The sequence below is a fragment of the Cucurbita pepo genome, chromosome 13 (assembly GCF_057944985.1).
Source record: "Cucurbita pepo subsp. pepo isolate OVF chromosome 13, ASM5794498v1, whole genome shotgun sequence".
Lineage (NCBI taxonomy): Eukaryota > Viridiplantae > Streptophyta > Magnoliopsida > Cucurbitales > Cucurbitaceae > Cucurbita > Cucurbita pepo.
This window is the reverse complement of record NC_141810.1, coordinates 10,266,525-10,338,613: the sequence shown is the minus strand read 5'-3', so window position 1 is coordinate 10,338,613 and position 72,089 is coordinate 10,266,525. Positions and strand designations below refer to the sequence as shown.

Below are 72,089 nucleotides of genomic sequence, written 5' to 3'. Positions count from 1 at the left end.
TTTAGGGGTTGAACCAAGAATAAAGTGTAAAATGACTCAAATGCCCCTACTTGCCTAAGCATTGGTTTATGGACCAAATGACCTAATATTTTATATATAGTCTATTTTCAAGGATACAAGGTGTTATGCAAGATTTAAAATTAGTATTTTTTTTAGGGGTTATACAAAGAATAAATACAAAACCACAAAAATGACCTACATGCTTAAGCTTTGGTTCATGGACCAAATAACTCCAAATGACCTAAGGTTTTATATATGCCTATTTTCAATTATATAAGAGGCTATGAAAGTTTTCGAAGTTATTGGAGAATGCAGAGGGGCTAAATCAAGAAAGGATAAAATGACCAAAATACCCCTAAGACATGGATAATTTCAAAGTTCAAACTCCCTCCAAATGACTTAAAGATTTAAGTAAAGCCTATATATAGGGTCATGAAGATCTACTCAAGAGTTCAAGGAGTTTGAAATATTTTAAGAGATAAATAAATGGCCAAAATACCTATATAAAGATTCTAATATGTTTTCAAAGGCGACAAGTTTTATGAATCTTATAAGAGACATATGCCACGTAAGTTTCCAAGGACATTAGAATATGGTTGGGCTATAAGCCAAGACTTAAAGGAAATGACTAAACTACCCCTAAAGGCTCCTAGTAAGGATCCATGGTTTGTCTAATTATCTCAAGATACATGTTAGGATCCTTATAGAGACTTAGGAAAGTTGTTATGGAGTTCACATATACATGCCTATGAGATTTTCAACTCATGTGTTGTTATGCTATGAGAATAACCTTTTGTGCAAGAACTAAAGAAACCATGAGACTAGGAAAACACTCCAAAGACAAGTACCAAGAAAATAGCACAACACCAACCCTTAGACCACCAAGACTCAAGAACATGAAGAGAAACTCATGTATGATATTACACAATTAGAACATATTTAGGGTATGACCCAACACTGAAACGGTAAAAGATGAAAAATACTCTTACCAACTTAAAATAATTCATGAAGATTCTAGTTATGACAAATATGGTCTCATGATTGACTTGAGCTCATGAGGATGACGTGTTACACAAACAAGAAATGTACACTTTAGGGCCATGAATTCTAAGCATGTAATGAAGATAGAGTGTGTTACCGGTACGCATTACCCTAGGGTTAGCCTATGAGGTTATGCAAAGATTTTCTAGCCTAACGATATGAACAAGACATGAGTATTACACACTCCATGCCCTAAAGTTATCATGATTTTAAAGAATGCTAGGTAATACTCTAATTATGTTCAAGGTGACCCATGACCTCTTACCATGCGGTGCTTCTTGAGGCCCATATTTTTCTCTTCTAGGTGGGATGCCCTGCATCACGGTTCTACATATTCAACCATGCAACATTGTAATCTTGACACACTCACGACAAGCCTTAAGAGAAACTTAAGCCCCATATATATTTTTCACCTGACTTTGTGGCTTTTTCAAACCTTAGGCGAGGTTTGTCTACGCCAATTGAACATCGCTTGTGTAGAATCCAAACTTGTTCGATCACACATGCCACTTACGCGTGCATGTTCAATCGTCTGCGATACAACTGATTTGCCTCTACACTAGACCAAATGATATGAACCAAGGTATCAATCATACAAGATAAGTTTTAGTGAAGATGTAAAAATAATGTTGTTCAAATTATCACAAGATGTTGCAATTCATGTCACATTAAAGAAGAATCAAGCTCCATTTATTCTTGAATGACTACAAATTTTTTGTGGATGATAATTTATTTCTTTAATACATTTTAATGTTTATTTACATAGTGGCTAATTATGATCATAATGTATATACCTAGTGAATAGTTATGGTCATGAAGTATGAAAGTTACAACTCTTGGATTGCCTTATGGAAGGTTAAGGATTTTCATTTTGAGGCTATATAAAGTCATGTATGTTATCTTTGTACAATAGACTTGGAAAATATAGTAAAATTATGGAAGGTTAAGGGTTTTCATTTTGAGGCTATATAAAGTCATGTATGTTATCTTTGTACAATAGACTTGGAAAATATAGTAAAAGGAGCATTTGTGCTTCCATCTAGCCAATGGCTAAGTTTATTTGCAATTCTGTATAGTTTAGGTTGCATGTAGAATCATTTTGTTGGGAGTTATGCCCTAAAACCTTGTAATTAATTATTTAGTTTTTAACAATAATTTTATTATTTTATTTATAATTTAATTGTTATCTATGGTATGAAAATCAAAGGTTATTATTGTAATCTTGAACAGTATGTGGTTGACATACAAGAGGATCGTGTTCAAGTAATAACTTAAAGAGTCTATAGTATATGGATAAGGTTGCGTGCCTTATCTTGGTAATACTATTGATACGGCCCACTTTGTAATCGTTACAAATGATTTGATCCAAATCGTTCATGTGGAGACATGTAAGTGGGGGTATCCTATACAATGAGTTTGTATAAGACTGGACAAAGAAATATTTAATCTATCTTTATAAATCCATTAATTGAGAAGATTAATATTTCAAATGATCATATGCGACTCGATCTTAATCCTGAGTGAGTTATAAACTTTGGCCTGTGAGAGCTTGTCCCTTAATTTACATGGTGAGAATGAATGTTTTAGCCTATTGAATATGCCTACTATTTTGGGAACTTGACCAAATAGAGTGTTGGGAATATAGCATCGTGAGATGGAATTCACTCCTTTCATATAAAGAAAGTAGATGAGTTGTTCTCTTAAGTACTGATTTTGGGACTTGAATAATGAGACCTCACCCTCTCATTGCCCTGGGAGGGACTTGGTTTATGATTCGATCATAAACAAATTGTTCATTAGAGAATCAGTGGTACTTAAGGTGAAAGATGTACTTATAGGGGTAAAACGGACTTTTGACCCAGCTGTAATTATGAACAATTCGTGAAGTATCGACTTGCTTATAATGGTTATATCAATGGACATAACTTGTCCTACAGTGCATAAGGGTGCAACTCTAGGTCTAGAGTGGAGTGACCTATTAATGAATAAAAATTGATTAATTAAAGAGTTTAATTAATTAATTTTATATCATTGGAGCTTATAATCGGTAGGTCCATAAGATCTCTTGCTGGCTCTGAATAGTGCTAAAATGTTCAATTTATTTGAAAGAAAATGTGAAGTGTTCAAATTGATATTTAATATATTAAATATAAAAGAGAAAATAAATTTAATTTGAAATGTCAAATTAATATTTAATATATTAGATATATTAAATAAATAGAGAAAATATATTTAATTTAAAGAGTTCAAATTAATATTTAATATATTAGATATATTAAAAAGGAAAAATATATTTATTGTATTAGATACAATTAAATATTAAATCAATTAATGTAGATACCTTCAATAAAAATATATTTGAAATTTGATTGAGATTCAAATTAATTAAATATATATTATGATATTTGAATGAGATTCAAATTAATTAAATATATATTATGACATTTATAATATCTAAATATGATTTGTATGAAGTATTATATTCTAATATATTAAATATACAAATATATTATTTGGCAAATATTCTCCAAGAGTCCCTGTAAATAGGATTTGTAGGTTGAGCCAAAACACATCAATCTCTCCTACTTTCTCTAAAGAATCAAATTACATCTGTAAAGAATTTTTGAAACTATTATTCTCCCATGGATTTTCTTTCCAGAGACTCCCACAAGCCTTGACATTGTGTTCGAGTCATAGTAAGGAAGATCTCGTGGAATGTTAAAGAGCTTTTGCATGGTTGGAAAACTTCAAGGACTTGCAAGCTATGGTTTCTACAAGGTAGAGTTTTTACTCTTCTATTTATTGCTTTTGTTTTAATTCATAATAAAATCAAAACTGGTCTCAATGCTTCCGCTACATGGATGAAGAGTTCATTCCCTTCACATTCAAGCTTCACATGATCAATCTTACTTGTGAAGTGATTCAAATCTCAAACAAGTGTTATTGCATTGAGATATTTGATTAACAAGCTAATCGGGATTTTACTTTCCCATGGAGTGATTATTTATCATTAGGACTAATTTTTTTTGACATTTTTTGTGTAATTCTACTTAGTTTAGATCGCATGTATAGAATCATTCAAACTTAGATATGATCGATCTTGCTTCTCAAGTGATTCTTGGAGATATTCGATCAACAAGGTAATCTGAATCTTACTTCCCTTGTAGTGACTCTTTATCATTTAGTATCAGGGCTTTCCCTTGGGTTGATTCCTTATCCATTGGTACTAGAGCTTTCACTTGGATTGATTCCTTATTATTTGATATCAGAACTTTCCTTCGGTTGACTCCTTATCATTTGTTAACATAATGGTTGATTATGGCCATTAAGTATGAATGTTACAACTCTTGGAATGCCTTTAATAGTTTCATTTTGAGGCTATATAAGCCATGTATGTTGTATTTGTAAGCAGACTTGTAAAATATAGAAAGAAGCATTTATGCTTTTCTTTAGCCAATGGCTAAGTTTCTTTGCAATTCTATGTAGTTTAGGTTGCATGTAGAATCATTCAAGCTCGACATGATCAATCTTGCTTGTGGAGTGATTCGAATCTCAAACAAGTGTTCTTGCGTTGAGATATTTGATCAACAAGAATCATTCAAGCTAGACATCATCGATCTTGCTTGTTGAGTGATTCGAATCTCAAACAATGTTCTTGCCTTGAGATATTCGATCAACAAGGTAATCCAAATCTTATTCCCCTTGTATTGATTCCTTATCTTATCATTTGATATCAGAGCTTTAGGCTCAAGATCGGAATATGTTTCCTTTGCGTTTCTTTTCAATTTGTTTTTTTTATTTTTTTCGTTTTCAATCTTTTTCCCCTGGTAGTTGATATGAACCAAGAGACATCAATCATACAATATGTTTCAATGAAGATGTGTAGAAAATATTGTTGAAATCATCAAAAGATATTTCAATTCATGCCACATTGAAGAAGAATGAAGTTTCATGTGATAAATTTTGGGTGGATTACAATTTAGAGTTATTGTATTTCATTAATGTAGTTTAAGAGTTTTTATTTACTTTAGTTACAATTACATAATGGCTAATTATGGTCGTTAAGTATGAATGTTACAACTTTTGGTATAGTTTCATTTTGAGGCTATATAAAGCCATGTATGTTGTATTTGTAAGCAGACTTGGAAAATATAGTAAAAGAAGCATTTGTGCTTCTCTTTAGCCAATGGCTAAGTTTCTTTGCAATTCTATGTAGTTTAGGTTTCATGTAGAATCATTCAAGCTCGACATGATCAATCTTGCTTGTGGAGTGATTCGAATCTCAATCAAGTGTTCTTGTGTTGAGATATTTGATCAACAAGAATCATTCAAGCTAGACATGATCGATCTTGCTTGTGGAGTGATTCGAATCTCAAACAAGGTTCTTGTTGTAACGATCCAGATCCACCGCTAGCAGATATTGTCCTCTTTGGGCTTTCCCTTTCGGGCTTCCCCTCAAGGCTTTAAAACGCGTCTGCTAGGGGAAGGTTTCCACACCCTTATAAATGGTGATTTGTTCTCCTCCCCAACCAATGTGGGACATCACAATCAACGACCCAAAATTTTCATTTTCTTATCTTACGCAAGACATACCTGACGGAGACGGGGCACCGACGGTGGGACCATGAAACATGTCAAGCCTACATCGTAGGCTAGTCTACAAGATCTATAACCTAGAGCTCTGATACCAACTGTAACGACCCGAAATTTTCTACTTAATTTAAGGTCGCTACTGTATACATACCATAAACATTGAATGCGGAAGACTTCATTTAAATTCCATAAAACATAACCTTTAACTTAAAAACACAGCCATGGACTTACGTGTTTCGAAAACATCTTTAAAACGACACAACAAAAGACCCGAAATAAAATAAATAAGCGTTTAGTTTAAAACATCCTATTCTATCCTAAGTCTAAGAAAATGAATACCACTATCCTATGCATGTGCCATGATCTCGAGTTGCGATGCCGTCGTCAGCCGTACAGGAATGCCTTACCTTAACCTGAAAAATGTAGTAGCACATGACTTGAGTATTTAAAGAAATACTCAGTAAGTGACCCCACTATTGGGGTTAAATGCAACAATCACATGCAATAAAATGATGGGACCTATCTTTCATTTCGTTTCATTTCGTTTCGTTTCGTTTCTTTTTCGTTTCGTTTCGTTTCATTTTCCCTACGGTGTAATCCTAACAGGTAATCGTGGACGTGTACCATATACTCTACACGCAGCCCATACGTGCGAGTATGAGCTCACCAGCTAGTTCGTACACTGCTGGGCCACTGTCCCTAGCCGGTGGGCATGCTCTGGGGGCCCACCGGGACCCGTTAAAACTAAAACCGTCACGGCAGCGCTATGGAGGGCATAACGATCGCTGTCCTGCCATTTGGATGTACGCGTCCGTACCCTCGTGATGGGATAGGGGTATCCCCCCAAATGCATGATCACACAATATGCATGAGGTCCCACTAGTCCTACAGTCATCATTTAATAAACATAACCCCGTGTCACGTTTTCATGCTTACATGTCATTCTCATTCTCATTCTGTTACATATCATACATATTCCTAGCGGGATTATGTATCATGCAATTTACCGTGTTTCATGTCATACAATTCATTCAGTTACATTCCAATACTCATACAACAAGCCATAATCGTACAAGGGTCACACATCGTCACATGCATTCATATCACATCAACTAAGCAACATAAATAACATACATTCACGTTCACATGATTTCGTACTTAAGCACAATAATCTAGCATACAATGTATCATATCATAACCAAGTCATAACGTAAACACTTCATAGTCATATCGTTCTCTAACTTACCATAGCCTTAACGTTCCTATACCTATCACAGACATATCATTACGTGACGTACCTTGGTCATATCGTCACGAGAACGTACCCTAACGATATCGTTCTATCAATCTATCACAAACCTATCCCTTTCTAGCCATAACCTGACCGTATTCTTTCATCAATCTCTCCTATCCATAGCACTCCGGTATGTAACCTAACTCTAACATTTCATGAACGTATCTTACTCCTATCGTTACATTTCGTTTTGTGCATCCTTCTCGTACCCTATCTCAAACCTATTCTTGAGCACATCGTACCATAATTATTATCATACAAACCACATATTATAACATAACATAACATATAGGAAGCATATCAATCCACAGACAATTCACACATATCAATATATATGACACGTGCAGAACCACAGGGCACGTGTCAACATCAAATATAACCACGCCGATAGTAAGGTCACTTACCTGGTTAGCTTAAGTCGTTGTCACGAATATATCCTTAATGAAAATTCGATTCCGTCGTTATCCTTGATGAAAGTCCATTGAACTCCAAGTCAACCTATGTGAGCCCATGACATCAGTTTCAAGTTTGAACTCTATAAAATTATTTCTCTATTTTATGTTGACCCATGTGTTATACTTCATGCGAACGTTAGAGTCTTGAACGTTAGGGTCTTTGCTTGAGTTAGGTGTTGAAATATTTATATATGTTTGTTATAGTATTATTTTCATACAAACCATTTAATACTCATCAAAATTTACCAGATATTCTATTTTCTCTGATGGTGTTTATTACCCTTTTAACATTTTCCAGATAATTTTCAATTATATTCACAGTCTTACGTCTCTGTCTCTTACCGTGTTTTCTTTCTTTTAATTATCTCTCTCTGTTTGAGAATGACTTTTAATATCATTAAATAAAATAAAAGGAAAACTACTGACCTCTTCAAATGCAATATCTCTCTTTAGCAAAATATCTCTTTCTACCAAAACAAGACTTAATCTGAACTCTTTTTGTGCTTGTTTTTGCAGGAGAGAAGAAATTCTGATTAGTTAAATCTGTTTAATCCTTTCTTTTTATTTTTGTTTGTTACTTTTTCAATTAGGTTGACAATTACTTCTGGCAATTTAATCGATTCTATTTTTTTCTGATATTGATCATGACGTATCTTTCTAATTAAATTACTAAATAAAACTAAATAATTGGATAAAAGAAAAGGAGATGTGAGATATAACTTACGTAGAAATCTCACATCTCTCTCCCCTCTCCCAGGTAAATCTTGATCATCTCTGTCAACCATCTCCTATAAATTTGATGCAAGGTATGTCTGTTTTCTCAAATCTGAGATTTTTTATTTCTGTTTCATTTGACAGGATTGGGAGGTGTGTTGAGGAGAGATTATTGGGGAAGTGACTTACTAGAGAGAAAAGAGGGAATAATGATTTTTTTTTTTTTTTTACTTATTTATTAATTTATTATTATTATTATTATTTTTATACATAATAATAATTTTTATTTGTTTATTTATTTATTTTTGGGCTGTTACACTTGTCTTGAGATATTCGATCAACAAGGTAATTCGAATCTTACCCCCTTGTAGTTGATTCCTTATCTTATCATTTGGTATCAGAGCTTCAGGCTCAAGATCGGATATATGTTTCCTTTGCGTTTCTTCTCAATTTGATTTTTATTTATTTTCATCTTTTTAGTTTTTAATCAACCCATAGTTCAAAATTCAATCTTTGCTCAATTTAAAATTTTGAGAGGTGAGAATGGGAGTTTCATTTGTGTAACAGAGTGTAAAAAGAGTGTCCTAAAATTCCTTGAGTGTATACTCGTGAGAGAGTGTTGTGAGGTCCTTCGTATTTCCATAACTTATTTTTTGCAGCAAAGTTTCACAAATAGATTCGAGGACAAATCCTCTTGAAGAAGTGGAGAATGATATGAACCAAAAGATATCAATCATACAATATACTTCAATGAAGATGTGAAGAAAAAGTTGTCAAAATTAACAAAAGTTGTTTCAATTCATGCCACATTGAAGAAGAATGAAGTTTGATTGTTATAAATTTTGGGTGGGTTACAATTTAGAATTATTGTATTTGAAGACTTTTTATTAAATTCAGGTTACAATTACATAATGGATTATGGCCATTAAGTATGAATATTACAACTCTTGTAATGCCTTTAATAGTTTCATTTTGAGGCTATATAAGCCATGTATGTTGTATTTGTAAGCAGACTTGGAAAATATAGAAAGAAGCATTTGTGCTTTTCTTTAGCCAATGGCTAAGTTTCTTTGCAATTCTATGTAGTTTAGGTTGCATGTAGAATCATTCAAGCTTGACATGATCAATCTTGCTTGTGGAGTGATTCGAATCTCAAATATGTGTTCTTGCGTTGAGATATTTGATCAACAAGAATCATTCAAACTAGACATGATCGATCTTGCTTGTGGAGTCATTCGAATCTCAAACAATGTTCTTGCCTTGAGATATTCGATCAACAACGTAATCCGAATCTTATTCCCCTTGTATTGATTCCTTATCTTATTACCATTTCACACTTTTTATCGATAAAGAAGCTAAAATTCTTGCATCCTAGGTTGGACCTATGACTACTTTATTTTTATAAAGCTAACAATTTTGGGAGTGGTGATTTGAATTTTAATCTTTAATTGAAAATAAATGAGTTAAATTTGTTCCTCATAATTTAATGGTGCATAATTTAATAGTGCATAATTTATGGGAGGGGAAGAGATGCTCTGGGTGAACGGTATAGTAGCCTCATCTTTGGAACTAATCTCACCGATGTGGTAATCACCGGTGATTATTTTTCTCTTACCTTTTAACATTCTAATTTTTTTTTAAATGGTTTCCAAAATTGTATTCTTATAGGTTTATGTGTTATCCGAATTTAATAAAAAAAATAAGGTAAATGAAAACATAAGAAAAGTATTTATAGAAAATAAAGTTGGATTGATGACATGGTTTAGGTAACAACGGTACAATCGATCGTCAGGGATCTTCTTGGTGGGAAAAGTTTAAGAAAGGGGAGCTCAAGGTAACACGACCATATGTGATCGAGATCATGTACTTTGATCAAATCCAGATTTCAAATCTCACTTTCATCAACTCACCTTCTTGGTTCGTCCATCCCATCTATAGCAAGTTTGACTATTTCACTTCAATCCCAATATATTTGTATTTTATGATTATGCTTAAAAAAAAAAATAGTTAAAAGTTGTAATAGTATATCATTCAAATTACTCCCCACTCAAAAGAATTTTGAATTATATATATACATTATTATGATTTAATTTAGTTTGGTTTGGTTTGGTTGGGTCAAATGTGATTATCCAAGGGCTTACCATCTTGGCTCTCGTTACCGTACCCAACATCGACGGAATCAATCCAGGTTCCCTTCTTGTATACCTTTAAAACTTTAGGGTTCTTTTCTTCGTCAATCTCTCTCCCTAATTCTCTATTCAATTTATCCAATTCTTGTTCCAACACTCGAATCGAATACTGCTACATTGTCTCTGGTGACGATTGCATCGTCATCAAGAGTGGATGGGACCAATATGGTATCAAGTTCGGAATGCGGACTGAGACCTTGTCATTTGTCCCCTCACTTGCATCTCATCAAATTCTGCAGGTATCGCCCTTGGCAGCGAAATGTCGGCGGAATTCGAAACGTCAGGATCGAAAACGTCACTGCAATCAACACACAGTCTGCTATCAGAAACTACTTATCTATAGCAGACTATACAATATTGTCGTCCATCATGCTTCCTTGGTCATTTTCATTCGAAAGTACTTACTTGTTAGTCTACATTGGTAAATTTATTTCTATCTCAATTGTCATAATATTGTGTATTTTAACTATGTTCGAGACTCTAACTGAAACATCTGACCTTCCATAGCAAAATCATTTTCATGCATATACTAGCATTTAGTAGCTTACTAAACTATAGCTTCCCATTTACAGTACCAACTTTGCTAAACCTAAACATCATCCATAATTCAATTTACATTTACATTCCATGTAGGTAAATGATAACATATTCTACATTATAATAAACATAGAATTAAGGCAACAATAATTTAGTTAACTGTAATATAGTAAATGGTGTCAAAATTCAATTATGAGTCATATTTTATAATGACCATGCAGTAACAACATACCCAATCAATGATGTTTCTTTTTTTTATCTTACGCATGACATACCTGACGGTGACGGGACATCAGCAATGGGACCATAGAACATTCACAAACTAGACATGTCTTGGTCATTCTTAGGTTCCAAAGAGGTCTACTAGGTTCCTAAAGAGGCAATGTGACTTAACACAAACTTTCAACTTAGGAATCTCTATTCTAACTCCTCAAATCTTTCTTAGTCTGGAAGCACTAGGGTTTAGACAGTTGATCACTGCTCATGATCCTAGGGTTTTCAGTCTACTGGATGCGTCTTGATCTAGGTCATCATCTAACTAGCTTGACTCTAGCGCCCTAGTCTTAACTATGCGCAGATAAACACACTTTACAAGGAGAACACACAATCGATCACTTGAAGCTAAGCATAATATATCATGAATTCATTCAAGCTCAACGAGGAGATAACGTCCATTTGTTGCTTGAAGCACAAACTACAGTATCCCAATCTATTTTCTAGCATAGTGAAAAGTATTTAAATCATCACGCAGCGTAAATCCTCATCCTATGGGCATTTTAGTAATTTTTCTTAATATAAATAGCATTCTCATCCAAATTACCCTTCTAGTATCCTAAACATGCATATTCTATGTAACGACTCGAAATTTTCTACTTAATTTAAGGTCGCTACTGTATACGTACCATAAACATTGAATGCGGAAGACTTCTTTTAAATTTCATAAAACATAACCTTTATCTTAAAACACAATCATGGACTTACATGTTTAGAAAACATTCTTAAAATGACACAACAAAAGACTAAATAAAATGAATAAGAGTTTAAGTTAAAAACATCCTATTCTAGCTATGTCTAAGAAAATAAATACCACTATCCTACGCATGTGTCATGGTCTCGAATTGCGATGTCGTCGTCAGCCGTACAGGAAGGCCTTGCCTTAACCTGAAAAATGTAGAAGCACATGGCTTGAGTATTTAAAGAAATACTCAGTAAGTGACCCCACTATTGGGGTTAAATGCAACAATTACATGCAATGAGACGATGGGATCTATCTTTCATTCCGTTTTTCTTACGGTGCTGCCCTAACGGGTAATTTTGAACGTGTACCATATACTCTACACACAGCCCATACGTGCGAGTATGGGCTCACCAGCTAGTTAGCACACCACTGGACCACTTTTCTTATCCGGTGGGCATACTCTGGGAGCCCCTTAGGCCGGACACCCGCTAGAACTAGTAACCGTCATGGCAGCGCTATGCAAAGCATAACGACCGTTGTCCTGCCATTAGATGTACACGTCCATACCCTCGTGATGGGATAGGGGTATCCTCCCAAATGCATGAGCACACCTAATGCATAAGGTCCCAAAACTTTTCCATTTTCATTATCCTTTAATACAACCCCGCTAGCATTATGTACATATCACATCATTTTTCATATCGTTTCAGATATCGTTCATCATTCATATCATATCGTTTCTCATTCTTCAGTTCTCAAATCATCTCAAATCATACATAATTCTAACGGTGTTATATTTCATGCCATTTATCGTGATTTCATGTCATTCATATCAAGCTGTATACACACAATTTAAGAGACCTAACATAACGTTCTATGCTTTTAACATAACATTTCATCATATACACATCATACCATGACATATTGCATCACAATGTATCATATTATAAACAAGTCATAACGTAAACACTTCGTAGTCTTATCGTTCTCTAACTTATCATAGACTTAACGTTCTTATTTCTATCATAGACATATCATTACGTGAACGTACCTTAGTCATATCATCACAAGAACGTATCCTAACGCTATCGTTCTATCAATCCTAACGCTATTGTTCTATCAATCTATCACAAACCTATCCCTTTCTACCCGTAACCTAACCGTATTCTTCCATCAATATCTCTTATCCATATCACTACGGTATTTAACCTAACCTCAACGTTTCATGAACGTATTTTACTCCTATCGCTACATTTCGTTTTGTGCATCCTTCTCATATCCTATCTCAAACATATCCTTTTACACATTGTACTGTAATTATTATCATACAATTCATATATTATAACATATACATAACATATAAGAAGCATATCGATCCATAGACAATTCACACATATCAATATATATGACACGTGCAGAACCACGGGGCACGTGTCAACATCAAATAATTATATTTTTATTAAAAGTCTTATATTTCATGGTTACTTTTGTATAAGAAAGTAGATATAGCTATTTCAAGTTATTCTCGCCTTTACTCCTCTCTGTATTTACCTTCTGTATTTACCTTTCTATCTATGTATAGTTTGTGGTTTTTAATTCCCTAATTTCTTAATTCCCTAATTTTTTTGTTTATCTGTTTCCTTTTAATTCTGTCGTGGATCCTGTTTCCAAATCTTTCCTTTATCTCAATGTTTCCTATTCAGAAGTTTTATTGGTCATTCTATTTTTAATCTATTCATTTGGCTACGGATAAAAATTTAATCTAATAACTAATCTGACCTGATTTACTAGGATCGTGTAAATTATTGACATTTAGTTTCTAACTCAAACTTTGACCATTGTAATAATGGAAGGAAAATCTAATTATAATTGGTTGTGATTTCTAAAAAAGATGGATAAAAGAAAATGAAGATTTAATATATACTTTATTGATCAGATATATCTTCACATAAATCTACTGTGAATCTCATTGGTAAAAGCCATTATGTTTTTTTTCTCAAGTAAATCTAACCATTATTGTTTTTTAGTTTTTTTTTTTCTTTTCAGTAATACTTTCTAGCCTAAGGATGGGTTGAGTAGGGATAATTGTGGGGGCGACAGAGGGTTAGTGGAGTAGGGGAAAAGTTGTTTTTTTTGTTTATTTATTTATTTATTATTATTATTATTTTTTAACTATTTTTTTATAATTATTTTTATATTTTTATTTCATTATTTATTATTATTATTATTATTATTTTTAGGCTATTACCTTCTAACTATCTAAGGTTTGATATCTCGTATTCTAGCATATCCTCTAATCCCTACAAATATTTCTCCTAACAAGATTATTTATGTTTCAATTTCATTAATGATTTCGAGATGGAAAATGCATGCAAAATTGGTCTAAAATAAAAAGCTCACCATTTCTTGAGGATAGTTGGAACTCCACCTTCCAGTTCTATTCAACTCCGGACCACTCCACGAAAGTTTTGCAAAATTCTTTCGAGAAGAACATACTCAAATTTCAGGATCTAATTCTACATCAATCTTTTGGATCTAGAGAAAAACCTCAACTAAAAACTCCAAACCTTTACCTCTCAATCTTTCTTTTTTTTTTTTTTTTTTTTTTTTTTACGGATTTGTACCGTACAATTTTCCAAACCTAACTTCTACAACATTCTTAGTAGGTTTCATGGAGCATCCACGAGAGTTTCTACGTGATACCTGGGAGGCTAAAATGACCAAAATGTCCCTCGAACGTTGACTTTATTTATTTATTTTGAGTTTTTACTATTATCTTTTATATTTTTCTAAGTGTTTTTCTTTTTAAATAATTTTGTAATTCGGCAGGTAAGACTTTCAATAAAATCCTGTCATTTTAAACTTTAAAGGAAAAATTGGGTATCTAATTATTGTGAGACTCTCAGGTGTTACACACTCACTTAAATTTTTAAAAAACAATTAAACTAAAATAGTTCTATCAATTTTTAATTAAATAGTTAATTTTTTATCATAATTTTTCATTAAAATGGCATGGAAAGAAAATAATCAATACATCAACTTATTTAATTATCTCCAAATGAGATTCTAGAATATGGAAACTTTTTAATTCATAATTTTGATATTGTCATATTAACATTATTCCTTTGTTTTTAAACTCCTTATTCGAATCACTCTAAAAGAGAGCTCGACCAAAACTGCTTAGAAAACTCTAGCATCCGAATCTCAATACAAGAAATGCAAAGGGACGACCTTATGCCTTAAAAAACAGAACATGCAACTTTCATTTTAATATAAAAAATCTTCCTACCAAAGCAAAAATATGCAAATTATTTATAGCCTTGAAAAGGTTGTAACTCTCGTGCTCATAAATACGATAATAACTATAAATACGATAATAACTATAAATACGATAATGACTAGTAAGTAACGGTAACTTAAAACCTTAAAAATAATAACCTAAAATTGAAAAGTACAATGAAACCTCCTAAATCCAAACATTTATGGTACTTGTCGTCCACAATGAAGTTTTTGTAGCATGATTATCACACCTTGTTTCGTATCACTAAATGTGTAATTTTTTTTAGTACAACAATTATATGGTGTAGGATTTGAACCTTCTATCTCAAAAAAGAGTGTACAACAATTAATTTTTTTTTTTGCAGGTCGAGACCTATACGCTACCAATCAGCATCACCATTCAAGAAATTAACAAGCTTTAGAGATGTGTCGGAGTGCTAATATTTTGGTGTTGTAGTGTAATTTCGATAAATAGTGTGTTGAGAAAGGCATCAATGATTTTCAAGCAATGAACGGGGCCAAAATATTTCTTTTGAATTCGTGAGCTTGCAAAATGTGAGCAAGTCTCTTGGGAAAATTAGGTGCCATACTAAAAAGTTGCCCAATATTATATGAATGAGTACATGGCTGACTAGAACTCTTTGAGAGTTTTGATGCAAATTGGAGCTATGAAATCATGCTAGATGAGGTTCTAAGCATACTTAAGCAAGTAGTCAGGTTGAGTTCTCTTTAAGCGTTATAGGTGGGTATCTTATGGTTTTCTTAGAATTTAAAATATAAATGTAACGTCCCACAATATTGTCCTCTTTGGGCTTTTCATTTCGGGCTTCCCCTCAAGGCTTTAAAACTCGTATGCTAGTATCACATGGTTCACATGGTTTGCTTAGAATTTAAAATATAAATGTAAAGCAGATAGATATTGTGCTCTTGAGGCTTTTCCTTTCCGGCTTCCCCTCAAGGCTTTAGCTTTAAAACATGTCTGCTAGGGGAAGGTTTCCACATCCTCCCCAACCAATGTGGGGCATTACAATCCACCCCCCTTCGGGGCCCATCGTTCTTACTGGCACACCGTCTTGTGTTTACCCCCTTCGGGGAATAGCGAAAAGGCAGGCACATTGTTCGATGTCTAGCTCTGATACCATTTGTAACGCCCCAAATTCACCACTAGTAGATATTTTTCTCTTTGGGCTTTCCCTTTCGAGCTTCCCCTCGAGGCTTTAAAACGCGTTTGTTAGGGGGAGGTTTCCACACCCTTATAAATGGTGTTTTATTCTCCTTCCCAACCAATGTGGGACATCACAATAAATGTTATGATAGAACCGAGTATGTTTGAAGACATAGATCATGAGACTAACTTGAGATGATTCTTTGACCATGTTAAGTTTAAATATACCCCAAACATGTTTGATATGCCATATAGGAGCCATTTCATTCTTTGACCATGTTAAGTTTAAATATACCCCAAACATGTTTGATATGCCATATAGGAGCCAATTCACTACTTCAAAGCAAGCAATCACCTTGTTTACTTCATGCTTCATGCTATAGTGAGAATAGGGCTTATATGTAAGGTTATAACTTATGTATCCTTGTTTCATTTACGTCTAGCATTGTTTTACGGTTGAGATTTATGTCCTGAAGTCGTAGTTAGTTATTTAATTTTTAATAATAATTTTGATTATTTTATTTACAATTTGATATTACTCAATGTATGAAAAATTCAAGAACGTGTAGTCTTAAACAATATTGATTGACTTACCGACGGATCTAAATAAATTAAAGAATATTTGTATATATGTATATGGATGTATAGTTGTAGATATATATAATGCATACTTATACATTTTTATAATTTTTATCTTCTTTTTGTTTTTAAATATGAAATTTTTTACCATATGTTCCCTCCATATTTTTAAATTAAAAAAAATATTTGCTATAGGTAATTTCTATATAGACTTATCGTATGAAATATTAAGTGATTTTTATAAGTATTTTGTTATAATATGATTTGATCTTTTATTTTTCATCTTTTAAACCGATACACTTTCTTTTTTTTTTTTTTTTTTTTTGGAAAAATAAAACAAATTCACCCTAATTGAACCATAAAATATTTAAGTTAAATTGATTATAAAAATAAAAATGTTATTATAAAAACGTTTAATAATTTATTTTTAAATATAAAATTGATTGATTTGGTTTGATCTGGTTCCTAGAGTGAAACTATTTTAACATCCTAATACTTCTGAAACAATTTTAATAAAAACAAACAAATAACCAAAACAAAATGCCAAATTTAAAACCCTTTCACTTTTATATTTCTTTAGACATTGTATTGTCTTTTATTTACAAAGTTGTATTGTCCTTAATTTGACATTTATTCATGTAAATTCAACCGTTTCCTTTACAACTAAATTTTGACCCTCTAAATAATAATAATAATTAAAAAAAAAATTCCTTTTCTATTTTTAATTCTTAAATTATCCTATAAAATCTTTTCTCCTCTTGATTTGAAAACCATAAACTCTAAAAGAAAATCCATTGTGATCTTCCTCGAAAATCTAGGAAACCAACCTAATTTTTCTTCTTTTTTCTCTTCGAATCTCCTTTGTTCTTTGTTTTCTATCTTTACTTTTCATTGTTTTTTCTTTTGGGTTATTGGAAATAATTATGGTTTTTTTTTTTTTTTTTGTTCAAAACTCCGATTGGTTCTGTTTATTTAGGAACTTTTTTTTTTCCAAGATTCTTACTTTTCTTGAGAAAATTGGACAATGTAACAAAAGATGAACCCATAAACTCAATTGAATTTTCCACCATTATTTTTTCGAGAAACAAAACGAAATTGAATCCTCTTCTGTGTTTTTTCGAAAGGTTACCACACCGAGAATCTCGACAATGATTGTATTAACATTGGTGAGCTTAGCCACCATGGACGCCATGAATCCACGTTTGAGTTCGAACTCTCTGAAATTTCAAGCGATCAATTGCCGAAAACACTCGGCGTTACTGACGGAGTTTGGTGGCATCGGCGACGGAGTAACTTCAAATACTCATGCGTTCCGGCAAGCGATTGAACATCTCAGTACACTAGCGGCAGATGGCGGTGCTCAATTGGTCGTGTCGCTGGGAAAATGGTTGACAGGAAGTTTTAATCTAACCAGTCATTTCACACTTTTTATTGATAAAGAAGCTAAAATTCTTGCATCACAGGTTGGACCTTTGAGTGATGATTTGAACTTTAATCCTTAATTAAATTAGTTAGATTTGTTTCTCAAACTTAATGAATCGGAATGGCCACTTGTGAAAGTTCTCCCATCTTATTGGGGGGGGGGGGGGGGGGAGGAGGGGGGGGAAGAGATACTCCTTGTGGGTGGTACACCAGCCTCATCTTTGGAACTAATCTTACCGATGTTGTTATCACAGGTGATTATTTCTTTTTCTTTACCTTTTTAACATTTATTTTCTTAAAAAAAATGGTTAGCAAAATCATAGAGGAATAAAATTGGATTGTTGACATGGTATAGGTAATAACGGCACGATCGACGGGCAGGGGTCTTATTGGTGGGATAAGTTTCACAAAGGGGAGCTCAACGTAACACGACCATACATGATCGAGATCATGTACTCTGATCAAATTCAAATCTCAGATCTCACTTTCATCAACTCTCCTTCTTAGTTCGTCCGTCCTGTCTACATCAGAATAGGGTTTTCGTGAGGGTTCGGGCGAAGAAGACGCAGAGTCGGGTTGAGTTTCGGCTCATGAACCATCCCACAGACGAATGCGGGCCCTATGTGTTTTGGCCCAACACGGACGCGCGCTGAAGCCTTTGTCTCGGCTCAGCATGCGTGCTCTCGGGTCGGCTTGACGTGTACAGCGACTCGACTCTTTCAAATCCCGCATCTCGGCTTGGCTGCTCGATATCACTATAATATATTATGTCCAAGGTTTTTAGCCCTTCCGAAGCCGTTTCTTTCCTTAGTTTTACCATCTGAGGTCAGTGTGGTTCCTAACCGTCAAAGACAAATAGGTCGAGAGTTTATTTTAATAAATAGCATGAGATTTAGCTAGGGTATGTTATGAAAGGTTCCTAAGTTTTTATGTGGTTATTATAGGACGTATTTAACCATTGAGATTAGCTTGTTGTGAGTGACTTCGGCCAAGGCCATCGAGGTAAGTGATCTTACTGTTGGAGTTAGCTCATGATGGTGTTAATATAACACATGCGGAAGCAATTTGGATTTTAGGCACTTTTAGAACATCAATTATAATAAATAATTAGCATGTTCATAAGTATTAAAACTTAATGAGTTTGAATACTAACATTTTGTAGTTCAAACTTCTTTTTCCTCACAACCGGTTTCGAACCACCACTAGTGTCTTCTCCACTATCCTCCGGCCTTAGAACGGGATTGTGGATTTCGGTGAGTGACTAAACTTGGGAGGGATTTTGTATATATGAAGAGAGTGTTTGTGAGAGGTTTTTCTCAAGGTTTTTCACCAAGAAAAAGAAGACCTTCCATGTACCATGATCACTCTATTTAAAGAGTCATGTTTGCATGTTCATGCAAATTTGAGATCACCAAATTTTGACACTTAAAATTTCACTCAAATGTTTGGGATTTTGTGGCAAGCATTCATGTTTGAGTTAACCAAATTTTGACACTCAAAATTCCACTAACATGTATTTTTCATCCATTAAATGAAGTCAACATTTTGACTTTCTTCATTTTAATTTAACAATTAATTTGAATAATGAATTTCAAATTAAAGTAACATTAATTAAATGATTAATTAAACTATTCAATTAATATTTAATATTAATTCAAATGTCAATCCCAATCAATTCCGACACATAATTGATTAAGATATTTAAATAAGATTTAAATATCTTAGATTCTCTCCTTTTGTTTAATTCGTAAATAAAACAAAAATGCGGTTAAATATATCGTATATATGTAGCGTGTAACGACCCTAGAAAGAAAGAAAAAAAAAATATATATATATATATATATTAATAAATAAATAAATAAAGGAAAATGAGAAAACAAAAAAAAAAAAAAAAAAACTCAGTCGCCGGAAAACCCGCGAGTTTTCCGGCGACCGCTGAGTTTCGCGGAACCCACGCGAAACGACGGTCACAACACGCCCACCCTCAGCCCACAACACCCAGCATCTTCAGAACACCTGCAAAGGGAGAAAAGAGAGAAAATTTCGAGAGAGAGAGAGATTTCGGACAAACGTCGGCGAGTGTCCAGTTTCTCCGACGAGCCCTCAAACCACCCTTAAACCGACACCAAACGACCTGTTACCACCATAAGAGGGATCCCTAACGAAAGCACAATAACTCAGGGTGCGTTTTGTGTTATTTCTTAAGCGTCGTCGTCGGTAACCGAGGTCGAAAAATTAGGTTTCTTAATCGATTCTTAGATCTATGGCTTTTAGGAGCTTTTAGGCCGCAAAACTCCCAAAAAGGAAAGAAGGACGACGAACAAAGAGGAAAAGGGAGGGAAGAGGACCGAAATCGACAACGGAAACGCCGCGGGAAGGAGAGAGAAAGCTCGCCGGAAAATCGGCCGAAGTCGGGTAAGGAAGACGAGATCCACAGATCCGGGTCAACCCGAACCCAGAACCCGGGAGAGGCAGCCCGTTCCTCCCTTGGCCTCTGCCTTCGGCCCAGCCCAACTACAGCGGCCCAAACCTCAAACCGGCCCAGAAGCTACGGTTCAGTTAAACCAACCCAGACTAGACCCACGGTCTAATTGAGCCGGCCTGCAAACCAAACACTTGCGGCCCAGCCCAGTAAGCCGAGGCCCAACGATTAGCCTTGGCCCAGTAGCCTTCCACAGCCCACGACCCGAACCACGACCCAAACCGGACTGCGACCCGCGCTTCGACCCGACACTACCGCCCGACGTGGCTTTCTCTGCTGCTGCCACGTGTCACACAGCGGCGCGGGTGTCCCTCGGCTCGGCTCGGCGCAAACGGCTCGAGCTCCCTCTAGTGACGCTCTGGCGGCTCCTCCGGCGGCTCCAGCGGATGTTTGGCTCGGCTCACCTGTTTTCAGCCTGGTTTCCACTGTTTCGACCCTCCCGGACCTATTTTCGGCCCCGATAAAGGTATCCAAGGCCGTTTTAGAGCCGTATTTCACATTTATTAAATTATAGGTAAATTAATTGTGAAATACTAACAGAAAGTGGTGAACGGTGTGATAGGAAACAAACCCCGGCGACGTAGGAAGCAGCTCTCACGGAACGGGAGCTTACGTTTAGCTATTTAGGGAGTACTTCGGCCAAGACCAACCAAGTAAGTGGCCTTACTATATGATAGGCTAAAAATTGTATGAGTTACGATGTTGTATGAACTATGTCGTACGATGCGGTACATGAGTTATGATGATGTGTGGGTTATGATACCTGATGATGTACTCAGTATATATATATATATATTGATGAATGTCGTACTTGATATGTTTGATGCACTTTGTGGCAATATGATGAGTATGATGATTGCGTGACGTTTACCTTAATATGATGATGTTTTCCATATTGAGCATGCTATATGATGATGAGTGCCATATTGCATCATGTCGTTAGATCGACATAGGACACAACCCTAAGAGCGTAAAAATGATATTAATATAAATATCCACGAGTATGTGTTACCTAGAGTAACAAAGAGATGAGACTAGAGGGTTGTGTCAGAAGAGACATTATGAAGGATTTAGAGGGACCTCATGCATATTGTATGTTCATAAGCATAGGGCTACTTCCCCTAGAGATGATGAGTGCGGACGCGCACCTTATGATGAGCGCGAATGCGCACAGGTGCGAAAGCACACAGATGAGGGTGTTCATGAGGCGCATGACACTATGGGGTTCCGCTGACCTCCGGACGTCGCTACAGATTAGCTTGACCAAAGGGTCCAAGGGGTGTGCGAGCACGCTGGGGACTCACACTCGCACGTGTGAGTCGTGTGTAGGGAAGTACTACACATCCAATTTGTCCGAGACTGGAAGCCACCCCTAAGATGATTAGAGATAGGTCCCTAAATCATGATTGCATGTGTTTGCATTTGCATGGCCCCTATAGCGGGGCCACTTACTGAGTATTCTTTGAAATACTCAGGCCGTGTGCCACATCATTTTTCAGGTAAAGGCAAGGCGCACTTGTACGGAGGACGGCAGCATCGCGAGCAGAGACTGTGGCACGTGCATAGAGTAGATTCATATTTAAATTTCTAGTCTTAAGTTAGAATAGGTTGTTTTGCATTTCATTGTTTTAAATTATTTTGTATTTGTTTTTGTTTTCTCTAAATTTCAGTATTTCACATTTAAACACGTAAGACCATGGCTGTGTTTTCCAGAGAAGAAGTTGTTTTAAACGTTTTTTGAAGTTTACGTTATCAACTATGTTCATGTAAGAGTTGTATTTCCGCATTATAGATGAGCATGAGACGTTAGTAGCGACTCTGAGTATGTGGAAATTTAGGGTCGTTACAGTTGGTATCAGAGCTCTAGGTTTTAGATTCTGTAGACTAGCCTACAATGTAGGCTTGGCACGTTCCATGGTCCCAACGTCGATGCCCCGTCACCGTCAGGTACGCCTTGCACAAGATAAGAAAAGAGAAACGTTTTCAAACTCGCATGCATTTTTATGTTAATGTTACTGAAATTGTTATGATATTTCACGTATTTATTTAAGAGCATGATGTGATGTGTTGCATGCTGAGTGATTTTGTTTGCAATATGATGTGAACTTAGTAGATGTGATGTATAGCATAATTTCATAGGTAATGAGCCTTAGGTAATTTCATAGCATAATTTCATAGGTATAGCATAATTTCAATAGTATTTATTTAATTTTTTGGATAGTAAACTTTTTCAATCCAATAAATCCGTATCAAATAATGAATTCGCCTAATCTAACCATAAAATATTCGGTAGATTGGAGTTGTTCGAATAATTTACTAAAAAAAATTTAATAAAAAAAATTACTAATATAGAAAACCTTTGTTAATTTGTTTTTAAATACTGATTTAGTTTACTTGGTTTGATCCTGTTATTGGAGTAACTATTTTAACACTCTAATACATATAAAATAATAATAATAAAAAAAAACAAACAAACAACAAAAACAAGATGCCCAATTTAAAACGATCACTTATTATGTTTCTTTACACGTTATATTTTCCTAAACAGTTTGTTGAGCTAATATTTTTAATCAATCCAACCATTTCATTTACCACCCAAATTTTCACCCTTAAAAAAAAGTAATAATAGTAATAGTAATAAATCCCTTTCTTATTTTTTATTCCTAAATTATCCTATCAAATCATTTTTCCCCTTAATCTAAAAATCATAAACTGACCAAGAAAATTAATCATGGAACTTCCACCAAAACCCACAAAAATCAATGTAATTTTTCTTCTTCTTTCTCTTTGAATTTCACTTTTTTTTTCTTTGTTTCATTCTATTGATGGTGTGGGCTTGAATTGTTATTCTACTTTTCATTGGTTTTTTTTTCCGATTTCTTAAAATGATTATGAGTTTTTGTTCAAAATCGGGATTGGTTGATTGAAAAACTTTGTTTCTTTCATGTAACCAACACAAAGATGAACTAATAAACCTAACTGTCGTTTTCAACATTATTTTATCGAGAAACAAAAAGAGATTGAATCATCTGTGATTTTGTTCAGCAGGTTACCGCGGTGAGAATCTCAGCTGTGATTGTACTGGCATTGGTGAGCTTAGCCACAGTGGATGCTATGAATCCACGTCTAAGATCGAACTCTCTGAAATTTCAGGCCATCAATTGCCGAAAACACTCGGCATTGCTGACGGAATTTGGCGGCGTCGGTGACGGAGTAACTTCAAATACTCACGCGTTTCGAAAAGCGATTGAACATCTCAGCACACTCGCGGCAGATGGGAGTGGTGATTTGAGTACTTTAATCTATAAGTACTTCAATCCAAAATAAATGAGTCAAATTTGTTCCTCTTAAGTGCAGAATGAATCAGAATGGCCACTTGTGGAAGTTCTCCCATCTTATGGAAGAGGAAGAGATGCTCCCGGTGGACGGTACAGCAGCCTCATCTTTGGAACTAATCTCACCGATGTGGTTATCACAGGTGATTATTTTTCTATTACTTTTTCACATTCTATTTTTTTTTTTTTAAATGGTTTGCAAAATTATAATCATTATAGGCTTCTGTGCTATTAGAATTAAATAAAAAAAAATTAAAGTAAATGAAAAGATAACAAAAACATTTATAGAAAATAAAGTTGGGTTGGTCACATGGTGTAGGTAACAACGGTACAATCGACGGGCAGGGATCTTCGTGGTGGGAAAAATTTAAGAAATGGGAGCTCAAGGTAACACGACCATATGTGATCGAGATCATGTACTCTGATCAAATCCAGATCTCGGATCTCACTTTGATCAACTCACCTTCTTGGTTTGTCCATCCGATTTACAGCAGGTTTCACTATTTCACTTCAATCCCATTATACTTATATTTTAGGATTATGCTTGAAAGAAGAAAAAAAAAGAAAAAAAGAAAAAAAGAAAAGAAGAAAAGAAAAGAAAAAAAGTTAAAACTTGTAATAATATACCATTCAAATCATTCCAACTAAAATTATATATATATATATATATATATATATATATATATATATATATAATATTATTATGATTTATTTTTAATCTAGTTGGGTTTGGTTGGGTGAAAATGTAGAAATGTGATTATCCAAGGGCTTACTATCTTGGCTCCCGTTACCGTACCCAACACCGACGGAATCAATCTAGGTTCCCTTCTTCTTCACCTTTAAAACCTTAGGGTTCATTTCTTTGTCAATCCCTCTCCCTAATTCTCTATTCGATTTATCAGATTATTGTTCCAACACTCGAATCGAAGACTGCTACATTGTCTCCGGTGACGATTGCATTGCCATCAAGAGCGCATGGGACCAATATGGTATCAAGTTCGGAATGCCGACCGAGGACCTTGTCATTCGCTACCTCACTTGCATATCACCAGATTCTGCAAGTATCGCCCTTGGCAGCGAAATGTCTGGCGGAATTCGCAACGTCAGGATCGAAAACGTCACTGCAATCAATACACAGTCTGCTGTCAGAATCAAAACCGCTCGCGGACGAGGTGGTTTCATCAAGGACATTTTCGTCCGAAGAATGTTTCTATCCACGATGAAATACGTCTTCTGGATGACTGGAGACTACAAGTCGCATGCAGATGACAAGTTTGATCCCTCAGCATTGCCGGTGATTAAGAACATTAATTACAGAGACGTGGTGGCTGAGAATGTTAATATGGGCGAATTTGGCAGGGATATCGGGAGATCCATTCACGGATATTTGTATTTCGAATGTGAAGATTGGATTGTCGAAGAAGCCTAAAAAGTTGCAGTGGAACTGTACAGAAGTTGAGGGATTTAGTAGTGATGTGGATCCGCCGCCATGTGCTCCACTGGCTAAGGCAGCGAAAAGTGGTGGATGTGACTTTCCTCAAGATAAGCTGCCAATTGAGAATGTTCAGTTGAAGTCGTGCTCTGTTGAAATTCCTGCCTTCTAGTAGAGACTTTGTTTTTTAAAAAATTCTATAGAATAAATGGTAATGAAAAATTTAATGAAGATATAGATCAAATGTCTTTTCCTTTAAAATTTCTAAAACAAAATAATAATAATAATAATAATTTTGAAAATAAGTTATTTCAACTAGATTTGTAATATTTAGTAACACTCAAACTCAAAATCATCAAGATAATACTCTAAATTTGAAAAAATAAAATGAAACCTCTTAAATCCAAATATGTATGAATCTACCATGAAGTTTTTATGGTATTAGTACAACATTGTATCAAATTCTGTATAATCTTTTTTATGTTTTTAGTACAACAATTATATGGGGTAGGAATTGAATCTTCTATCTTAAAGAAGAGAGTGCATATCAATTACCGTAAAGTAACACCTAAGTTTGAAAGAATTTAGAGAATAAAAGAACACCTAAGTTTGAAAGAATTTAGAGAATAAAAGATAAGAATGAAGAGAAAGGAACGTAAAAAGGACTAGGAAATTAAGTGATGTTTAAAGAGAAAAAAAGGAAGAAAATATTTTAGAATGAATTAGAAGATTTTATTTTAGTTGTTTTTAGGAAGTGTGGGTCCATATTTGCTCCCATGGGTAGAATAGTAAATAAACACCTAATGACCCGCTTAGGATAGTCACCTAAGAGAATACAACTTTTAAATGATAGGTCTCATTCATGATTGCATGTACGGAGTATTTGTTAAAATACTCAAGCCACATGCTACTTGCTACTTTTATTTTCTACATTTGCAAAGCATCATTGCACAGTTGACGGCGACATGGCCATTTCATAAACCATGACACATGTATAGAATAGTTGTATTTAATTTCATAGACTATAGGTTAGTATAGAGTATTTATGTTTTATTTTTACGGATGTCTATTTTATTTTTAGGGTATTTATGTCTTATTTTTACGGATGTCTATTTAATTTCAAGCCACATGCTACTTGCTACTTTTATTTTCTACATTTGCAAAGCATCATTGCACAATTGACGGCAACATGACCATTTCATAAACCATGACACATGTATAGAATAGTTGTATTTAATTTTATAGACTATAGGTTAGTATAGGGTATTTATGTTTTATTTTTACGGATGTCTATTTTAATTTTATGTTGTTTTGTTTTAAAGACTTTTTAATAAACATTAAATCCATGGCAATGTTTTATGAATACGTCTCAAATGATTATTTCCGCATAAAATGGTTATATTATGTACATGATAACGATTTTAAGTTAGTACTTGAAAGCCCATAAAACGGTGAAATTCCAACAAGTTTACAAGGAGTTTGAATGGAAGATGTGATGTGATCAAGCCTGATTTGGTTTTCCTTCTTGGCTTGATGAGCTCTCAGTCCTTGAATATCGAGACCTACACACTACCAACACCATTCAAGAAATGAACCAGCTCTAGAGATGTGCCAAAGTGCTAATAATTTTATGTTGTAGTGTAGTTTTGATAAGTAGTGTGTTGAGTAACGCATCAATCATTTTTAAACAATGAACCGGACTTCGACATTTCTTTGGAATTCATGACCTTGCAAAATGTGGCTCTCATGGGAAATTAGGTGCTCTACTAAAAAGTTCTCATGTGGTATATGAGTGAGTGTAACGACCCTATATTTCTACTAACCTAAAGTCGTTACCTTCATCATAACATACTTTCTTGTGCGGAAATAAACATTTAAAACTTCATCATAAAACATTTTCATGGACTTACATGCTCGAAAACATCTTTAAAATAACATAATGAAATATAAAATAAAAAAATAAACATTAAAAGTAAAAACACCCTACATTAAATCAATTAATTGAGCAAATTAATATTTCACATGAGGATCATGCGTGACTCAATCCTGTTCCTCATTGAGTTATGAATTTCGACTCCAAAGGGTTGTCTTTTGATTTGCATGGGTGATAATTACTGTAACGACCCTAATATTTTACCTATTTAATCTAAAGTCGTTACTATACTTTGAAATGCGGAATATACATTTAATGGGCCCTATTCATAAATGCGACTCGCACTCGCCTTTTATTACCTCAGAGACAAAAATGATTACAAGGGAAAAAGAGAACACATTATTGAAAGAAAGCAAAAGTAACAAAAAAACTAAAAATGAATATTTTATTCTACCCTAAGGTTTATTATGCAAATACATTTCATCCTATACTACCTATACTAGTGATGCAATCAAATTCAGCCTAGACTACGAAATGGGAAAAAACAACCAACTACCCTATGCATGTGCCACGATCCTGGGGTGTACGATGCCGTCGTCGTTGTCACATGGGTGCCTTGCCCTTATCTGCAAAAGTAAAGTAGCACGAGGCTTGAGTATTTCTAGAATACTCAGTAAGTGACCCCCTATCGAGGTTATGCGACAAACACATGCAATGAAATGATGGGACCTATCGTTTCGTTTCGTTTCATTTCATTTTCCCTACGGTGTAATCCTAACAGGTAATCGTGGACGTGTACCATATACTCTACACGCAGCCCATACGTGCGAGTATGGGCTCACCAGCTAGTTCGCAGACCACTGGGCCACTGTCCCTAGCCAGTGGGCATGCTCTAGGGGCCTACCGGGACCCGTTAAAACTAAAACCGTCACTGCAGTGCTATGCAGAGCATAACGATCGTTGTCCTGCCATTTTGATGTACGCGTCCGTACCCTCGTGATGGGATAGGGGTATCCCCCCAAATGCATGATCACACAAAATGCATGAGGTCCCACTAGTCTTACAGTCATCATTTAATGAACATAACCCCGTGTCACGTTTTCATGCTTATATGTCATTCTCATTCTCATTTCGTTACATATCATACATATTCCTAGCGGGGTTATGTATCATGCAATTTACCGTATTTCATGTCATACAATTCATTCAGTTACATTCCAATACTCATACAACAAGCCATAATCGTACAAGGGCCACACATCGTCACATGCATTCATATCACATCAACTAAGCAGCATAAATAACATACATTCACGTTCACATGATTTCGTACTCAAGCACATTAAGCTAGCATACAATTTAATAACACGTGCATAACCACGGGCACGTGCCAACATACAGCAATTAACACGTAACCTACAACGGGTGAGCCACTTACTTGGTAGGCCTTAGCCGAAGTACTCCCTAGAATATAATGTAAGCTCCTAGCTCCTCGTGGACGTTCTACGCTTCCGTTGGTGGCTGGTTCCTATTGGTTCATGAGCCACTTCCGTTAGTATTTCACAAATAATAATAAATTCCCAACTGGAATTTGTGAAATACGACCTTAAAATGTTTCCTTTTACCTTAAACAGGACCGGAACTAGGTCTGAGAGGATCGAAACGGTGTCAAACGGGCTGGAAACAGGTTTCCCGAGCCGAGGAGCCGCCGCCAAGCCGATGAAGCCGCCTGAGCCGAGAGGAGCCGCGCTGCAGACATGCCACATGGCACAATCAGAGAGCGACGCGTGTGCAGGCGTCTCGGGTCGAGGCGTGGGTTAACGGGTCGCTCGCGGGTCTCGGGCCGAACGCGGGTGACGGGCCGCGCGGTGATGGGCCGGCTCGCGGGTGAAGGCCAGGTGTTTGGGCTGCGGGTAACGTGGGTTCTGGGTCGACCAAAGGGACGGGGTTCGGTTTGAGTTTTCCGGATCCGGATCTCGGGTTGGACTTCGTCCTCTTCGCCCGACTGCCTGCGCGATTTTCCAGCGATCTCTCTCTCTCCTCGACAACGTCGTCCCGACGTCCTTTTTCCCTCTTTTTTCCCCGTTCCCGAGATTATCCTTCACCCTAACTCCATTTTTGGTACAGATTTTGTTGGTAAGGGCCTCGCACTCTCGGATCTGGAGAAGCTCGGAAGTCCGCCGTTCCGTCTTCCTTGTCGACGGTGTTCAGCGTACGGGATTCATCTGAAACCTACTCCTGATGTGTGTAAAGGGTTCTGGAATTACTTTTGTGGTGTAAAATGGGGGTTTTCGACGTCGATTCGTACGGTTCGGCTTCGCCGGAGTTCCGTCAGTTTTATGTTCTCTCTCCTTTTTCCTCACCGTTTTCGTTTCTTTGCAGGTTCTATCAGGGTGGCTGAAGGTCAGGGACGCGATTTGTGGCATCCCAGCCCTCGGCTGCCCTTTGTGGGTCGTGTGCGAGCGAAAACTCTAGCGTTCGCTGGAGTTTTCGGCTCTGCCGACGACCCTCATTTTTTTTTTTTTGGTTCCGTTACAATTACTTTTGTAGCCAATTCAATATGCCTTACGACTTTGGGGACCTATGCCTTTCCATTTTGGGGATCTAGCCAAATATGGAGTCGAAAGCATAATTTCACGAAATGGAGTTCACTTTTTTCCAATATAAGGTAAGTAGTTGAATAGTTCCCTTGAGTGTTGATTTCAGAACTTGAAAAATGGGATCCCATTTCTCAATGTTTCGAGAGGGGCGTAGTTTCTAATTAGATAATAAATAAATTATTTATAAGAGAATCGATGGTACTTCAGGCAAAAAATGTAATTACATGGGTAAAATAAACTTTAACCCAGTTATAATTATGAACAACTCACAACGAATTGACTAGCCTTGATGATTATATTAATGGACACAAAGAGTTTAATTTTTAATAATAATTTTTGTTATTTGATTTATAACTTAATATTATCTATTGTATGAAAAATTCAAGATTATTAGTATAATCTTGAACAATATGTACTTCACTTATTGGAGTATCACAATATGTACTTCACTTATAGTAAATAGATAATGTTGAGTGTCTTATCCTCATAATACTAATGATACCCCCACATTGTAATTATTAAAAATGATTTGATCCAAATTATTCACGTGGGACATGGGGTATCCTATACAATGAGTTTGTATAAGACTCACCACATATATTTAATTTCTCTTTTTAAATCAATTAATTGAAAAAATTAATATTTCGCTTGATGATCCAACGCAACTCGATCTTAATCCTCACTGAGTTGTGAATTTATGCCTGTGAATGGTTGTCTTTTGATTTTGCATGGGGTGATAATGGCGTTTTGTATCCAATACAATGTGCCTACAATTTTGGGGTCCTAGCGAAATAGGGAGCTGGAAACATAATCACAAAATGGATCCCATATAAAGTAAGTTGATGAATAGTTCCCTTAAGTGTTGATTTCGGAACTTCTTAATGTCTCAAGAGGACCTTATTTTGTAATTGCATGGATAAAATAAACTTTTGACCTAGTTGTAATTATGAACAACTCAGGAAGAATTCACTAGTTTGTAATGATGATATTAATGGACACAACTTGTCATATAGTACATAAAAGTGTAACTCTAGATTTATAATAGGGTATCCTATGGTTAATGAATGAAAATTAATTAATTAAATATTTTAATTAATGAACTTTTATCTTGCCAGTTCATAAAACTTAATTTGAAGTGCTTAAATTAATATTTAGTTATAGGCCCTTACTAGACTCAATTAAAACACATTGACATGATAGAGTTGAGGTTGTCAGATTCGATACCATGTACCCTATAAGCACCGGCCATCATAGATGAGGCACATTCTTATGCCAAAGAGGTAGATTCAGATTAGTCTCACTCCGATTAAACCTTACTTAGAACTCAATCTGTTTCGAGTATATGGTATCATGTGTGAAAATAAAGTAGAGACTCTTATCAAGATTTCTGCTTCATAAACCAACTTTGAATGGATTAGGGACAACATGAATACACTATGAGATAGCATACTTGAGGATCCCTCCCTCCCAGATTATGACATGATATTACGATCCGACTTTAGTCATCACCTATTCCATAATATGTATGCATCCGGTCACAATTATAGAACCATAATATCCCTAGACCATATATCATGTGCGAAAATGATTTTGTGCTTCAACGAGACCTTTGTTTTAAAACTAGTCCTTGGGTGGACCAGATACCATATGGATATATTATGAGATGGGAGAAACGAGTGTATGGCATGATGTTATGGTCCTACTTTAGAATTGTAACCCCAGTTCGGTTTAATAAAGAAATGGTTTAATATATATATTAAAATATAAATAACAAAAAAAAAAAAAAAAAACTGACCACCCTTCCTTTAATCTCTCGGCCCCTCCTCTAAAATACCTCCCTTATTCAGTAAACAAAACAGAAACTGGAAGAAAATATTTTCTGGAGGAAAAAAAAAATGTATACAATGGAGAGGTAGTTAGACAATAACGATGGAGATGGTTAGACAATAATGAAGAGATCTAGTAGAAGACAGATAATGAGATCGCAGACAAATAAAGGTAGAGAGATGTCATTTGAAAAGGTTAGTAGTCATGTTTACCTTTTCCTTTCTATGGAGAATATCAGCAATTATTTAGATTTAAGTTAGAAATTTAGAAATTATCTGTTGAAATGATCTGAATTAGAAATTATCTATCTATCAAGAGTCCATTACAATTTGTCAGACAAAAAACAGATAGATATGAAAGAGAGGAATATAGGGAAAAGGACTATCTATCAAGAGTCCATTACAATTTGTCAGAAAAAAAAAAAAAAAAAAAAAACAGATAGATAAGAAAGAGAGAAAGATAGGGAAAAGGACTATCTATCGAGAGTCCATTACAATTTGGCAGGAAAAAAAAACAGATAGATAAAGAAAGAGAGGAAGATAGGGAAAAGGAAGATGGGGAAAACAATTTCAAATAAAAAAAAACTAAGATTTGAAAAACAGGATGAAAAGAGGGGAAAAAATGAAAGATAGGGAAAAGGAAGATGGGGAAAACAATTTCAAATAAAAAAAAAACTAAGATTTGAAAAAAAGAGGGGAAAAAAATGAAAGAAAAGCTGAGAAAGAGAGGAAGATTAGGTAAACAAATAAAGAGGGGGAAAAATGAAAGAAAGGCGAGAAAGAGAGGAAGATTAGATTTGGAAATAGTAAAGAAAAAAAAAATCTGGGAATAGAATTAAACTGATGAATGAACAGAATTGAACGATTTAAAAAATTAAACAATTTAGATATGAGAGTAGAATTAAACTGCTTCGGATGAAGAAACTGCTTAATGAAGAAACTGCTTAAAACAATTATAGAATTAAACTCTAGGAGGAAACTGATCAATTATAGAATTAAACTCTAGGAAGAAACTGATTAAAAGAATTAGATTTAAATTGCTTAAAATATTATAGAATTAAACTCCGGAACAAACTTATTAAAAGAATTAGATTTAAATTGCTTAAAATAATTAGATATTTAGGTAGAATTGAACAGCTTCTTAAACTCTAGGAAGAAACTGATTAAAAGAATTAGTTTTAAATTGCTTAAAATAATTAGATATGGAGATTGAAAGAATTAGATTTAAATTGCTTAAAATAATTAGATATGGAGGTAGAATTGAACTGCTTCAAAGAATTGAGTTAAAAAGAAAAAAAATGGGAAGGAAAATGGAATGTTCATATGACAAGTACGGTAAACATAAGTAAAATAATATAACAGAGAAAAGAAAAAAAGTGAGGGAAGGAAAATGGAAGATATGAGAAATTATTATATTTATATCTATAGGATATAATATTAAAGTTTGAATTATCCCAGTCGCTTGAAATATTAATAATATTGACATATCTTTAATTTAAGTTTTAAGTTTTATTATTCTATATAATTTAGAAACAATGAAAACATAGAACTCGATTTTTATTGAGGTCGTTTAGAGCTGTATTTCACACTGTTAGTTGGATTATTAATTAAAATGTGAAATACTAACAAAAGGTGACGAACGATGTGATATGAAGCAAACGTTGACAACATTTGGTGTAGTTCTCGAGGAACGGGAGCTTACGTTAAAAAAATTAGGGAATACTTCGGCTAAGGCCAACCAGGTAAGTGGCTCACCCGTCGTAGGTTACGCGTTATTTGTTGTATGTTGGCACGTGCCCGTGGATATGCACGTGTCATTAAATTGTATGCTAGTTTAAGGTGCTTAAGTACGAAATCATGTGAACGTGAATGTATGTTATGTATGCTGCTTAGTTGACGTGATATGTTATGCATGTGACGATGTGTGGCCCTTGAACTATTATGGCTTGTTTGTATGAATATTTGAATGTAACTGCATGAATTGTATGACACGAAATACGGTAGATTGCATGAAACATAACCCCGCTAGGAATATGTATGATATGTAAAGAAATGAGAATGAGATTGACATGTAAGCATGAAAACGTGACAGGGGGTTATGTTCATTAATGATAATTGTAGGACTAGTGGGACCTCATGCATATTGTGTGTTCATGCATTTGGGGGATACCTCTATCCCATCACGAGGGTACGGACGCGTACATCCAATGGCAGGACAACGATCGTTATGCTTTGCATAGCGCTGCCGTGACGGTTCTAGTTTTAACAGGTCCCAGTAATAGGGGCTAGAATAGGATGTTTTTTAAACTTAAACTCTTATTCATTTTATTTACTCTTTTGTTGTGTCATTTTAAAGATGTTTTCGAAACACGTAAGTCCATGCCTGTGTTTTAAGATAAAGGTTATGTTTTATGGAATTTAAATGAAGTCTTCCGCATTTAATGTTTATGGTATGTACACAGTAGAGACCTTAAATTAAGTATAAAAATTTGGGTCGTTACAAGAATTGTCATCTATTAGTTAGTATGTATGCACACAGATATTATCAAAATCATAATGTCCACAAGCCATTAGTGCCACTCAAACAGAGGTCGTGCATCACCATGACATGCATGGATCACTATATGGTCGTGCCTCACCATAGCATGCATGGATCACTATATAGTCGTGCGTCATCCTGTACATATATATGTATGTATCACACAGCACACACGCGCATTTATAATAGATACATATCTACATGCATAATCATACATATACATATATACACATCACACATATATAACATGTATGTACTTATACATTTTTATAATTTTCATCTTTTTTTTATAATTTTAATATTTTTTTGTTTTAAATGTGTAAAATGTTACCATATATTCCCTCCGTTTATTAAAAAAAAATATTTTCCAAATAATTGTAAAATTTGGAAGATTTCTACATTAAATAACAACTAATAGTCTGATTATTATAAATACTTTATTATAATTTTATTTGATAAAAAATGATATACTTTTTTTTTTCTTTTTGAAAAATAAAATTATAGGTCATATACAATTCCGTTCATATCTACTACCTTTGTTAGATATGCACGCTGTACTAATTAAAAAAAAAAGCCAGTTGTACTAATTAAAAAAAAAATATATGAAAAGACAGAAAATGAGGCAGAAATATGAAAAGGCAAGTGGGTAGGTCTCCCACCTACCCAAAATCTTCTCATCTTTTTGAAGCTGTTTTTGAAATAAGAAGGAAAAAAAAAAAAAAAAAAAAAAAAAGGGAACATTGGTAAGAGTCTAGAAGCTGAAGAAGGAAAGGAAGGTCGCTGGAAGGAAGGAGCTGAGTGTTGGATTTAACGAACCGTTGGACCCGACCCGACCCAATTAGCAGATTCTGATCCACTACCCAAAACTAGGCTCGAAGGTATGCATGACCCTCGGTTCCGAGGCCAATGCTCGTATATTTGGACTATTTTTAACTCGAATCCTACTCAACTTCTATAGTTTTGATATAGTTTCTCAATGTAGGACCTAATTGTAGATCTTTGAACGAATTGGAAATTTGTTGAAGACCCGAAACAAGCTCGAAAAGTCTACAACAAGTAAGTAACCGCATGGAGCAAGTTCTAAGAAATGCTTGTAGGAGTCGGTTTGGATTATGGGCAAATGATCTAGTATTATACTTAGGAGTTTGGTTAACATTAGTTTCATTTATGGTACTTCGATAACGTGAGTGTTTATACCTTGATTATAGTTAGGGTTATATAGCTTCCGCATGCATTATTGTGAATTTCTCTGATAAGCGTTTGGGTTTCTGTCTTTCCAAGAAAGTCGAGATAGATTGTTATTTCTTGATTTGCATGATAAGTACGATGTGAGCCTTGATACTTTGTGCTGTTTTGTTTTGGGGTGTGGATAGCCCCTTTATTGCCCATGTGTGAATTGGACTATTTTGCTATGTGCTAGATAGCGTGAATTATGAATTTCGTAGACTATGGGTTACCGTCTTTTAGTTGTCATCTATTGTAGATATGGATGGCCTTAGTAAGTATCATGTTGTAGTACCACGTCAGGGGTGCCTAGTGGGGGACCCATGGCCTTTTACTGATCTAAACCCGACCGGGGTGTAAGACAGGTAGTTTACTGATCCAGCCCGGCGAAGCGTAGTGACAGGTAGTTACTGATTCTTAGGAACAGGTAATTAAGGCCAGACACCACTAGGGAAAATCCACTGATTTAAGCTCATTAGATAGTTAGGTATGGAAGAAAATCCATATCAATGAAAATCCATGGGGTCTTCTTTTGAGACCATAGTAGTCTTTGCTAGAGATAGATTCGATCATATAGTCAAAGTTTCCGTGTATAGGATTAAGTCCGATAAGAGCCTACAAGTAGGTTGCTTACTGAGTATTTTTATACTCATCCCATGTTGTTGCTATTTTTCAGGTGCTAAGTAGACCAATGTCGGAGGCGGGAATGTGTGGAGCCGTGCGGCTACAGTGGAGACCCTTAGATCGAGTCCTCTTTGTCCATGTCGTTTTAATGCCATTTTGATGTTTATTTTGGGAAAACTTATGCTATTTTGTAACTGTTTTTCTTTTGTTGTGTTTCCGCGGATCCCGTTATGTTTTGGAACTATTTGGATTTTTAATGCTTATCAGATAACATCAATTTTATTGTGTCTCCCGTTTTATCAAATGAAAATGTTGTAAGGCTTTTTATCCTAGAGTCCACGTAGCGATTTGTGATTCTATGTATCGAAGAACGGTCGTTACAGTTTGGTATCAGAGCCCTAGGTTGTTAGGTCCTGTAGACCCTCCTTTATCTAGAGTGTCAGTTGGGTCCACTGCAGCTTGGCTTGTAACCACGTTTCCTCCTCTACTTGGTAATCAAGAGAGTAAGTTACAAGCAGTAGTCCATAGTTGTAGTCGTATCATAGTTTAACGTTTCTATGATGAGACATTAATTCATGAACCTGCTATGGTTAAAGGCTTGAAATAATCAACTTGTAACTTGCGTATTGATTGATGATGTAGATATTATGGCACCCATAACTAGAAGTAATGGACGAGGGAGAGGTGGGCGAGCAGCCAGTGCTCCAGAGGAATCTGATCCTACCCAAGACTCAGCTCTTGAAAAGACGTTGCCGGTTCAGTCGCCTGATCGTGTGCAAACGCCGCCAGTACAGACTCAGGGGCAGATAGGAGCCCCACCTTTAGGCCTGGTATTGATTTCCAACGAGGCCCTTCAGGAGCTCATACGGGCCGCTAGGGCCAACCAAGGGGGGAATTTCGCTAGCATGACTAGAGAGCAGAAATTCATCAGGGACTTTAGGAAGCATGACCCTCCGACCTTCAAAGGGAAGGAAATTGATCCAATGGCTGCAGAAGCATGGGTAGAAGCGATTGAAACCATATTTGGGCATATGAATTGCCCTGAGGATCAGAAAGTGAACTGTGCCTCCTACATGCTCAAAAGCGAGGCACACTTTTGGTGGAAAATTGCTCAAAGGACATTGAAGGGTAGAGAGGAAGATGAGGAACCAATCGGTTGGCATGAAATGAAGAGGGCGTTTTTCCACAAGTACTACCCACAAGTGAATCAGTATCAAAATGAGGCCGCCTTCCTAAACCTGAGGCAAGGAAATAGGACGGTTGAGGAGTACGATTTGGAGCTGACCCGATTGTTCCGATTTGCACCAGAGCAGGTCGATACGGAGGAAAAACGGATACGAAGATTTATTGCAGGTCTTCGAGAGGAAATCCAGGGAACAGTGGGGGCAGTGACACCCACTACATATGCAGCCGCCCTAAATGCTGCCACCATGATGGACGCCCAGCTCCAAAAGATGCTTAGGAGATTTGGGGGTCAAAGGAACCTCCTAGGTAAGCGGGAATGGAACGAGCATTCTGATAGGACATCACGACACCTGAACAGAGGAAGATCACATAAACCACCTCCAACAGAAAGACAACAGGGTGTTAGAAGTGAGGCCCTCAGACTTGAGAGGCCTACTTGCCCTACTTGTGGCACCAGACATACTGGGGAGTGTAGGGCAGGTTCAGACGCATGTTTCTATTGTGGAAAGAGTGGTCATAAAAAGGTTGATTGCCCTCACCGAAGGCGCCAAGAGGAGAACAGGGCGTCAGGGTCAGGGCAATGAGGCCGAGGGGGCATGGCGCAGAATCGCGGTACTGCTAGGGCAACTACAGGAAAGAGGGCGGATGACATGGACACCGTGGTGATAGGTACCTTACCAGTACTTGGCTTTCATGCTTTTGTATTATTTGACTCTGGATCCACACACTCGTTCATATCTACTACCTTTGTTAGATATGCACGGTTAGGACTAGAGCCTTTAGGATACAGTTTATCGGTGTCTACGCCGTCAGGGGAGATTTTAGTAGCCAATGAGATGGTGCAAACAAGTCAAATAGTAATAGCAGAACGACCTCTAGAGGTGGTGTTAATCGTTCTTAACATGACTGATTTTGACGTGATCCTCGGCATGGACTGGTTAGCCGAGAACCATGCAATTATCTATTGCAGGGCTAGAGAGGTGATCTTTAGGCCACCTAATGAACAGAGCTTTAAATTTAAAGGGGTGGATTCTCGAAGCACTCCAAGGATTATCTCTACTCTAAAGGCAAGAAAAATAATGGGCCACGGAGCCTGGGCCTTATTGGCTAACGTAATGGACTCAAGGAAAGATACTCGTAGTATGATGAATGTGCCGGTAGTACAAGAGTTTAAAGATGTGTTTCCAGATGAACTGCCTGGGTTACCACCAGTCAGGGACATGGACTTTGCAATCGAACTGGAACCTGGTACAGCTTCAATCTCCAAGGCACCTTATAGAATGGCTCCTGTCGAGTTGAAGGAACTTAAGGAACAATTGCAGGATCTCTTAGATCGGGGTTTTATCAGACCAAGTGTATCGCCATGGGGAGCCTCAGTGCTTTTTGTCAAGAAGAAGGATGGGACCTTGAGATTGTGCATTGACTATAGGGAATTGAATAAAGTAACAATAAAAAACAAATACCCGTTACCTCGAATTGACGATCTATTTGATCAATTGCAAGGTGCTTCAGTATTTTCAAAAATTGACCTACGATCGGGATACCATCAGTTGAGGATAAAGGAGGTCGATATCCCCAAGACAGCTTTTAGGAGCCGATATGGTCATTTTGAGTTTACCGTGATGTCGTTTGGACTTACGAACGCTTCAGCAGCATTCATGGATATGATGAATAGGGTGTTTAAGGATTTCTTGGATACATTTTTCATAGTATTCGTTGACGACATATTAATATACTCCAAGACCGAGGAGGAGCACGGGGTGCACTTGCATCAAGTGTTGTCAAGGCTAAGGGCACATCGACTTTATGCCAAGTTTTCTAAATGTGAATTCTGGTTGCAGGAAGTGACCTTCTTGGGGCATGTTGTGTCAGGAAAGGGTATATCAGTGGATCCAACCAAAATCGAGGCAATTATAGATTGGCCCCGACCTACCTCGGCAACCGAAGTAAGGAGCTTCTTAGGTTTAGCTGGATACTATAGAAGATTCATCCAAGATTTCTCCAAAATAGCCGCCAACCTCACTCAACTAACAACGAAAGGGAAGGTGTTCTCGTGGAATAGTGCAAGTGAGCAAAGTTTTGGTGAACTTAAGCATCGATTGGTTACAGCGCCGGTACTTACAGTACCAGATGGCTCAGGCAACTTTGTGATTTATAGTGACGCATCAGGGAAGGGCCTAGGTTGCGTTTTGATGCAGAATGGCAAGGTCATAGCCTATGCTTCGAGACAGTTAAAGGACTACGAGAGAAACTACCCAACGCATGACCTGGAGTTAGCTGCCATAGTATTTGCTCTAAAGATATGGTGGCGAGCGTATACAGATTTTCACCGATCACAAGAGCTTGAAATACTTATTCACTCAAAAGGAACTCAACATGAGGCAAAGGCGTTGGTTGGAGTTAGTCAAGGACTACGACATTGAAATAATATCACCCCGGTAAGGCTAATGTTGTAGCTGACACACTAAGCAGGAAAACAGCTCACTCTTCGGTATTAGTCACAAGAGAGTGTAGGTTGCAAGAGGATATGGCGTCGGTTGAAATAGAAGTGGTGACAAGAGGTGCAGTTGAAAGATTGAGTCAGCTTAGAGTCCAGCCGGATTTAAGACAGCGAATCATAAATGCTCAGAGAAACAACCCTTATACTCAATTTGTAAGCAGAATGAGGCAGTGAGAGAAGAAGGTTTCACCCTGTCTTCTGATGGAGGGCTACTGTGGCAGGGACGGTTATGTGTTCCTGCAGATAGTCAGATCAAGGAGGACCTCTTGACTGAAGCCCATGAATCGCTATATTCAGTACACCCTGGTAGTACCAAGATGTATCATGACTTGAAGAAGTGCTATTGGTGGCCAGGGATGAAGCGAGAAGTTGCCCTTAGAGTTAGTAAGTGTCTCACGTGCCAGCAGGTGAAGGCTCCTATACAAAAACTCTCAGGCCTATTACAACCCCTAGACATTCCACAGTGGAAGTGGGAGGATATAGCCATGGACTTCATATCAGGATTTCCCAAAACCTCGAAGGGATACACAGTTATTTGGGTGATTATAGATAGGTTGACGAAATCCGCCAACTTCATTCCAGGTAAGGCTACCTATACAGTGGATAAGTGGGCAAAGTTGTATTTGGAACAAATTGTCAGACTACATGGGATTCCGGTCTCCATTGTGTTAGACAGCGATGCACGTTTTACCTCCCACTTTTGGAAAAGTTTGCAGAAGGCAATGGGGACCCAACTCAAATTCAGTACAGCGTTCCACCCGCAAACTGATGGCCAAACAGAGAGATTGAATCAGGTTCTAGAAGACATGTTGCGGGCATGCGTGGTTGATTTCGTCTGCAGTTGGGACGAATACCTTCACCTTATGGAATTTGCATATAATAACAGTTACCAGGCAACCATTCAGATGGCACCTTTTGAGGCCCTGTACGGGCGAAGATGTCGGTCCCCAATTTTCTGGGAGGAAGTGGGGAAGCGGCAATTGTTAGGGCCAGAGTTAGTGCAACTAACTAATGACGTCGTGCAAAAAATCAGAGTACGAATTCAGACTGCTCAGAGCCGACAAAAAAGTTATGCAGACACACGTCGTAAGGGCTTAGAGTTCGCCGTTGGAGATCACATCTTCCTAAAAGTTGCACCCATGAGAGGGGTGATGAGGTTTGGGAAGAAGGGCAAGTTGAGTCCAAGATTTATCGGTCCTTTCGACATCCTGGAGAGAGTTGGGCCTGTAGCGTACAGACTAGCCTTGCCACCTGCTCTAGCTGCCGTACACAACGTGTTCCACGTGTCTATGCTGCGTAAGTATACCCCAGATCCTTCTCATGTGATAGAGTATGCAAACCTTCCCTTGCAAAGGGATTTAAGTTACGAGGAGGAGCCCATCGGGATCGTAGCTACGAAAGTACAGAAGCTTAGAAACAAGGAGATTTTACTGGTCAAAGTGGTGTGGAAGAACCATCGCGTCGAGGAAGCAACCTGGGAGTTAGAGAGTGAGATGAGGGCCAAGTACCCTATATTGTTCTGGGATTAGGAACTTTCGGGGACGAAAGTTCTTAAGGGGGAAGATTGTAATAACTCGTACAGTTGGCATTAAATGAAGAAAAGCCGGCTGTACTAATTAAAATATATATATATATATATGAAAAGACAGAAAATGAGGCAGAAATATGAAAAGGCAAGTGGGTAGGTCTCCCACCTACCAAAAATCTTCTCTTTAAATCTTGTTGAAGCTGTTTTTGAAATAAGAAGGAAAAAAAAAAAAGAAAAGGGAACATTGGTAAGAGTCGTAGAAGCTGAAGAAGGAAAGGAAGGTCGCTGGAAGGAAGGAGCTGAGCGTTGGATTTAACGAACCGTTGGACCCGACCCGACCCAATTAGCAGATTCTGATCCACTACCCAAAACTAGGCTCGAAGGTATGCATGACCCTCGGTTCCGAGGCCAATGCTCGTATATTTGGACTATTTTTAACTCGAATCCTACTCAACTTCTATAGTTTTGATATAGTTTCAAAATGTAGGACCTAATTGTAGATCTTTGAACGAATTGGAAATTTGTTGAAGACCCGAAACAAGCTCGAAAAGTCTACAACAAGTAAGTAACCGCATGGAGCAAGTTCTAAGAAATGCTTGTAGGAGTCGGTTTGGATTATGGGCAAATGATCTAGTATTATACTTAGGAGTTTGGTTAACATTAGTTTCATTTATGGTACTTCGATAACGTGAGTGTTTATACCTTGATTATAGTTAGGGTTATATAGCTTCCGCATGCATTATTGTGAATTTCTCTGATAAGCGTTTGGGTTTATGTGCTTCCAAGGAAGTCGAGATAGATTGTTATTTCTTGATTTGCATGATAAGTACGATGTGAGCCTTGATACTTTGTGCTGTTTTGTTTTGGGGTGTGGATAGCCCCTTTATTGCCCATGTGTGAATTGGACTATTTTGCTATGTGCTAGATAGTGTGAATTATGAATTTCGTAGACTATAGGTTACCGTCTTTTAGTTGTCATCTATTGTAGATATGGATGGCCTTAGTAAGTATCATGCTGTAGTACCACGTCAGGGGTGCCTAGTGGGGGACCCATGGCCTTTTACTGATCTAAACCCGACCGGGGTGTAAGACAGGTAGTTTACTGACCCAGCCCGGCGAGGCGTAGTGACAGGTAGTTACTGATTCTCAGGAACAGGTAGTTAAGGCCAGACACCACTAGGGAAAATCCACTGATTTAAGCTCATTAGATATTTAGGTATGGAAGAAAATCCATATCAATGAAAATCAATGGGGTCTTCTTTTGAGACCATAGTAGTCTTTGCTAGAGATAGATTCGAGCATATAGTCAAAGTTTCCGTGTATAGGATTAAGTCCGATAAGAGACTACAAGTAGGTTGCTTACTGAGTATTTTTATACTCATCCCATGTTGTTGCTATTTTTCAGGTGCTAAGTAGACCAATGTCGGAGGCGGGAATGTGTGGAGCCGTGCGGCTACAGTGGAGACCCTTAGATCGAGTCCTCTTTGTCCATGTCGTTTTAATGCCATTTTGATGTTTATTTTGGGAAAACTTATGCTATTTTGTAACTGTTTTTCTTTTGTTGTGTTTCCGCGGATCCCGTTATGTTTTGGAACTATTTGGATTTTTAATGCTAATCAGATAACATAAATTTTATTGTGTCTCCTGTTTTATCAAATGAAAATGTTGTAAGGCTTTTTATCCTAGAGTCCATGTAGCGATTCGAGATTCGATGTGTCGAAGAACGGTCGTTATAGGACCAAAGACCATATGGATATATTATGAGATGGGAGAAACGAGTGTATGGCATGATGTTGTGGTCCTACTTTAGAATTGTCATCTATTATTTAGTATGTATGCACACAGATATTATCAAGATCATAACGTCCACAGGCCATCAGTGCCACTCAAACGGAGGTCGTGCATCACCATGACATGCATGGATCACTATATGGTCGTGCTTCACCATGGCATGCATGGATCACTATATGGTCGTGCCTCACCCTATGCTTATATATGTATGTATCACACAACACACACACACATATATAATAGATACATATCTACATGCATAGATACACACATACATATACATATATACGCATCACACATATATATGTATGTAGTTATACATTTTTATAATTTTCATCTTCTTTTATAATTTTAATCTTTTTGTTTTGAATGTGCAAAATGTTTCCATATATGCCCTCTATATTCGTTTATTAAAAAAATATTTCCCCAATAATTGTAAAATTTCCAACATTTTATATTAGATAATAATCTTTATATTAAATAGTTTGATTTTTATAAATACTTTATTATAATTTTATTCAATAACAATCTATATACTTTTTTTATTCATTTTATTTTTTGAAAAATAAAATTGTAGGTCATATTTCACTTCGATTTAAAAATAATTTTTGAAAATTTCTTAAAAAAGAAAAAAATATAAAAGAAAAATTTTAACAAAAATATAAAAAAAAATAATAATAATAATTTTGAGTTATTCTCTTCCGCTCATATTCAACTCATTAAATTTTAATCAAATCAATATAGAAATATCAAAAACTAAACAAATAAATATTTTTGTTGAATAGGTTCCTAATTTAATTATTTAGATGGTAAAAAATTCCAATCAAATAATGAATTCCGCTTAAGTTAATCATAAAATATTCATATTAGGTTGATTGGAGTTATTCGAATAATTTATTAAAAAAAATTAATAAAAATAAAATGTTAATATGGAAATCATTTTATAATTTGTTTTTAAATATTAATTTAGTTGCCTTGGACTTGAGATTCGATGAAAATGATGATTTCGAGCTAACCTTTGGCGATCTTGACGGTCTTTTCCTTCCCTATGAGGCTGACGATTTCCTCATCTCCGAAGATTTGGATCAAACTACCAATTCGTTGGATCAAACTCCCATGACTACCAAACTTCTTGAGTATCCTTAAAATTACACCTTATTCCAATTCCCAGAGATGAGGAAATCGTAGTTTGATCAAAATCTTCGGAGATGAGGAAATCGTCAACCTCATAGGGAAGGAAAAGACGGTCAAAATCGCCAAAGGTTAGCTCAAAATCATCATTTTCGTTGAATCCCAAATCCAAGGTCGTGAAATAAACAAAAGGGTCACTAGGGGCGGCATAATTGGCATCTTTTGTAGAAACATCATCTTGATGTACAACGTTTGTTGGTTGGTCAAGAACCTCAGTGGTTAAGCAGTATTTCCAAATTGGATCTGAAGAATTTTTTCTTACGTGTACAACATTTGCTTTTGATTCTTGCATTTTGACTCGACAATTTGGCTTAATATGGCCTGGCTTTCCGCAACGATGACACACCACTTTCACCTGACAATCTTGTTTAAAATGGCCAGGTTTTCCACACCTGTAGCAAGCTTTAAATGCCTTCTTTGACGACGGCTCACTTTTGAATTGATTCACATTACTTGATGAAGGCTTTAAATGAAAATTTTCTCCTTTGATCTTTGACATACAACGCATCTTTTGACTTTGGGGAAAACTCGTTGCCGCTGGTCATTTGCTTAACCAAGGCTCCCTCATTTGAAAGAAGATTCTCCAGTTCAATTACCGTAGGCTGATTTGCCCACCCTTGTATTGAGGAAACAAAATGCATAAATTCTTTTCGTAATCCACGAATAAGATAACTGTAACGACCCTAAATTTCCACATACTTAGAGTCGCTACTAACATCTCATGCTCATCTATAATGCGGAAATATAACTCTTACATGAACATAGTTGATAACGTAAACTTCAAAAAACGTTTAAAACAACTTCTTCTCTAGAAAACACAGCCATGGTCTTACGTGTTTAAATATGAAATACTGAAATTTAGAGAAAACAAAAACAAATACAAAATAATTTAAAACGATGAAATGCAAAACAACCTATTCTAACTTAAGACTAGAAATTTAAATATGAATCTACCCTATGCACGTGCCACAGTCTCTGCTCGCGATGCCGCTGTCCTCCGTACAAGTGCGCCTTGCCTTTACCTGAAAAATGATGTGGCACACGACCTGAGTATTTCAAAGAATACTCAGTAAGTGGCCTCACTATAGGGGGCCATGCAAATGCAAACACATGCAATCATGATTTAGGGACCTATCTCTAATCATCTTAGGGGTGGCTTCCAGTCTCGGACAAATTGGATGTGTAGTACTTCCCTACACACGACTCACACGTGCGAGTGTGAGTCCCCAGGGCGCTCGCACACCCCCTGGACCCTCTGGTCAAGCTAATCTGTAGCAACGTCCGGAGGTCAGCGGAACCCCATAGTGTCATGCGCCTCATGAACACTCTCATCTGTGTGCTTTCGCACCTGTGCGCATTCGCGCTCATCATAAGGTGTGCGTCCGCACTCATCATCTCTAGGGGAAGTAGCCTTATGCTTATGAACATACAAAATGCATGAGGTCCCTCTAAATCCATCGTAATGTCTCTTCTGACACAACCCTCTAGTCTCATCTCTTTGTTACTCTAGGTAACGCATACTCGTGGATATTTATATAAATATCATTTTCATGCTCTTAGGGTTGTGTCCTATGTCGATCTAACGACATGATGCAATATGGCACTCATCATCATCTAGCATGCTCAATATGGAAAACATCATCATATTAAGGTAAAAATCATGCAATCATCATGCTCATCATAATGCCACAACGTGCGTCAAACATATCAAGCGTCACTCAACAAAATATGTATATACTGCACATATCATCAAGCATCATAATCCACACATCATCATAACTCATACAATTATTTAGCCTATCCTATAGTAAGGTCACTTACCCGGTTAGCTTATACGGGTGTCACCAATTTATCTTTAATGAAAGTTCGATTTTTCCCTTTGCATCCAAGCCAACCTATATGAATCCATGGCATCAATTTCATGTTCAATTCTCTAACTCTTACAATGGTTCATGTGCTAAACTTCATGCGAGCATTAAAGACTTTGCATGGATAAAGTCTTGGAACGTTATAATCGATTCTTACTCCAACTCTTCCCTTCTATTTTTCTCTCTCTGTATTTTTTTTCTTTTGATTTTGTATTTTGGCTTCTCTGTATTTTCTCTGTATTTTCAGAGTATTTTCTCTTTTATTTCTATCCTGCTCTCCTTATTATTTTTTTTCCTCTGTATGTCTTCTCTGTACTCTCTCTTTCAGTTCTGTCTTTGCATTTCTTCCTATCTCTCTTTCCTTTTGATTTTGTTTTTTTTTTCTCGGTAGGTCTTCTATGTACTCTCTCTTTTAGTTCTGTCTTTGCATTTTTTCCTGTCTTCCTGTCTCTCTCTGTAGGTCTCTCTTTCCTTTTGATTTTGTTTTTTTTCTCTGTAGGTCTTCTCTGTACTCTCTCTCTGTAGGTCTCTCTTTCCTTTTGATTTTGTTTTTTTTTCTCTGTAGGTCTTCTCTGTACTCTCTCTTTTAGTTCTGTCTCTGCATTTCTTCCTGTCTTCCTGTCTCTCTTTCCTCTTGATTTTGTTTTTTTTTCTCAGTACTCTCTCTTTTGTACTCTCTCTTTTAGTTCTGTCTCTGCATTTCTTCCTGTCTTCCTGTCTCTCTTTCCTTTTGATTTTGTTTTTTTGTTTTTTTCTCTATACTCTCTCTTTTAGTTCTGTCTGTCTTCCTGTCTCTTTCCTTTTGATTTTGTTTTGTCTGTCTTCCTGTCTCTTTCCTTTTGATTTTGTTTTTTTGTTTTTTTCTCTGTACTCTCTCTTTTAGTTCTGTCTCTGCATTTCTTCCTGTCTCTCGTTCGTTTTGATTTTGTTTTTTTCTCTGTAGGTCTTCTCTGTACTCTCTCTTTTAGTTATGTCTGTTATGTCTCTGCATTTCTTCCTGTCTCTCTTTCCTTTCGATTTTGTTTACCGTATTTGGCCTCCTATCTATATATATAATTTTTTTTTTGTCTTTTCTCTTCTTATCTTCCATCTTTTTCTCTATTCTTTTTTATTTTATTGACAGATATATTATCCTCAGTTATAATTAATTTTCTATAACCTGATAACTCTTTTTCTCTATTCTTTTTTATTTTATTGACCGACTAAATAGATGCACACAAAGAAATATCTGGTTTTGAATAATTAAACAAAGGAAAAGGAAATTGATAGGATAAATGAAAAAGAGATCTGAAATATGACTTACCAGAAAGCAAGATCTCTCTCCAATAATTAAATCTCTGGCTTCCGTTGTAATTCTGGTTGTTGGTATTTTTTCTTTTTTTCATTTTTTTTCATTGTAGGAACCACCCATGAATGAATCCTGTATTCTGATTTGGGATTTTGACTGATAAGTTGGTTGAAGAGAGATAGTTGGGAGAAGAAGGGGTTAGTGGAGAGTAGTTTAGGAAAATATTATTTTAATTATTTAATTATTATTATTATTATTATTATTATTATTATTATTATTATTATTATTATTATTATTATTCTTTTATTTGGGTCGTTACAATAACGCCGTAATCGAACATCACTCACTGGCTCCTCAGCATCTAATTCTGAAATTTCAGAACATAGATTTTTCAATAGAAAAATTACTTTGAGTTACCACAGCTAGTTCATTCTCTAGAAATTGCAATCGAGATATATTTTTCTTAGTGAACAACTTTTGAAGGGTTTCCCACACTTGCTTGGGTAACTTTAAATCACGAACATTATCAATATACTCCTTGCTTATCAAAGTTCGCAAGGTAAATAAGGCTTTTCCACATTTGATCTTCCATTGTTGGCGTAATTTTGCATTTTGTGGGGTATCTGCTGAAATTTCTGTGTCATCACCTTCAATTAAATCCCACAAATCTTGCCCTTGTAGATAAGCTCCCATGCATAACTTCCAATAACTATAGTTATTGACAACAATCTTTTCCATAGCTACACCCATAGAAGCACCTCCACCATTCATCTCGTTGAGTAATAATATCAAACCGTACCAACTTGGCTCTGATACCAACGGTCACAATATCTCAAGCTCAAAGGTGGGAATAAATATGAAATTATTATTACTCAAAGAAGATAATACAGGAACAACTGAAATAATAAACGGGAACAACTGAAATAATAAACGGTTTACTGTGGCTTGTGTTTTAATAAGGCGGAAGGCTCCTATTTAAACAAAAATAAATCCTATAAATAGCTCCTACAAAAACTATACTCAAATAAACTATTCCTCCTAATAAGGATGAATGGCTTAACAAGTTGACTAATTCCATCTAACAATAAGTTGCACTAATTTTGACAATTACTTGTGTTTGAGTGTTGCACTAATTTTGACAATTACTTGTGTTTGAGTCATAGTAAGTAATTTTTGTTCTTTTATTGTTTTTGAAAATGTATTAGAGAAAGTTTGACTTTCAAATTTTTGTATAGCTTAAACCTCTGCTACAAAGAACATGTCTCTTTTGCCGAGTGGTTAAGGCGTGTGCCTGCTAAGTACATGGGGTTTCCCTGCGAGAGTTTGAATCTCTCAGACGACGTGAAATAAAATTTTAATGCCGAGTTAATAAGATATTTGTATTTTTTTTTTCTTTAATTTTTTTTCAAAATCTATTAGAAAAAGTTTAACTTTCAAATTTTTGTATACCTTAGATCTCTACTACAAAAGACATGTGTCGCTTTGGCCGAGTGGTTAAGGCGTGTGCCTGCTAAGTACATGGGGTTTCCCCGCGAGAGTTCGAATCTCTCAGGCGACGTGAAATAAAATTTTAATGCCGAGTTAATTAGGCTTAGACTTCTACTACAAGGGACATGTGTTGTTTTGGCCGAGTGGTTAAGGCCTGTGCTTGCTAAGTACATGGGGTTTCCCAGAGTTTCCAATCTCGTAGGTGACATGAACTAAAATTTTAATGTCGAATTAATTACATATTTGTTTTTTTTTCTTTTATTTTTTCTTAAATATATTAGAGAAAGTTTGACTTTCAAATTTTTGTGTAGCTTAGACCTCTACTATAAAGGACATGTGTCGCTTTGGCCGAGTGGCTAAGTCGTGTGCATGCTAAGTACATGGGGTTTCCCCGCGATAGTTCAAATCTGTCAGGCACGCAAAATATAATTATAATTGAATTAATTAGATTTGGCTGAGTGGTTAAGGCATGTGCCTGCTAAGTACATGGTGTTTTCTCGCGAGAGTTCGAGTCTGTCAGGCGACGCAAAATATAATTATAATTCTGAATTAAGTGTGCCTCCTAAGTACAAGAAATTTCCCTAATAGATATAGATATTGGGGCTTTGCAAAGATCTCTCCTACAAAAGACTTAGGTTGACATATCCTATTGTTCTTCAATCATAATGGAAAATGACATTTTGCCCTTCATGCTTAATCTTTACCAAAATGGTGCACTTTCCTTTGAAATGTTGTGTGACCTTATAGAAATAATTTTAGAAAGCATGTGAATGAAGATAATCAAAGAATTTGCGTCAGTTTGTGGGGATAATCTTCACTCTTAGAAGTGAGAAACAAATACTATGACCATGTTGCAGTAGAATGTTGGGGCCATCAAGTGCTAAATCTGACCATGTTGCAGTAGAATGTTGGGGCCATCAAGTGCTAAATCCAGATTTCAAATTTGGGATTCAAAATTCTAATTTGAATCTTAGACATGTGTAGGTTAACACGACATCAATGAAAAATAAAATAGTTTAAATAAGTTGTATAAGGAGGTAATCTAATTCTAGTTTTATCTCTTGGTTGATTCAAATTTTGTACAAGGAGGTGTTAATCTCTCTTTGATTCAAGAGTTCTTACTTCAACCAAAGCTTGGATCGTTGGGCTGAGAATTATGGTTTCCTTATCTCCGGTTCTCACAATTTTCTTTATGGTTCCAGAAATTAGACTTCAAGATGGATCTATTAAAGATAATTTGGAGCAACCGAATACCAAAAGCTCAAGAACAAAGGACCCGAATGTCAACATCGAGGTAAGTAGTCATCTTAGACTTTTCTTAAGAAATACTTTAGAAATCATTTGGATTTCATTAGGGAACTTAAGCTAAGTATGAATTAATGGAACCGTGAGTTTGTTGGGTTTTATGTCCTAAAACTCATAGTTTGTAAACAAAAACATATTATATTTTCAATAAAGTTATTATTGTTGTTTATTCAGTAAATATTGTTATTGAATAAAGTGAACTTTACGATCATTAATCTAAATTCAATAAACTAAGAACACTTTGGCTATAGTATGATTACTTGAACTATATGTAGAGACATAAGAGTGGATCAAGTTCAAGTATATAGTCAAAATGATCTATAGTATAAGGATAAGGCTGAGTACCTTATTCTGGGGACACTATGGATGCGGCCCACTTTTGTATATGATATAAACAATGTGATCACTAAATTGTACATGTGGAGACATGTGAGTGGGGGCGTCCTATGCAATGAGTATTGCATAAGATCGGACCATGAAGAAAACCACTCTCACTTTATAATGTCATTTACTGTTGAGACTGATTTTCTTTTCATTCGATAACCTAGGTAACTCGGTTTTAATCCTGAGCTAACCATGAACTCCTGTTTATTCAAAATTATCCTTAGATTTGCATGGGTGAGAGTGGCTCTAGTTCGCCGACTCAATAGGCCTTCCATTTTAGGGGTAAGACTGGGTGAATGGCTGAGGACGTGGGGTGCAAGATGGAATTCACTCCTACCCACTTTTAGGGATAGAAGAGAGGTAGTTCTCTTAAGCACTGACTCCAGGTCTTGAACAAGGGGCCCCACCCTCTAATTAGCCTGAGAGGGATTCGGTTTACTGGTTGGACCACAAACCAATTGTTCATTAGAGGATTAGTGAGACATAAGGAACAAGAAGTAACTTTAGGGGTAAAACGGTAAATTGACCCAGCTCTAGTTACGAACAACCTGTGAAGGATCGACTTACTAATCATGGTTATATCAAATGGACAAAAATATATCTATAATGAGGGGAGTGCAACTACTAGGCTAAAGTGGAGTATCCTAGTAGTTAACGAATGTTGGTTAACCAGGTTAATGAGTTTAACCGGTTAATCTTGGATCGTTGGAGCCCATGATCTATAGGTCCATTATGTCCCTCTGCTAGCTCATATCGAACTAAACCATAGAACAGTGTGACGAGTGAGTTCAAAGTGTTCGAATTCAAATTAGGGAATATGCGCTACATATATACGATATATTTAACCACATTTTTGTTTTATTTACGAATTAAACAAAAAGAGAGAATCTGAGATATTTAAATAAAATTTAAATATCTTAATCAATTATGTGTCGGAATTGATTGGGATTGACATTTGAATTGATATTAAATATTAATTAAATAGTTTAATTAATCATTTAATATTACTTTAATTTGAAATTGATCATTCAAATTAATTGTTGAATAAAAAATGAAGAAGGTCAAAATGTTGACTTCATTTAATGGAAAAATGCATGTTAGTGAAATTTTGAGGTGTCTAAATTTGGTTTAACCAAACTTGCATGCTTGCCAAATAAACCCCACAAATTTGAGTGGAATTTTGAGTGTCAAAATTTGGTTAACTTCAAACATGCATGCTCGCCACATAATCCCAAACATTTGAGTGGAATTTTTAGTGTCAAAATTTGGTGATCTCAAAATTGCATGAACATGCAAACATGACTCTTTAAATAGAGTGATCATGGTACATGGAAGGACTTGTTCTTCTTGGTGAAAAACCTTGAGAAAAACCTCTCACAAACACTCTCTTCACATATACAAAATCCTTCCCAAGTTTAGTCACTCACCGGATTCTACAATCCCGTTCTAAGGCCGAAGGATAGTGGAGAAGACATTAGTGGTGGTTCGAAACCGGTTCGTGAGGAAAAAGGAGTTTAAACTACAAAAGGTTAGTATCTAAACTCATTAAGTTTTAATAATTATGAACATGCTAGTTATTTACTATAATTGATGTTCTAAAAGTGCATAAGATCCAAATTGCTTCCGCATGTGTTATATTAACACCATCAGAGTTAAGATTCCGAACTAAGCGATTTGCTCGAGATTCAATTAACATTAAAATTATCAACTAAATAAACTCTAGTGCCCATGAAATTTTAATGCTAAGCATATGATGGCATATTAAGATTATATATGAAACTTTTTTGTCGTTAGAAAAGATTAAGTAGCTAAACCAAGTAATGGTGTAAAATAATCGTAATGCCCCTAAGGTAACCTACCTTCGATTCATGTTCTGAATGATCTCCAAATGTCATAAAATTGTTTCAGATGCTTATTTCGTTATTTATAAGGATCATATTAAGTTTTTGAATCATTAGATTATGTTTGGGGCTCGAACTAAGTTTAGGATGCTAAATGTCTAGAATGCCTCTAGAGTAATGTATCATTGGTTCATGACCTAAATGATATGAGATTTTTATAGAATGGAATAAGATGTAATTTCATGGGAGTTCGTTTAGGGTTTGAACCAAGAATAAAGTGTAAAATGACTCAAATGCCCCTACTTGCCTAAGCATTGGTTTATGGACCAAATGACCTAATATTTTATATATAGTCTATTTTCAAGGATACAAGGTGTTATGCAAGATTTAAAATTAGTATTTTTTTTAGGGTTATACAAAGAATAAATACAAAACCACAAAAATGACCTACATGCCTAAGCTTTGGTTTATGGACAATTTCAAGGTTCAAACTCCCTCCAAATGACTTAAAGATTTAAGTAAAGTCTATATATAGGAACATGAAGATCTACCCAAGAGTTTAGGGAGTTTGAAATATTTTAAGAGATAAATAAATGGCCAAAATACCTATATAAGGATTCTAATATGTTTTCAAGGCGACAAGTTTTATGAATCTTATAAGAGACATATGCCATGTAAGTTTCCAAGGACATTAGAACATGGTTGGGCTATAAGTCAAGACTTAAAGGAAATGACTAAACTACCCCTAAAGAACCTAAAGGCTCCTAGTAAGGATCCATGGTTTGTCTAATTATCTCAAGACACATGTTAGGATCCTTATAGAGACTTAGGAAAGTTGTTATGGAGTTCACATTTACATGGCCTATGAGATTTTCGACTCATGTGTTGTTATGCTATGAGAATAACCTTTTGTGCAAGAACTAAAGAAACCATGAGACTAAGAAAACACTCCAAAGACAAGTACCAAGAAAATAGCACAACACCAACCCTTAGACCACCAAGACTCAAGAACATGAAGAGAAACTCATGTATGATATTACACCATTAGAACATATTTAGGGTATTACCCAACACTGAAACGGTAAAAGATGAAAAATACTCTTACCAACTTAAAATAATTCATGAAGATTCTAGTTATGACAAATATGGTCTCACGATTGACTTGAGCTCATGAGGATGACGTGTTACACAAACAAGAAATGTACACTTTAGGGCCATGAATTCTAAGCATGTCATGAAGATAGAGTGTGTTACCGGTACGCATTACCCTAGGGTTAGCCTATGAGGTTATGCAAAGATTTTCTAGCCTAACGATATGAACAGGACATGAGCATTACACACTCCATGCCCTAAAGTTATCATGATTTTAAAGAATGCTAGGTAATACTCTAATTATGTTCAAGGTGACCCATGACCTCTTACTATGCGGTGCTTCTTGAGGCCCATATTTTTCTCTTCTAGGTGGGATGCCCTGCATCACGGTTCTACATATTCAACCATGCAACATCGTAATCTTGACACACTCACGACAAGCCTTAAGAGAAACTTAAGCCCCATATATATTTTTCACCTGACTTTGTAGCTTTTTCAAACCTTAGGCGAGGTTTATCTACGCCAATCTTAAACATGTTTTTTTTCTTTTTTCGGATTACTGAAAATGATTATAGGTTTTTGTTCAAAACCGCGATTTGTTGAAGAACTTTTTTTTCTTATATCCGAAAATTCGAAAATGTAACCAATGCAAAGATGAATACATAAACCCGACCGCAGTTTCAGCATTATTTTCTTAAGCAACAAAAAGATATTGAATCATCTTCGATTTTTTTCGGCAGCTTACAGTGGCAAGAATCTCGGCCATGATCGTACTGGCATTGGTGAGCTTAGCCACATTGGACGCTATGAATTCGCACTTGAGTTCGAACTCTTTGAAATTTCAGGCGATCAATTGCCAGAAACACTCGGCGTTGCTGACAGAGTTTGGCGACGTCAGCGACGGAGTAACTTCAAATACTCTCGTGTTCCGAAAAGCGATTGAACATCTCAACACACTGGCGGTGGATAGCAGTGCTCAATTGGTCGTGCCATCGGAGAAATGGCTGACCGAAAGTTTTAATCTGACTAGCCATTTGATATGAACCAAAAGATATCAATCATACAATATACTTCAATGAAGATGGGAAGAAAAAGTTATCAAAATTATCAAAAGTTGTTTCAATTCATGCACATTGAAGAAGAATGAAGTTTGATTGTTATAAATTTTGGGTGGGTTACAATTTAGAATTATTGTATTTTAAGACTTTTTATTAAATTTAGGTTACAATTACATAACGGTTGATTATGGCCATTAAGTATGAATGTTACAACTCTTGGGATGCCTGTAATAGTTTCATTTTGAGGCTATATAAGCCATGTATGTTGTATTTGTAAGCAGACTTGGAAAATATAGAAAGAAGCATTTATGCTTTTCTTTAGTCAATGGCTAAGTTTCTTTGCAATTCTATGTAGTTTAGATTGCATGTAGAATCATTCAAGCTCGACATGATCAATCTTGCTTGTGAAGTGATTCAAATCTCAAACAAGTGTTCTTGCGTTGAGATATTTGATCAACAAGAATCATTCAAGCTAGACATGATCGATCTTGCTTGTGGAGTGATTCGAATCTCAAACAATGTTCTTGCCTTGAGATATTCGATCAACAAGGTAATCCAAATCTTATTCCCCTTGTATTGATTCCTTATCTTATCATTTGGTATTAGAGCTTCAGGCTCAAGATCGGATATATGTTTCCTTTGCGTTTCTTTTCAATTTGTTTTTTTTATCTTTTTCGTTTTCAATCTTTTTCCCCTTGTAGTTGATATGAACCAAGAGACATCAATCATACAATATGCTTCAATGAAGATGTGTAGAAAATATTGTTGAAATCATCAAAAGATATTTCAATTCATGCCACATTGAAGAAGAATGAAGTTTCATGTGATAAATTTTGGGTGGATTACAATTTAGAGTTATTGTATTTCATTAATGTAGTTTAAGAGTTTTTATTTACTTTAGTTACAATTACATAATGGCTAATTATGGTCATTGAGTATGAATGTTACAACTTTTGGTATACCTTTAATAGTTTCATTCTGAGGCTATATAAAGCCATGTATGTTGTATTTGTAAGCAGACTTGGAAAATATAGTAAAACAAGCATTTGTGCTTTTCTTTAGCCAATGACTAAGTTTCTTTGCAATTCTATGTAGTTTAGGTTGCATGTAGAATCATTCAAGCTCGACATGATCAATGTTGCATGTGGAGTGATTCGAATCTCAAACAAGTGTTCTTGGGTTGAGATATTTGATCAACAAGAATCATTCAAGATAGACATGATCGATCTTGCTTGTGGAGTGATTCGAATCTCAAACAATGTTCTTGCCTTGAGATATTCAATCAACAAGGTAATCCGAATCTTATTCCCCTTGTATTGATTCCTTATCTTATCACCATTTCACACTTTTTATGGATAAAGAAGTTAAAATTCTTGCATCCTAGGTTGGACCTATGACTACTTTATTTTTATAAAGCTAACAATTTTGGGAGTGGTGATTTGAATTTTAATCTTTAATTGAAAACAAATGAGTTAAATTTGTTCCTCATAATTTAATGGTGCATAATTTATGGGAGGGGAAGGAATGCTCTGGGTGAACGGTAAAGCAGCCTCATCTTTGGAACTAATCTCACCGATGTGGTTATCACCGGTGATTATTTTTCTCTTACCTTTTAACATTCTAATTTTTTTTAAATGGTTTCCAAAATTGTATTCTTATAGGGTTATGTGTTATCCGAATTTAATAAAGAAAATTAAGGTAAATGAAAACATAAGAAAATTATTTATAGAAAATAAAGTTGGATTGATGACATGGTTTAGGTAACAACGGTACAATCGATCGTCAGGGATCTTCTTGGTGGGAAAAGTTTAAGAAAGGGGAGCTCAAGGTAACACGACCATATGTGATCGAGATCATGTACTTTGATCAAATCCAGATATCAAATCTCACTTTGATCAACTCACCTTCTTGGTTCGTCCATCCCATCTATAGCAAGTTTGACTATTTCACTTCAATTCCAATATACTTGTATTTTATGATTATACTTAAAAAAAAAAAACAAAATAGTTAAAACTTGTAATAGTATATCATTCAAATTACTCCCCACTCAAAAGAATTTTGAATTTATACATACATTATTATGATTTAATTTAGTTTGGTTTGGTTGGGTCAAATGTGATTATCCAAGGGCTTACCATCTTGGCTCCCGTTACCGTACCCAACATCGACGGAATCAATCCAAGTTCCCTTCTTCTATACCTTTAAAACTTTAGAGTTCTTTTCTTCGTCAATCTCTCTCCCTAATTCTCTATTCAATTCATCCAATTCTTGTTCCAACACTCGAATCGAATACTGCTACATTGTCTCTAGTGACGATTGCATCATCATCAAGAGTGGATGGGACCAATATGGTATCAAGTTCGGAATGCGGACTGAGACCTTGTCATTTGTCGCCTCACTTGCATCTCACCAGATTCTGCAGGTATTGCCCTTGGCAGCGAAATGTCGGCGGAATTCGAAACGTCAGGATCGAAAACGTCACTGAAATCAACACACAGTCTGCTATCAGAAACTACTTTGTATTTTAACTATGTTCGAGACGTCTAACTGAAACATCTGACCTTCCATAGCAAAATCATTTTCATGCATATACTAGCATTTAGTAGCTTACTAAACTATAGCTTCCCATTTACAGTACCAACTTTGCTAAACCTAAAAATCATCCATACTTCAATTTACATTCACATTCCATGCAAGGTAAATCATAACATATTCTACATTATAATAAACATAGAATTAAGGCAACAATAATTCAGTTACCTATAATACAGTAAATGGTGTCAAAATTCAATTATGAGTCATATTTTATAATGACCATGCAGTAACAACATACCCAATCAATGATGTTTCTTTTTTTTATCTTACGCATGACATACCTGACGATGACGGGACATCAGCGGTGGGACCATAGAACATTCACAAACTAGACATGTCTTGGTCATTCTTAGGTTCCAAAGAGGTCTACTAGGTTCCTAAAGAGGCAATGTGACTTAACACAAACTTTCAACTTAGGAATCTCTATTCTAACTCCTCAAATCTTTCTTAGTCTGGAAGCACTAGGGTTTAGACACTTGATCACCGCTCATGATCCTAGGGTTTTCAGTCTACTGGATGCGTCTTGATCTAGGTCATCATCTAACTAGCTTGACTCTAGCGCTCTAGTCTTAACTATGTGCAGATAAACACACTTTACAAGGAGAACACACAATCGATCACTTGAAGCTAAGCATAATATATCATGAATTCATTCAAGCTCAACGAGGAGATAACGTCCATTTGTTGCTTGAAGCACAAACTACAGTATCCCAATCTATTTTCTAGCATAGTGAAAAGTATTTAAATCATCACGCAGCGTAAATCCTCATCCTAGGGGCATTTTAGTAATTTTTCTTAATATAAATAACATTCTCATCCAAATTACCCTTCTAGTATCCTAAACATGCATATTCTATGTAACGACCCGAAATTTTCTACTTAATTTAAGGTCGCTACTATATACGTACCATAAACATTGAATGCGGAAGACTTCATTTAAATTTCATAAAACATAACCTTTATCTTAAAACACAATCATGGACTTACGTGTTTCGAAAACATCCTTAAAATGACACGACAAAAGACTAAATAAAATGAATAAGAGTTTAAGTTAAAAACATCATATTCTAGCTATGTCTAAGAAAATAAATACCACTATCCTACGCATGTGTCATGGTCTCGAATTGCGATGCCGTCGTCAGCCGTACAGGAAGGCCTTGCCTTAACCTGAAAAATGTAGTAGCACATGGCTTGAGTATTTAAAAAAATACTCAGTAAGTGACCCCACTATTGGGGTTAAATGCAACAATCACATGCAATGAGACGATGAGACCTATCTTTCATTCCGTTTTTCTTACGGTGGTGTCCTAACGGGTAATTTTGGACGTGTACCATATGCTCTACACACAGCCCATACGTGCGAGTATGGGCTCACCAGCTAGTTAGCACACCACTAGACCACTTTTCTTATCCGGTGGGCATACTCTGGGAGCCCCTTAGGCCAGACACCCGCTAGAACTAGTAACCGTCATGGCAGCGCTATGCAAAGAATAACGACCGTTGTCCTGCCATTAGATGTACACGTCTATACCCTCGTGATGGGATAGGGGTATCCTCCCAAATGCATGAGCACACATAATGCATAAGGTCCCAAAACTTTTCCATTTTCATTATCCTTTAATACAACCCCGCTAGCATTATGTACATATCACATCATTTTTCTTATCGTTTCAGATATCGTTCATCATTCATATCATATCGTTTCTCATTCTTTAGTTCTCAAACCATCTCAAATCATACATAATTCTAACGGGGTTATATTTCATACCATTTATCGTGATTTCATGTCATTCATATCATGCTGTATACACACAATTTAAGAGACCTAACATAACGTTCTATGCTTTTAACATAACATTTCATCATATACACATCATACCATGACATATTGCATCACAATGTATCATATTATAACCAAGTCATAACGTAAACACTTCGTAGTCTTATCGTTCTCTAACTTATCATAGACTTAACGTTCTTATACCTATCATAAACATATCATTACGTGAACGTACCTTAGTCATATCATCACAAGAACATATCTTAACGCTATCGTTTTATCAATCCTAACGCTATCGTTCTATCAATCTATCACAAACCTATCCCTTTCTACCCGTAACCTAACCGTATTCTTCCATCAATATCTCTTATCCATATCACTATGGTATTTAACCTAACTTCAACGTTTCATGAACGTATTTTACTCCTATCGCTACATTTCGTTTTGTGCATCCTTCTCGTATCCTATCTCAAACATATCCTTGAACACATCGTACTGTAATTATTATCATACAATTCACATATTATAACATATACATAACATATAAGAAGCATATCGATCCACAGACAATTCACACATATCAATATATATGACACGTGCAGAACCACGGGGCACGTGTCAACATCAAATATAACCATGTCGATAGTAAGGTCACTTACCTTGCTAGCTTAAGTCATTGTCACGAATATATCCTTAATGAAAGTTCGATTTCGTCCTTTGAAATTCGAGTCAACCTATATGAGCCCATGATATTAGTTTCAGGTTTGAACTCTACAACATTATTTCTCTAATTTACATTGGTCCATTGTTAAAAGTCTTCAAATGTTATATATTTATAATTATATTTTTATTAAAAATCTTATATTTCGTGGTTACTATTGTATAAGGAAGTAGATATAGCTATTTCAAGTTATTCTGGCCTTTACTCCTCTCTGTATTTACCTTCTCTATTTACCTTCTCTATTTACCTTTCTCTCTATGTTTAGTTTGTGGTTTTTAATTCCTTAATTTCTTTTTTGTGGTTTTTAATTCCCCAATCTTCTTTTTTTTTTTTTATCTGTTTCCTTTTAATTTTGTTATCATGTATTCCAAATTTCTAGTGGATCCTGTTTCCAAATCTTTCCTTTTATCTCAATGTTTCCTATTCAGAAGTTTTATTGGTCATTCTATTTTTAATCTATTCATTTGGCTAGGGATAAAAATTTAATCTAATAACTAATCTGACCTGATTTACTAGAATCGTGTAAATTATTGACATTTAGTTTCTAACTCAAACCTTGACCATGGTAATAATTGAAGGAAAATCTAACTCTAATTGGTTGTGATTTCTAAAAAAGATGGATAAAAGAAAATGAAGATTTAATATATACCTTATTGATCAGATATATCTTCACATAAATCTACTCTGAATCTCATGTGTAAAAGCCATTATTTTTTTTTTCTCAAGTAAATTTAACAATTATTGTTTTTCAGTTTTTTTTTTTCTTTTCAGTAATACTTTCTAACTTAATCATGGGTTGAGTAGAGATAATTGTGGGAAGGGAGAGAGGTTAGTGGAGTAGGGGAAAAGTTGTTTTTTTGTTTATTTATTTATTTATTATTGTTATTATTATTTTTTAACTATTTTTTATAATTATTTTTATATTTTTATTTCGTTATTTATTATTATTATTATTAGGCTATTACCTTCTAACTATCTTGATATCTCGTATTCTAGCATATCCTCTAATCCCTACAAATATTTTCCTAACAAGATTATTTATGTTTCAATTTCATTAATGATTTCGAGATGGAAAATGCATGCAAAATTGGTCTAAAATAAAAAGCTCACCATTTCTTGAGGATCGTTGGAACTCCACCTTCCAGTTCTATTCAACTCCGGACCACTCCACGAAAGTTTTGCAAAATTCTTTCCAGAAGAACATACTCAAATTTCAGGATCTAATTCTACATCAATCTTTTGGATCTAGAGAAAAACCTCAACTAAAAACTCCAAACCTTTACCTCTCAATCTTTCTTTTCTTTTTTTTTTTTTTTTACGGATTTGTACCGTACAATTTTCCAAACCTAACTTCTACAACATTCTTAGTAGGTTTCATGGAGCATCCACGAGAGTTTCGACGTGATACCTGGGAGGCTAAAATGACCAAAATGTCCCTCGAACGTTGACTTTATTTATTTATTTTGAGTTTTTACTATTATCTTTTATATTTTTCTAAGCGTTTTTCTTTTTAAATAATTTTGTAATTCCGCAGGTAAGACTTTCAATAAAATCCTGTAATTTTAAACTTTAAAGGAAAAATCGGGTATCTAATTATTGTGAGACTCTCAGGTGTTACACACTCACTTAAATTTTTAAAAAACAATTTAACTAAAATAGTTCTCCAAATGGCATGGAAACTTTTTTATCATAAATAAATGGCATGGAAAGAAAATAATCAATATATCAACTTATTTAATTATCTCCAAATGAGATTCTAGAATATGGAAACTTTTTAATTCATAATTTTGATATTGTCATATTAACATTATTCCTTTGTTTTTAAATTCCTTATTCGAATCACTCCAAAAAAGAGCTCGACCAAAACTGCTTGGAAAACTCTGGCATCCGAATCTCAATACAAGAAATGCAAAGAGACAACCTTATGCCTTAAAAAACAGAACATGCAACTTTCATTTTAATATAAAAAATCTTCCTACCAAAGCAAAAATATGCAATTATTTATAGCCTTGAAAAGGTTGTAACTCTCCTGCTCATAAATACGATAATAACTATAAATACGATAATGACTAGTAAGTAACTGTAACTTAAAACCTTAAAAATAATAATCTAAAATTGAAAAGTACAATGAAACCTCCTAAAGTACAATGAAAACTGTATCACTAAATGTGTAAGTTTTTTTAGTACAACAATTATATGGTGTAGGATTTGAACCTTCTATCTCAAAAAAGAGTGTACAACAATTAATTTTTTTTTGCAGGTCGAGACCTACACGCTACCAATCAGCATCACCATTCAAGAAATTAACAAGCTTTAGAGATGTGCCAGAGTGCTAATATTTTGGTGTTGTAGTGTAATTTCGATAAATAGTGTGTTGAGAAAGGCATCAATGATTTTCAAGCAATGAACGGGGCCTAAATATTTCTTTTGAATTCGTGAGCTTGCAAATGTGAGCAAGTCTCTTGGGAAAATTAGGTGCCATACTAAAAAGTTGCCCAATATTATATGAATGAGTACATGGCTGACTAGAACTCTTTGAGAGTTTTTGATGCAAATTGGAGCTATGAAATCATGCTAGATGAGGTTCTAAGCAAACTTAAGCAAGTAGTCAGTAGTCAGGTTGAGTTCTCTTTAAGCGTTACAGGTGGGTATCTTATGGGTTTCTTAGAATTTAAAATATAAATGTAACGCCCCACAATATTGTCCTCTTTGGGCTTTTCATTTCGGGCTTCCCCTCAAGGCTTTAAAACTCGTATGCTAGTATCACATGGTTTGCTTAGAATTTAAAATATAAATGTAAAGCAGATAGATATTGTCCTCTTGGGGCTTTTCCTTTCGGGCTTCCCCTCAAGGCTTTAGCTTTAAAACGCGTCTGTTAGGGGAAGGTTTCCACGTCCTTATAAATGGTGTTTTGTTCTCCTCCCCAACCAATGTGGGGCATCACAATCCACCCCTCTTCGGGGCCCAGTGTCCTTACTGGCACACCGTCTTGTGTTTACCCCCTTCGGGGAATAGCGAGAAGGCAGGCAAATTGTCCGATGTCTAGCTCTGATACCATTTGTAACGCTCCAGATTCACCACTAGTAGATATTTTTCTCTTTGGGCTTTTCCTTTCGAGCTTCCTCTCAAGGCTTTAAAACGCGTTTGTTCGGGGGAGGTTTCCACACCCTTATAAATGGTGTTTTATTCTCCTCCCCAACCAATGTGGGACATCACAATAAATGTTATGATAGAACGGAGTATGTTTGAAGACATAGATCATGAGACTAACTTGAGATGATTCTTTGACCAGGTTAAGTTTAAATATACACCAAACATGTTTGATATGCCATATAGGAGCCATTTCACTACTTCAAAGCATGCAATCACCTTGTTTACTTCATGTTTCATGCTATAGTGAGAATAGGGCTTATATGTAAGGTTATAACTTATGTATCCTTGTTTCATTTTCGTCTAGCATTGTTTTACGGTTGAGATTTATGTCCTGAAGTCGTAGTTAGTTATTTAATTTTTAATAATAATTTTGATTATTTTATTTACAATTTGATATTACTAATTGTATGAAAAATTCAAGAACGTGTAGTCTTAAACAATATATGATTGACTTACCGACGGATCTTAATAAATTAAAGAATATTTAACTAAATTTTGACCCTCTAAATAATAATAATAATAATAATAATTTCCTTTTCTATTTTTAATTCTTAAATTATCCTATAAAATCTTTTCTCCTCTTGATCTAAAAACCATAAACTCTAAAAGAAAATCCATCAGGATCTTCCTCGAAAATCTAGGAAAATCAATGTAATTTTTAAGGTAAAGGCAAGACGCCAATATACGGTTTACGAAAAGTTAGGTCCCCTTCATATGTTGCATGTGTTTGCATTTCTAACCCCAACAGTGGGGTGACTTAACGAGTATTTCATAAAATACTCGAGCCATGTGCTACCTACATTTTTAAGGTAAAGGCAAGACGCCAATATACGGTTAACGGCTGAGCTGAAGACACCAGTTGGACAGGGAATATTTTTAGGAGTTTATGTCTATTTCACTATTTTAAGTTATTGAATATTGTTTTATTTAGATTTATTTTGAATTTAGTTACGGAAGGTTTTATTTTGGGAGATACGTTTGTTTTTGGATTTGTGAATCTATATGTAAGACTTTGTTGTGTTTTTGGAAGGTTATTTATGATAAGCTTCCGCATAATGAATTATGTATGCATGGGTGACATCAGCCTTGAAAATAGGTCCAAGAGTAACATGTGGTCGATTGAAATGTTGTAACTCTCATCCCCACCAATACTAGGCCAATATCTAATTGCAACTTAAAACCTTAAAAATAATAATCTAAAATTAAAAAATTAAACTTCCTAAATCTAAACATATATCCCCTCAAGTTTTTATGGTATGATTAAAATACTTTATTTTATATCATTAAATGTTTAATTTTTATTTTATTAGTACAACAACAATAGGATCCGAACCTCTTATTCCAAATAAGAGAACGTATATAAATTACTATGACATTATAGTCATGTTAGTGGCATTTTTAAACTAAAACACCTAAATTAGAAATAATTACTGCGAAACTACGAGATCTTCCGTTCTTGCAACCTCCAGTTTGTCAACCTCCACCAATCTAACTACAAAGCCGCATGTTTCATGCTCACTAAACATGTTTGATATATCACCCACGAGCCATTTCACTACTTCAAAGTATGTAAAAACGTGTTTTGACTTCCTACTTTAATTTTGTATGATTCATGATTATAAAAAAAGTCTGTCTAAGCATGATTAGAACGGCTATATTGAGAATAGACATTATATGTAAAGTTATGAATTTATATATCCTTGTTTCATCAATGTCTAGCCTGGTTTTACTATTGAAATTTGTCATGTCTAAAATTTCATGAGCAAAAGAATTCAGGTAGTAGGTTTGTGGCTCACGTGCTTCACCTTAAAATACTTAACTTTAACTTCATCTTTCTCACTTTGTAAAAGACTTGCTTCCTTCCATCAACTAGATCAATATTTAATCCATTTCTTGCATTACATTGTCCCCTGAGTAATAATAATTTGTTTTTATATCAATACTTTAATTTCATATTTACATATTTCATAGTGGCGTAATTTTCTTTCGACACTACCACTTTTAATATCTGTAGCAGACTATATGATATTGTCGTCCATCAAGCTTCCTTGGTCATTTTCATTTTAAACTATTTACTCGTTAATATTGGTACATTACTTTCCATCTCTATTGTCATAATATTGTGTATTTTAACTATGTTCAAGACGTCTAACTGAAACATCTAACTGTAACGACCCAAAAAGAATAATAATAATAATAATAATAATAATTAAATAACTAAAATAATATTTTCCCTAAACTACTCTCCACTAACCCCTCCCTCTCCCAACTATCTCTCTTCAACCAACTCAGTCAAAATCCCAAATCAGAATACAGTATTCATCGGTGGTTCCTACAATAAAAAAAAAGAAAAAGAAAAAAATACCAACAACCAGATTTACAACAGAGCTGGAGATTTAATTATTGGAGAGAGATCTTGCTTTCTTGTAAGTCATATTTCAGATCTCTTCTTCATTTATCAGATCTCTTTTTCATTTATCCTATCGATTTTCTTTCCTTTGTCTAATTATTCAAAATCAGATCTCTTTTCCCTGCCCATCTATTTAGATTTTCGTTATCAGTTCTATAACCGAGGCTAATATCTGTCAATAGAATAAAAAAAAATATATACAGAACAGAGAGAAAAAAAATGGAAGATAAGAAGTAAATACAGAACAGAGAGTAAAAAATGGAAGATAAGAAGTAAATACAGAACATAGAGTAAAAAATGGAAGATAAGAAGTAAATACAGAACAGAGAGTAAAAAATGGAAGATAAGAAGTAAATAAGAAGTAAATACAGAACAGAGAGTAAAAAATGGAAGATAAGAAGTAAATAAGAAGTAAATACAGAACAGAGAGGAAAAAATGGAAGATAAGAAAGAAAATGGAAGATAAGAAGTAAATACAGAACAGAGAGGAAAAAATGGAAGATAAGAAGTAAATAGAGAATAGAGAGGAAAGAAAAGATTCAGTTTAAAAAAAATTAACAAGTAAATAAGGAAGGAAAGATTTGGGAAGAATTTATATGTGAGATCTGTGAATTTGAATGATAACATAATTAAAAGGAAGAAAAAAAAAATTAACAAGTAAATAAGGAAGGATTTGGGAAGAATTTATACGTGAGATCTGTGAATTTGAATGATAACATAATTAAAAAGAAGAAAAAAAAAATTAACAAGTAAATAAGGAAGGAAAGATTTGGGAAGAAGAATTTATATGTGAGATCTAATTAAAAGAAGAAAAAAAGAAGAGAAAACTAGAGAAAGGGAAGATTTGGAAAGAAGAATTAATTAGAATACAGTAAAAAGACAGAGAGCAGACTGGAGAGATATATAAGAGGCCAAATACTGTAAACAAAAGAGAGACACGAAGAAATGCAGAGAAAAGAAAAAAAAAATAAATAAAGAGACAAAATCAAGAAAAAAAAATAAATAAAGAGACAAAATCAAAAGGAAAGAAAGAATTAATGCATACTGTAAACAAAATCAAAAGGGAGGAGAGACATGAAGAAATGCAGAAAAAAGAAAAAAAAAATAAATAAAGAGACAAAATCAAAAGGAAAGAAAGAATTAATGCAGAGAAAAGAAAAAATAAATAAATAAAGAGGGTAGGACAAAATAGAAGGAGTACAAAAAAAATAATAAAGAGAGCAGGACAGAAATAACAGAGAAAATAAATACTAAATCAAAAGACAGAGAAAAACAAAACTTAATGGATGGGATTGACCAATAATATGATTAATAAGAATCGATTAAAAAATTGGTGAAGAATATGTTTTGAACAAAAATTGAGAGAAAAAGCGAGTATAGGAAGAATATCAGAAGACAAGAAAGTAGTCACTCGAAATAAAAAATAGAAAATGAAATCTGAATATAAATAGAATATATATATAATATGTATATATATTTAGATGTATATTATAAGGTTCCAAGACTTTATCCATGCAAAGTCTTTAATGCTCGCATGAAGTTTAGCACATGAACCATGGTAAGAGTTAGAGAATTGAACATGAAATTGATGCTATGGATTCATATAGGTTGGGTTGGATACAAAGGGGAAAATCGTTAATTAAGGATAAATTGGTGACACCGTATAAGCTAACCAGGTAAGTGGTCTTACTATAGGATAGGCTAAAAATTGTATGAGTTACGATGATGTATGAACTATGTCGTACGATGCAGTATGTGAGTTATGATGATGTATGAGTTATGATGATGTGTGAGTTACGATACTTGATGATGTGCTCAGTATATATATATTTTGATGAATGTCGTACTTGATATGTTTGATATACTTTGTGGCAATATGATGAGTATGATGATTGTGTGACGTTTACCTTAATATGATGACGTTTCCATATTGAGCATGCTATATGATGATGAGTGCCATATTGCATCATGTCGTTAGATCGACATAGGACACAACCCTAAGAGCGTGAAAATGATATTAATATAAATATCCACGAGTATTTGTTACCTAGAGTAACAAAGAGATGAGACTAGAGGGTTGTGTTAGAAGAGACATTATGATGGATTTAGAGGGACCTCATGCATATTGTTTGTTCAAAAGCATAGGGCTACTTCCCCTAGAGATGATGAGTGCGGACGCGCACCATATGATGAGCGCGAATGCGCACAGGTGCGAATGCACACAGATGAGGGTGTTCATGAGGCGCATAACACTATGGGGTTCTGCTGACCTCCGGACGTCGCTACAGATTAGCTTGATCAGAGGGTCCAGGAGGTGTGCGAGCGCCCTGGAGATTCACACTCGCACGTGTGAGTTGTGTGTAGGGAAGTACTACACATCCAATAATCATGATTGCATGTGTTTGCATTTGCATGGCCCCTATAGTGGGGCCACTTACTGAGTATTCTTTGAAATACTCAGGCCGTGTGCCACATCATTTTTCAGGTAAAGGCAAGGCGCACTTGTACGGAGGACGGCGGCATCACGAGCAGAGACTATTGCACGTGCATAGGGAAGATTCATATTTAAATTTCTAGTCTTAAGTTAGAATAGGTTGTTTTGCATTTCATTGTTTTAAATTATTTTGTATTTGTTTTTGTTTTCTCTAAATTTCAGTATTTCATATTTAAACACGTAAGACCATGGCTGTGTTTTCCAGAGAAGAAGTTGTTTTAAACGTTTTTTTGAAGTTTATGTTATCAACTATGTTCATGTAAGAGTTATATTTCCACATTATAGATGAGCATGAGACGTTAGTAGCGACTCTGAGTATGTGGAAATTTAGGGTCGTTACAGTTGGTATCAGAGCTCTAGGTTTTAGATTCTGTAGACTAGCCTACAATGTAGGCTTGACACGTTCCATGGTCCCAACGTCGATGCCCCGTCACCGTCAGGTACGCCTTGCACAAGATAAGAAAAGAGAAACGTTTTCAAACTCGCATGCATTTTTATGTTAATGTTACTTAAATTGTTGTCACGTATTTATTTAAGAGCATGATGTGATGTGTTGCATGCTGAGTGATTTTGTTTGCAATATGATGTGAACTTAGTAGATGTGATGCATAGCATAATTTCATAGGTAATGAGCCTTAGACTTAAGAGATGCTATCTTGGTTTCTAGAACCATGCTGCCTAGACCATGCGAAAGAGTAAGACGAGGAAGGGGACGACCTCCTATTAGAGATAGAGGACGACGTGAGGCTGAAGAGAGCCCACCTCGAGAGGGATCAGAGACAGGGTTTGAATTAGAACCCTTATTGTATGTATGGTCGGAAAGCAGCCCTGAGAGGGTAGACGTAGTAACTAAGGATAGAGTAAAGAATGATTAAGCAATAGTAGCCAATCAAACTCTAAGCGTAGTCCTAATAGTAGTAAAGATGACCGACTTCAACGTAGTACTAGGCATGGATTGACTAGTTGCAAACCGTGCTAGTATAGACTGTCGCAAAAAAAAAATATAATGATATTCTCGCCACCGGTGTGACCTAAGTTTAAATTTAAATGCACAAGTACTAGGACTACCCCAAATGTAGTCTCGATGATGAAAGCAAAGAGATTAGTCCAACAAGGCGGTTGAACTATATTAGTAGGTGTTGTAGACGAAAGAGGAAAAGAAAAGACCCTTGAAAACTTGTCAATAGTAAAGGAGTTCTCAGATGTATTTCTGGACGACCTACCTGGAATACCCCTTCCCGAGCGGTCGACTTCGTCATCGAACTCGAGCTGGGAACTGGACCTATTTCTAAAGCACCCTATCGCATGGCGCTAGCAGAGTTGAAGGAACTCAAGGCGCAATTACAAGACCTACGGGGTTATGTATGAGGTCCCACTAGTCCTACAGTTATCATTTAATGAACATAACTCCGTGTCACGTTTACATGCTTACATGTCATTCTCATTCTCATTTCGTTACATATCATACATATTCCTAGCGGGGTTATGTATCATGCAATTTATCATATTTCATGTCATACAATTCATTCAGTTACATTCCAATACTCATACAATAAGCCATAATCGTACAAGGGCCACACATCGTCACATGCATTCATATCACATCAACTAAGCAGCATAAATAACATACATTCACGTTCACATGATTTCGTACTCAAGCACATTAAGCTAGCATACAATTTAATGACACGTGCATAACCACGGGCACGTGCCAACATACAGCAATTAACGCGTAACCTACAACGGGTGAGCCACTTACTTGGTAGGTCTTAGCTGAAGTACTCCCTAGAATATAACGTAAGCTCCTAGCTCCTCGTGGACGTTCTACGCTTTCGTTGGTGGTTGGTTCCTATTGGTTCATGAGTCACTTCCGTTAGTATTTCACAAATAATAATAAATTTCCAACTGGAATTTGTGAAATACGACCTTAAAATGTTCCCTTTTACCTTAAACAGGGCCGAAACCAGGTTCGGGAGGGTCGGAATGGTGTCAAACGGGCTGGAAACAGGTTTCCCGAGCCGAATAAGCCGCCGGAGCCGAGGAGCCGCCGCCGAGCCGATGAAGCCGCCTGAGCCAAGAGGAGCCGCGCTGCAGACGTGCCACGTGGCACAATCAGAGGGACCTGGCCAAATATTGAGTCGAAAGCATAATTTTACAAAATGGAGTTCACTTTTTTCAATATAAGGTAAGTCATTGAATAACCCTTGAGTGTTGATTTCAGAACTTGAAAATGGGATCCCACCTTCTCAATGTTTCGAGAGGGGCTTAGTTTCTAATTAGATCATAAATAAATTATTTATAAGAGAATGGATGTTATTCGGGCAAAAAATGTAATTGTAGGTGTAAAATAAACTTTAACCCAATTATAATTATGAACAACTCACAAATAATTGACTAGCTTGTGATGATTATATATTAATGGAGACGAAGAATTTAATTTTTAATAATAATTTTTGTTATTTGATTTATAATTTAATATTATCTATTGTATGAAAGAGTATAATCTTGAACAATATGTACTTCACTTACTGGAGTATCAGGTTCGAGTAATAATCTAAACAGTTTATAGTAAATGGATAATGTTGAGGGTCTTATCCTCATAATGCTATTGATACCCCATTGTAATTATTAAAAATGATTTATCCAAATTATTCACGTGGGACATGCGAGTTGATTATCATATACATGAGTTTGTATAAGACTCACCACATATATTTAATTTCTCTTTTTAAATCAATTAATTAAAAAAACTAATATTTCGCATGATGATCCAACGTGACTCATCTTAATCTTCATTGAGTTATGAATTTATGCCTGTGAAGGGTTGTCTTTTGATTTTGCATGGGTGATAATGGCGTTTTGTATCCAATACAATGTGCCTACAATTTTGAGGTCCTGACCAAATAGGGAGCTCTAAACATAATTTCACAAAATGGATTGCATATAAAGTAAGTTGATGAATAATTCCCTTAAGTGCTGATTTTGGAACTTGAAAAAAAATGGGATCCCACCTTCTCAATGTTTCAAAAGGGGCTTTTGAAACATTGAGAAGGTTTGTAATGATGATATTAATGGGCACAACTTGTCATAAACCCCTTAGAAATATTTCAAGAGGGATTGTAATTATAAACCCCTTAGAACAAATTAACTAGTTTGTAATGATGATATTAATGGGCACAACTTGTCATACAGTACATTGTAACTCTAGATTTATAATAGGGTATCTTATGGTTAATGAATGAAAATTAATTAATTATTAATCAACTTTTATATTATTAATGGAGGTAGGCGTCCCCTTGCCAACTCATAAGACTTAATTTGAAGTGCTTAAATTAATATTTAGTTATAGGGCTCCTACTAGACTCAATTAAAACACATTGACATGATAGAGTTGAGGTTGTGAGATTGGATAACATCCATGTACCCTATAAGCACGGGCCATCATAGATGAGGCACATTCTTATGCCAATGAGGTAGATTCATAGTAGTCCCACTACGATTAAACCTTACTTAGAACTCAATCTGTTTCGAGTATATGGTATCGTGTATGGAAATAAAGTAGAGGTTCTTATCAAGACTTCTATTTCATAAACCAACTTTGAATGGATTAGGGACAACATGAATACACTATGAGATGGCTACGTGAGGATCCCCCCTCCCAGATTATGACATGATATTATGATCCGACTTTAGTCATCACCTATTCCTTAGTATGTATGCATTCCGTCACAATTATACAACCATAATATCCCTAGACCATATATCATGAGCGAAAATGATTTTGTGCTTAACAAGACCTTTGTTTTGTAAACTAGTCCTTGCGTGGACCAAAGACCATATGGATATATTATGAGATGGGAGAAAAGTGTATGGCACGATATTGTGGTCCTACTTTAGAATTGTCATCTATTATTTAGTATTTATGCACACAGATATTATCAAGATCATAACATCCACAGGCCATCAGTGCCACTCAAACGGAGGTTGTGCATCACTATGACATGCATGGATCACTATATGGTCGTGCTTCACCATGGCATGCATGGATCACTATATGGTCGTGCCTCACCCTATGCTTATATATGTATGTATCACACAACACACACACACATATATAATAGATACATATCTACATGCATAGATACACACATACATATACATATATACGCATCACACATATATATGTATGTATGTAGTTATACATTTTTATAATTTTCATCTTCTTTTATAATTTTAATCTTTTTGTTTTGAATGGG

The 72,089-nt window shown here is 35.5% G+C and overlaps 2 long non-coding RNA genes, 1 other non-coding gene and 3 pseudogenes across 3 annotated transcripts; all 6 read left to right on the top strand.

The window, feature by feature from the left end:
* The first annotated feature begins 17,985 nt into the window (after nucleotides 1-17,985).
* LOC111783861 (putative polygalacturonase) lies at nucleotides 17,986-25,647 on the top strand (annotated as a pseudogene).
* A 9,468-nt stretch (nucleotides 25,648-35,115) lies between these two features.
* Nucleotides 35,116-36,441, top strand: LOC147789723 (uncharacterized). The gene is made up of 3 exons (XR_015423307.1): nucleotides 35,116-35,191; nucleotides 35,296-35,369; nucleotides 36,214-36,441. It is a non-coding gene; the product is annotated as an uncharacterized LOC147789723 (long non-coding RNA).
* Nucleotides 36,442-37,942: 1,501 nt separating this feature from the next.
* Nucleotides 37,943-41,375, top strand: LOC147789722 (uncharacterized; annotated as a pseudogene).
* Nucleotides 41,376-41,611: 236 nt separating this feature from the next.
* Nucleotides 41,612-42,980, top strand: LOC147789721 (uncharacterized). The gene is made up of 3 exons (XR_015423308.1): nucleotides 41,612-41,757; nucleotides 41,862-41,935; nucleotides 42,780-42,980. It is a non-coding gene; the product is annotated as an uncharacterized LOC147789721 (long non-coding RNA).
* Nucleotides 42,981-48,988: 6,008 nt separating this feature from the next.
* On the top strand, nucleotides 48,989-49,070 carry TRNAS-GCU (transfer RNA serine (anticodon GCU)). Its single transcript has one exon. It is a non-coding gene; the product is annotated as a tRNA-Ser (tRNA).
* Nucleotides 49,071-50,156: 1,086 nt separating this feature from the next.
* Nucleotides 50,157-69,905, top strand: LOC147789719 (putative polygalacturonase; annotated as a pseudogene).
* Nucleotides 69,906-72,089: the final 2,184 nt, after the last annotated feature.